This window comes from Heptranchias perlo, chromosome 6 (genome assembly GCF_035084215.1).
Source record: "Heptranchias perlo isolate sHepPer1 chromosome 6, sHepPer1.hap1, whole genome shotgun sequence".
Lineage (NCBI taxonomy): Eukaryota > Metazoa > Chordata > Chondrichthyes > Hexanchiformes > Hexanchidae > Heptranchias > Heptranchias perlo.
Window position 1 is genome coordinate 50,916,525 of NC_090330.1, and position 72,089 is coordinate 50,988,613.

The 72,089-nt window shown below is 41.4% G+C and overlaps 1 protein-coding gene across 1 annotated transcript; it reads left to right on the forward strand.

Annotated features, from left to right (window-relative positions):
• The first annotated feature begins 10,525 nt into the window (after positions 1-10,525).
• On the forward strand, positions 10,526-58,057 carry pcf11 (PCF11 cleavage and polyadenylation factor subunit). The gene is made up of 16 exons (XM_067986267.1): positions 10,526-10,915; positions 17,834-17,959; positions 21,470-21,658; positions 21,887-22,084; positions 25,764-26,935; positions 28,420-28,606; positions 32,087-32,969; positions 37,151-38,886; positions 39,457-39,559; positions 46,782-46,898; positions 47,025-47,145; positions 49,322-49,505; positions 51,772-51,927; positions 55,701-55,793; positions 56,707-56,742; positions 57,062-58,057. The coding sequence occupies exons 1-16, from the start codon at positions 10,748-10,750 to the stop codon at positions 57,269-57,271; spliced, it is 5,679 nt and encodes a 1,892-aa protein (XP_067842368.1). The 5' UTR covers positions 10,526-10,747; the 3' UTR covers positions 57,272-58,057.
• Positions 58,058-72,089: the final 14,032 nt, after the last annotated feature.

Here is a 72,089-nt window from a genome sequence, read left to right on the forward strand (position 1 = left end):
AACTTACATAGATCCTAACTATACCACCTCATCAAAGCCTTTTCCAAACCTTGTCTGCATGCACATCAACTGTAATGCTGCAATAATTTCAATCAAAACCATAGGGCTAGATTTTCCTCTGCTTTCCTGCCCTAAATTGGGCAGGATATCGATAGAAACAGTGCGAAAATAGACCAATGAAACCTACCACTACCTTCCTGCCCTGACCTGAATTTCTCTTGCCCGCCCTGTCACTGGCTATCTCTGCCCGCCCATTGTAGGTAAATGCTGGCAGGGCCCAGCTTTCTGCCCTATTCCCTTCCTGTCGGCCCTCTTACCATCACTCCTGCCACTGGCTGGTGGAAGATGGCAGTAGGCCCAAGGTAGAGATGATAATGGCTATGATGTCCGTAAATGGAGGGACGAAGGATCTAGTAGGCCTCCTCTTCCATCAATTTGGGCCCCAGTACTTACCTTTGTAGGCTTTGGTCATTCTCCTCTTCGGCCCTGGCAGGTTACCTCTTGACAGCGGGAATCCCATCAAGAGCCCACCCTGCATGGCCAATGACCCCCAAACCAGGAAAATGGTCGCAGCAGAATCGGAGGGTCAGACAGAAATCCTGTACTGCTGCTACTTCGTCCCAATGAGGAAAATCCAGCTTATACTGTGAGTGCCTAATGCTTCTTTCCACTGTGCTTCCACTTCTCGCAAGTGTGTGACCTCTGCTTTTCTTAGGTACTTCCTGTGTAGCAGCTGCTGCATTTCTCTAGGAATCTCTTCGGACTAAGGTGAATCCTTCTCTTTAGATGGACTTGCTGCAGACTGATCTCATGCTGCAAGGGCAGTTCTGTCCCTGTGTCCTATCTGCCAAGTGTGCAGGCATCGGAGGGTGATGGCAGGAGAGTACATATGTGCTGCGGTGCTGAGGGACAGCAGAATCATGCGAGTGCATTCCTGAAATCACACTAGTATTTAAGACTAAGGCCTCACAGTGGGCTTATCCTTCAGTTTTTCCTAGAAAAATATACTCTCACTAATTAAAACGAGTATCTATTAATGAGCTTTTTCTTAAAAGAAACTCAATATGCAATGGTTGGGCTTGTCATTTTTACATCTTTTCAAAGAATGGGCACAGTGTCAACATTGTTTCACTTATATATTAGTTTTACAGCAACACTTGCAGGCAGTATAATTGTAGCCGCTACAGAGTTGTTTTTCCAGGTACCTCATTTCCCATTTCTGATGCTGAAAAAAGCTATTTCAGATTTTTGTTCTACTACCAGAAATGTCACTGCTAGTCAGAAAGTCTGTAAAGAGAGGTACATCTCTTGCACAATGTGACCTGGCCATTACCCTCAAGCTTTTAGCTTCCTCTGTCGCGATGCTATGAAACCTCAGGGATAATTTTGATTTTGGACGATAGCCTGAAATGGGCGATATCGGATTAGCTGCCCATTATACATCTCCCCTGATTTTCATTTCCATTGACTTCAAAGTATAACGGGCGGCTGATCTGATATCACCCGTTTTACACTATCGTCCAAAGTCAAAATTAACCCTCTCATGCTTCTGTGTCCAGCTTTTGATGGAAATGTGGTGAAGATAATGACCCAGAGCAGCAGGTTAAAAAAATCGACAAAGTACTGATATATCCCATGCAAATAGCCAGAAAGGTATAGCACAGTCATATGGGTCAATGCGCACACATTTAGATGATGGGTAGATTGTAGCAAGTGGTTATCTGCTGGAAATGTGGAACTCTAGTTTGTAAGTTTAGTTTCTGACAGGGTAATTACATAGACTGTTACAGCACAGAAACAGGCCATTCGGCCCAACAGGTCTACGTCAGTGTTTATGCTCCACATGAGCCTCCTCTCTCCTTACTTCATCTCACCCAGTCAATATATCCTTCTATTCCTTTCTCCCTTGTGTACATATCTAGCTTCTCCTTAATGTAATGTACAGTTTCAATAACCTGCAATCTTCATATATGTCAATCGTCAGCATTTCACGTTGACATCTTTTCCCCAGCCCTGTCAGTGTGCCAATGTTTGCTGACCAAAATCTGCACTTTTACAGCCTTAGGCACTATTGGTTTTAAACCACCTGTAAATTTGCATGTTGCAATCCAGTAGTTGAAGTGTCAGAACTGTAAGTAACTTAACACTGGGAAGAAGAAGAGCAATGTGGGTAACGGTCTCAGTGTAAAGCTTCTCACAAAGGCTCTCTTTAGAAATGGAGCCTTTTTTCAGTAGCTTTGTATAGTGGATTTCACTTGCCTCCACTGCTCTCCCACTTTTCAGTGTTTAGGAACTGCAACTCAAGTTACTTACAGGTCTTGCTACTTGCCTGCTCTTGCATCTCAATGGCTCCTCCTGCCTTTGTTGTATTCCTTCTTCAGTCTGCTTCTGTCACCACAAATCTCCTGCCCTACTTGGGGGTCGCTGGCCTGTCTGTGCTCTGCTCCACTGCCATTTCCAACTTCAGGCTCCTGATTGTTCTCTGCTCTACTGGGCTTCTGCTACCACCAATTGTACGATTCTAGATTCCTGCTGGCTCTAAACTCGTTGGTAGGTTAGCTGCCCCAGCCACTGACAGTCTTTACTGTGGCCCTTCTGTACTCTGCCCTACTCCCACTGACCTGGAACTCCTGCTAGCTGCCGAATCTACCATGGGGACAGCTGCTTCAGCCTTGGACACTCCCTGCCATCACATCCTATAACAATCATCAGCTGCATTGAGGAAAACATGGCCTCCGCTGGCCTCTGGGCTGCATCACCCTGCTGGCCTCTGGGCTGCACCTCCCCACTGGCTTCTGAGCTGCAATCAACTGGATTCTGGAGTCTCCTTTTCTGCTTTTCTCTCCTCAGCTGAAGTCCATTGTCTTGCTCATTGCTGGGCTGATCTCCACCCCACTGGCTTCTAGTCTTCACTCTGAGCTATGTTCGTCTTTTGTCCAAAGTACAGTGCTCCATTGTTTTCCTGGACTTACCTCCTCTTGCTCACTGGTCTCCTGGACTGAGCTTCACTACTCCACTGGCTCCTGGACTGAGCCATGTTTTGGATTTCAATTTTCCCTGCCTCTGTTTTCCTCCTGGTGACCGCTGTGTCAACTCTGCCCCTCCATTGGTCTACTGGTTTATCTGCGCTGCGTTCCACTCTTCTGCTATTATATTTCCAAAATGTTACTGCTCCTCCACTGTAATAATGGATCATTCTCTGCTCCTCCGGTGACCTTCTTGATGATTCCCTTGGATCAATCGCCACTTCCCAATTGCTCCAGGCCAATTCTTCACTCCTTTGATAGCTACTGGATCAAATTAATCCTCTGACAGCTCCTGGATCAACCTCTGCTCCTCTTCTGACTCCTGAATGTGGCTTAATTGCACTGCTCACTGCAAGACTGGTCACCATTGTTGTCCACTCCAATTTGTACTTTTGCTTGTCCTCGAATTGAACTCAATCCATCGCTGCTGCCTGCTTGGAGATTGCTCCCATACACAGAGCTAAACAAGAGAGAGAGAGAAAAGCAAGATGAAGAGAGGGAAAAGCTGTAAAGAAAGAAAAGCAAGAAAAAGAAATAGAAGAGACACTGGAGCAGGACAGAAAAACAGAAGAGGATAAGAAAAATACAGGAGAGGGAGAGCATAAAGAGAGAATGAGCAAAAGGAAAATAAGAGAAGCAGGAAGGAGAGACAAACAAACCAGAAAAAAAAGAATGAATCAGAAAAGGATAGTAAACAAACAAAGGAGAGAGAGAAGGGAAGTAGGAGACAGATACAAAGACATAAGGGAAAGAGAAGAGAGACACACACAAGCTGGGATGGGGAGTGAGACGCACACATAGAAGGGAAGAAAAAGAGAGACGCACAGAGGGTGAGAAAATGCAAGAGACAGAGAGAAGGAGGAGAGAGATGCAGAAGGGAAGGAAGAAAGCCACACAGAAAGAAAGTTGTAACAACATAAGAAATAGGAGCAGGAGTAGGCCATACGGCCCTTCGAGCCTGCTCTGCCATTCAATAAGATCATGGCTGATCTTCTGCCTCAACGCCACTTTCCCACCCTATCCCCATATCCCTTGATTCCCTTAGCGTCCAAAAATCTATCGATCTCAGTCTTGAATATACTCAACGACTGAGCATCTACAGCTCTCTGGGGTAGAAAATTCCAAAGATTCACAACCTTCTGAGTGAAGAAATTTTTCCTCATCTCGGTCCTAAATGGATGATCCCTTATCGTGAGACTATGACCCCTAGTTCTAGACTCTCCATCCAGGAGAAACAGCCTCTCAGAATCTACCCTGTCCAGCCCTCTAAGAATTTTATACGTTTCAATGAGATCATCTCTCATTCTTCTAAACTCCAGAGTATAGGCCCATTCTACTCAACCTCTCCTCATAGGACAACCCTCTCATCCCAGGAATCAATCTAGTGAACCTTTGCTGCACCCCCTCTAAGGCAAATATATCCTTCCTTAGGTAGGGAGACCAAAGCTGTACACAGTACTCCAGGTGTGGTCTCACCAGAGCCCTATATAATTACAGCAAGACCTCTTTACTCTTATACTTCAACCCCCTTGCAATAAAGGCTAACATATCATTTGCCTTCCTAATTGCTTGCTGTATCTGCATGTTAACTTTCTGTGATTCGTGTACAAGGACACCCAAATCCCTCTGACTATCAACACTTCTTAGTCTCACACCTTTTAAAAAATATTCTGCTTTTCTATTCTTCCTACTAAAGTGGATAATTTCACATTTCCCTACATTATACTCTATCTGCCACTTCCTCGTCCAATCACTTAACTGTCTATATCCCTTTGCAGATTCTTTGCATCCTCCTCACAGTTTACTTTCCCTACTAGCTTTGTATCGTCAGCAAACTTGGATACATTACACTCGGACCCCTCATATAGGTCATTCATATAGATTGTAAACAGCTGAGGCCCAAGCACTGATCCTTGCAGCACCTAACTAGTTACAACCCAAAAATGACCCGTTTATTCCTACTCTCTGTTTTCTGTCCGTTAACCAATCCTCAATCCATGCTAATATATTACCCCCAATCTCATGAGCCCTAATCTCGTGTAACAATGTCTTGTGTGGCACCTTATCGAATGCCTTTTGAAAATCCAAATATACTACATCCAATGGTTTCCACTTATCTACCCTACTAGTTACACCCTCAAAAAACTCTAATAGATTTGTTAAACACGATTTCCCTTTCATAAAACCGTGCTGACTCTGCCTAATCATATTATGATTTTCTAAGTGCCCTGTTACTCCGTCCTTAATAATAGATTCTAGCATTTTCCCTTCTACTAATGTCAGGCTAACTGGCCTATAGTACCTTGTTTTCTCTCTCCCTCCTTTTTTGAATAGCGGGGTTACATTTGCTACCTTCCAATCCACGGGGACTGTTCTAGAATCTAAGGATTTCTGGAAGATCGTAACCAATGCATCCACTATCTCTGCAGCCTCCTCTTTTAAAACCCTAGAATGTAGGCTATCAGGTCCAGGGGATTTGTCAGCTTTTATTCCCGTTAATTTCTCCAGTACTTTTTCTTTACTAATATTAATTACTTTAAATTCCTCACTCTCAATAGGCCCTTGGTTCCCCACTACTTCCGGTAAGTTTTTTGTGTCTTTTACTGTGAAGACAGATACAAAATATTTGTTTAACAGGTCTGCGATTTCCTTATTTCCCATTATAATTTCTCCTGTCTCTGCCTCTAAGGGACCTACATTTACTTTTGCTAATCTCTTCCTTTTTACATTCTTGTATAAAATCTGTTTTTATATTTCTTGCTAGTTTATTCTCATATTCAGTTTTCTCCCTCTTTATCAATTTCTTGTTCATCCTTTGCTGATTTCTAAAACCCTCCCAATCCTCAGGCTTACTATTATTTTTGGCAACATTGTGAGCCTCTTCTTTTAATCTAATACTATCCTTAACTTCTCTAGTTAGCCACGATTGGATCACTTTTCCTGTGGAATTTTTATTCCTCACGGGAATGTATATTTGTTGAGAATTATGAATTATTTCTTTAAATGTTCACCATTGGTTATCTACCATCATATGTTTTAATCTAATTTCACAATGTACCTTAGCCAACTCACCCCCCACCCCATACCTACATAATTGGCTTTGTTTAAATTTAACACCCTAGTTTCAGACTTAACTATATCACTCTCAAACTCAATTTGAAATTCTATCATATCATACTCTTCCCCACAGGACCCTTAACCATAAGATTACTAATTAACCCTGTCTCATTACACAATACTAGGTCTAAAATAGTTGGTTCCCTTGTTGGTTCCTCGACATACTGTTCTAGAAAATTGTCTCAAATGCATTCCATGAACTCATCCTCCAAACTATTTTTGCCTAAGAGAGATAGAAGGGAAGGAGAGTTAGACCGAATAGAAGGAAAAGAGGTCTTCCAGTATCAGTATCCTTAATTAGAGGGCATGAGAATTTTTTTTCTTGAAGCTGGTTGTTAAAAAACAGAAAAGATTTTGGAAAGTACTGAATCAGATTATTTTAGATTTATTGTCAAGATTAACAATGTGAGAGTCGCCATGAGCAAACATAGACTTTACTAAAAATTTTGAAATAAAATATAATATAGCTCCGGAGCTTCAAGATTTGGTTCCAGTAAGTAGGCACGCCTGTCCCTACGAAGGCCTCAAATTTTTATTGGGTGAATCCGCGGAGGTTCCCACACGCACAAACGTTGAAAAGTTGTGCACGTGCTGATACTGGGGGCACACGAGTCCAGCGTTGGCTCAAATTCAGCATTTGGTGACAGAAAGGTAAAAGGATTAACATTCAACCAACCTTCCTTTTGAATTAGTTTGCCTTGTACTGCAAGACTATAGTTTATTATTTCCAAAATTACAATTTGTGTTATTACCATGAGCTGCTGATATTGTGAAATAAATCATTCCTATATTAGCATTAGCAGAATTCTACCATATTATGCTTACTCTACATTACCTTCTGATGATACAAGTTACAATCGACTCAACTTTGTAACAACTGCTTTATTTTACCCTTCAAGTACAAATTATCTTTGGCTACACTCCAAAATGCTGCAAAATGCACCAAAAGAACATCAAAAATTAATATTTCCAGGAGGGGGCATGTCCTTTCATAAATTTCTAGATCCACTACTGTGAAAATGCATTTTTGTGTTCTTCAGTTCCTGCAACTTCAGTCACAACAAGCTCATCCCACTGCACTTTCAGTATATCCAATTTTTTTCATGTCAGAGGCAAGACCTTTAGCAGGGGTGAGCATCCTGTCATAAATTCATAGTTTTCTGCAAATTTGCAAATAAAAACATGAATTTGCGATATGAAGGTTGAGTGCCCTTTAACAAGAAATCTGCTGAACTTAAATTATGCTGATGGGGAAAGGTGGATGGTGGCACTGTCTAAGTCACTGAGAGACAAAGCAGACATCAAGCACTGTAGGCAGTCAGAGAACAGCCAACAGACTGATCTCTCGTATCAAAGAACTGAGTTATGAGAAAAGACTGAAAAAAATTTCACCTTAGAAGGAAATGAATGAAAGATGATCTTATGATATTATATCTAAATTAAGATAATAATGTGGAAACTGATTTCAGAACATTGCTTCATCATGAACTATAACAGTAGGACAAGAGGACATATGTTCTGCCTAGTAAGAAGCAACTTTAAGAAATTCCCTCCAGCGAGCTGGTACCTGTCCCCCACCCTCGGCTCCTGCGCGCACTTGTGCCCGCTGTTTCACCACATGCAGATCCCTCCTCTAACCTAGCCTCTAAAGGACACGCAGTGTCAGTATCTGAGCTGGTGGCTGCGAGTGTAAGATCAAGTGATTGTGTGTCTGCATCATCACTGTCGTCTTCCTCTGCCTCCTCTGACTGTGCCGGTTCTAGTTCTTGGGTATCTGAAATGATAAAGGTTGTGGTGAGGGGAGAGGAGAAAGTAAGACATGCATGCTTACACCATCCGCAGCACGTGAGTCAGAAAAGATTGTGGGCTGAGGGAGAAGTGGGAACTGAGAAGGAGGATTAGTTATGCAGAGACCTTCATCGTCGATACCTCCAGCACCGCCATTGGCCAAGGCCGCAGCGATGGCCCATCCAATGATGGATGGCACTGTCTTCTCCATGGCCGTGAGGAGATGTAGGCATGCCTATCCTCCCCCAGTTCTTTCCTGCTGCCTACTGTTGTGCGCCACCTTCTCTTGCAAGAAAGAGAGAAGTGTGTCAGTCTCAGTTCTGCAAGATGTTTGGCAGTTATGGTTGAATAGCTGTGGGTGTGTGTGACGTGTGAGCTGTGGGTGTGTGGCTTGCAAGAGTGGTAATGTGTGAGGGTGAGATGCAGCATCTGATTCACAGGGTTGCGTAATGATTGAAAGAGTTTGTTTTTTAGGTGGGTAATGGGGGGAGTTGTGTGTGGAGCAGTGGATGAGGCTAGTGGTGCAGTTGGTAGGATATGCCATGTGACTGCTTAACGCACTCACCTTGACCACTTGTGTCAAATCTTTGAATTTCTTCCTGCACTACATCCATGTGTGTGGTGTGATGCTCCTGGCATTTACCTCATCCGCCACAGCCTCCCACTGCCGCTTCAGCGTATATTTGGAGGGCCTCCTGCCTCCTGCCTCCCTGCAGATATAGGATGCCCCTCCGTCTGTCCACCTCTTCCACCAAGGCCTCTAGTGCACCATCTGAGAACCTCGGTGCATGCTCTCTCGCCGGCACAGCTATTCTTCAATATCTTCTAGAACAGAGTTACTTCCCAAAGGATTTCCTGCAGCCACAGTGCACCTCCCCTTTAAGAGGTGCAGACTGCCTTTAAGTAGTGCTAGCCACTCCTGCTAGTGCGTGCAGCCAATCAACAGTGCAAGTAGCGCTGGCTGCACACAGCAGTCATTGAAATCATCAGGCAGTATGAATGTTACATGCTGCATGCATCGCTACAACCGGGCGCGAGTTAATCGCATACGCGATCCCAGCGCCCGTTTTCATGGGTTATCCCCCAACATGTTGCCTTTTTTTTACCATGTGTTACAAATTCAATCTACTGCAAATATCTTCTGTGGTTCAGTGGCATTAGTCACTTCGGTAAATGGTTCCCATAACCTTTATGTGCCGGAGTAATCTCAAACTTCCCAATAATTACTGAAACAATTCAGTAAGCAAGAGGTGTAACAATAGTGCCTCCTCGTGATCTGAACTGGATAGTCATATCTATTGCATGTGTCCCCACATGCCTCTCCAAACATTTCAATGGTGGACCAAGTAAACACTTGGTAAGACTAGGCCAGAATGTTTTAGCAAGTTGCTTTATTTTTCACTGCAAGTGAACCTACACAGCAACAGTTAAGATCACTCATTTAATTCAATTAAGTCCATGTAGATTCTGTTTCTCTTAGTCTTTCTACTACCATTGTGTTGTTTCTGATTAATACCTAGTAGCTACCTTCTTCCTTCCCTATCATTTCTACATAGATTATAGCCTGCAATATTTAACTGTAAAATCTGGCCCACAGCAGAAAAATCAGTGCCCAGGACCAGGTACCTTTCGACAGAACAATTTGCTTTTAACATGGAAAAATCCCAGAAATGCAAGTAAACACATTGGGTGTGAGATGCTATCAGTTCATTGGTATTTTTAACCACCAATGGTTTTAGGACTTTATTAAAAAATAAAAACTTGTGTGAATACATTAAAGTACAAGCTTTTGTAGCAATTTTTCCCCCAAATTCTTTCTCTGGTAAACAGTTGAAAAAATCTCCAAACATGACATCAAGGTTTATATTTTAAACTAAGTAGAAAAATTACTGGCAGATAAATGTGAAAATGAAATAAAAAAGCGTGTTGGTGACTGTATTTTCCCCACTAAATGACAATAAGGGCATTGTGTCATTGGGAATAGCCTTACTGGTTACCACGCCTGTGTGACAGCAGTAACTTCCTTTGGGGATATTTTTCTGTAAAGTTAGTGAACTGAACGAGAAAATGGAACAGGAAATTCATATTATATATTGTGTGATGTTAAAAATCAAGGCCATTGGGCGTTTATTAAATACGATCAATAGTGTGGAAACATATCGAACGGCAGTACAAAATGTCTCCCTGGACTCTTGAGAAACAAAACCTATCGCCATCCTGATTCCACTCCAGCACCGACCGTGTGCACTTCAGGGCCTGTCACATGGAGACATCCGGCCTCTCCGGGAATCCACGTGGCCACATGACCAAAACTCCGGCCTCCAACCAGGCGCACGTCACCAGCCGCCTTCCAGCCAATCACAAGCCGAGGAACACACCGATTTCCTATGGAAACAGATTATAAGTCAGCGACCAATAGGAATGTGAACTATAACAGGAACTGCCAATCAGCTGTCGTACTTTCGCGAATCGTCACAATGATTGCGCTAACGCCGTCGAGGCAACAAATGAAACGCCGCCGGATTGTGCCCGTCACGATGGCAGCCAATGAGTTCCGGCTGTGCTCATTCCCCATTGTGACGCTTATGAATAGTTTAACTTGGTGCGGCCGCCATTTTGTATTAGGAGAGGAAAGAGGGCAGAAGTGCTGGGCTGTTGAGAGCAGTTCAGTGTTGTTTTTTGCCTGTTTTTGAGGAAGGACTTCCATACCATGTATAGATTTAGAACATAAATAAGTATTTATATTCAAGGGGGAAACGTTCTTTTGCTATTTAAGAGCTATCAGAGAACGGAAGTTTTAAATTTAAAACGCAACGATGGCGGAAGACACGGCCAAGGCGGACGCCTGTAAAGAGTATCAGTCGTCGCTCGAAGACCTGACTTTCAACAGCAAACCCCACATCAATAACCTGACCATCCTGGCCGAAGAGAACCTGAAGTACTCGCCGGAAATCGTCAAGTTAATCGAAGCACAAATAACCAAGGTTTTTAAATCCGTTTTTGTTTTTATTTTAATTTTTTTGAACAAAAGAAAAATTCGGAGTAGAATTTTTTTTTAAAGTCTTTTGTTTTATGGTCGAGTCTGATCCGGTGAGATTCCCTCTCCCTCCCCATTCCCCCGCCCCTGTCCGTGTTGTAATGTTAATCAAGATGGCGGCGGGGCCCGAGACCCAGGGCCCGGCTGAGCTGACGCACAAAGCCCATGATGCGGATTTTTCTTCTCGTTTGTTCACCGTCTCCAACCGATCCGGGTCGCCGGCTCCTGAGCGCAGGGCCGACCCAGCGCGTTGGCCGCGTCTCTAATATCGTGGAAAAACACCCTGGTGTTGGCGGTTTTTTTTTTGTTCCTGTAATTTTTTTTTTAAAAAAATACTCTTCCGGGGAATGTTAGTGGAGGGCGGTTTTTTGGATTTTTACCGTGGCCCGGTGGAGCAGGCTCGCCCCACGGACTGTCGTCCAGTGAATTTACTCGGGTTCCTGAGTCACGGCACGGAGTCTGGCATAACCTCACTTTGGGCGATTGGCTTGTTGCAGTTGAGACGTAAAATCCGACGTTGTGCAAGAAAAGCCGCGGCTGCACCCAGACCGCAAGAGACGCCATGTTGGGTGTTAAATTACTTCGTAGTTCACTAAACCTCTGTTAAGCTTCGCGTGTTTAAATCAGATATTTCCAGTGTTCGCTTGTGTTTATGTAACTTAAATTTTTAGCATCCCCGGAGAGACTGATGCAAAATGCTGCCCCTTACTATTGCGATCCGTTTTAATCGTCATTAGTTAAGCGGCTCACGTTTTCTTGCTTGCCTTTTTAGTTCACTTTGAATATATTTCTAACGTAAATGGAGATAATTGAATAAAAACAATAGTGTAGTCGGGGGGTTGACTTTGTAACCGGGCCAGAGCGAGTTTAAGTTTTAAAAAAAAATAAAGGATGCGTTTAGTTTTTTTTCTTATTAAATGTTCTAAATGGTGGTTAACTGTTTAAATGATTGGTTCTTTGAAAAAAAATGCTAATAAAGAAAATGAAATACGTTCTTTTGTCTTATTTCTTTCACAGACTTACAAGGTTTTCATTACAGTGTTTCAGTCGTTGATACTCTGTTCAAGAGCACATTTATCACAAAACTAAATGCTTATGGTGAGCTGAGGGCATGAAAATATTTTGTAAAGGGTTTAGGAAAGAAAGATGACACAATTCTTTAGATCTGAAAAGTTGCAGTTTGACTATTGAAACTAAAAAGGAGCCCATGCAGAAACGTTTTATTCGATTTCTGAATCCACATTAAACTTTTACATATGGGATAAGCACAGTTTTCCATATTTATCTTAAGGTTTTTGTTTCAAACATGGTATTGCTGCTAACTTTTATATTTGCTTGTACAGGAATCTGAAGTAAACTATAGGAAGTAAACTTTGTGGAATTCTTGATATCAATACTATTAGTCTTAAAACCAGCAGCATACTGTTATACTGGGGTTGGATTTATCTGATACGGGTTCAGTCGTTTTGGCCGGAAAGCTTATGCAATATTGCATCTTGCTCTGGCTGACTTGCAGCATATGGGAACGAAAATATAAGGAAGTGCAATTTTAACATACTACTCTTTTGGAATTACTCAAAAAATTCACTTCTTGATTCAGCGGTGATTGGAATTTATAGAATAGGTTATGCAAAATTTGACATTTTGCATACTTTTTTATTTCCATTCACTTAAATGGCATTTCTGTCTTTACAAAACAGGAGAGCAGGCTTGGTTTAATTGAAATAAATGTAATTTAAGCTCCATTTATTTATATAATCAAATCTTTTAGTAAATGGGTAGTGGTAAAAGTTTGTCTATTAATTTTGAATTGCTGGCATTTTGTAACTATATATTTGGATGCCATGACACTACTTTGAGGGTGTGGGATTTGCACTTCCTAAAACAATTGTTTCAAACAACATCATGCATTCTTGATTGGTCCTTGAAGTGTCTTTTGGATCAAGTTGCCATTAATGGTGTTTTTATGCGACAGGTTTGCACTGGCAAACATTTGCAGTGTAAATCCAGCATTAAGACTTGCCTTGACTAGCAGTCAAGTGAGACTCCCTTAGGTTGGGCCATAATGCCATGTTTACACTACACAAGTTTAGTATCAGGGCCAAACCACAAACCACTTCTTGCAAATTGTACAATTCTAGTATAAATGTGCACATTGTGCTTAGTCGTTTATCAGTTGCTTATTTTTAAAATGTTGAACTTTGTATGCAACCTTGGTCCTCTTAAGCATTCAGTTTTGTTGATATCTATTAAATGAGCTCTTGATTTTTAAGCAAAAGTTGCTGGACTAAGTGAAGTGCTGCAACTGCTGCTCATGCTGTTGCCAACTAATTCAACACTTTGGAAAACTAATGTGTTTGGGACCTGGAGATGTTTAATTTACACCACTGGTGGTCATTTTCACATGGCAATGGTTTAATGACCTCATAACATTAGTTTGTCAAGTATCCTTATGATCCAACTACCATCACTGCCTCGGTTTTGAAAATGAACAAGTTTGGTGAATCCCATAAGAGTTATAAAACTTCATTTTACTCATCACTTCTATGGTGCCCATAACTTGTGTACGTTTGTCACTTTTTTCTTTGTTAATCCATGGAATTGATATTTGATAATTCCTGTTTCTGGATAATTTTGTCACTAAAGTAGTATCCGTTAACACCCAAATTACCTGAAGATGCTGAATAGTACAGCTCAGTAGTTCCTTCAGTATCTAATTGTTGGAATAGCTTGGCTTGTTGGAAAAGGGAACAGGGTTCATTAAAGCAAAAAGCATAGCATTCTCCTCTGTTCAGTATAAAACACTGGAGTATCCTCTATATTCACCCCTGTAATGTAATAAACATTTTAACTAAATTATTTTATGTTCTGTAAATATTAATGTAGTTATTCACCTAATGCTGCTGATCAGCATTTCATTCCTTCTGAATAAATACAGAACCATTTTTGGTTTGGGGGGGTGGTCAGGTGGTAGGTATGTCTTTCTCCCTATCCCCAAAATTTTTGACATGGACATATTCCTGCTCTCCGTGCACTTGAAGTCCCAGAATTTCTCCTGATGTTTCTTCTCCCATATAACTCAGTGATTGTGTAGGTAATATTTCTGCTGGCTGCTATATACTTGAACTTTAGTTTCAGCAATCCATCAGGTAGAATATTGGAAGAATAATACAGCATGAACGCTAAAACTGGCATTTCAAATTTGCTGTTGGTTCAACAGATTTTGTACCAGATTACAATATTACAGCACAATCCAGTATGTCCACGATTTTGACTCATAGTAATCCATGATATCCACACATTAAATCAAACAGGGCATTGTTTGCAAATGCAGAACAGTTTTGGTGCCTGATAAGATTTCGGGCGTTATTTGGTGTCTTTCTCTGGTGATAACATTGTATGCCTCGTGGAAATGATTTTCAATTCGATTTTTTTTAATAGCATAGGCATGTAAAGGAAACCGTGAAATAAAAGTTTTATTAAGCAAGCATAGCCGGACCAGGAGTTAATTATGAAAAAAGCATATTTCAGTAAATATGGACCTATTTGTCATTTTACATTGGGGAGAATTAGTGACTGTTATGTTAGGTGCTTGCTAGCTCTAAGCATCTTCTAGATGCATTCTATTTGCCTATAGTCATGCCTGTTTGATCTCCGCTGCAGAGACGAACCATTCCAAAGTAAATTTGGTTGTGAAAAAGTTGCCTGTGACTGGCTGAATGCAATTTTAGAAGAAAAACATGGTTTCCAATAATTTTTCACAGCTGTCATAGTGCAGCCAGACTCTTGACTCAAACGGAATATATTTCTATTTTGTTCACCAGTAAGTGATCACCATAGTCTCCACAACGCAAGCTCTATAATAAACTTCAATACTGAAAACTGAAACTGCACTTAGCAGCCTGAATGGACTCTTGATTAGTGCAGTCATGAAATAGCTGTAGGGAACTTCAGAATGCTTTGTAAATATTTACTACGTTATTTGCAGAATATTACTGCATGGTTTATATTTACAACCCACGGCTTGGTCATTGTGTTTAAATTGAAAGGTCAGAAAACCATTGACCATTAATGGTGCAAGTTCTATTTCTGGGCACCATATAAAATGTAAAACTCCTTTACCAGCAATTTGTAATCAAATGTAATGGGAGTATTCAAATGAGGCATATTTAAATTTTGAAAGACATAAGGAATTATGAAAGATGTTGGAACTTGTTTGTGTGCATGGTTAAATAGATAGTTAAACTCGTGTACTACACAATTCCATTGGGTTGGATCTGTTGCCACAGCCTGCATCCACCCCACAGTTGTAATACCACATGCTGTCATCCGAAAGCCATGGACTGCAGTGGGGATGATACTAAATGGAGCCTTTTGTAGTGAATGAGTTAAAAAATCTCGTTTTGCTTTTGATGTAAAATGACTGGTAAATGAGGTCTTGAAGATGCTTCATAATATACCTTGTTTAAATATGGTTCTGTGGTTTGTTTGCAAATGGTGTACCATGCACGACTTAGACCTACGGATGTAAACCTAAAGAGATTTCAAATCGTGGGTTGTAATGTTTTTATCCTGAAATGATGCATCTTGGTATAAGGAATTTTAAGCTGAGAGGGTGATAAAATGCAATGCATTTGAAAATTAAGTCGTTGACTTGGAATGGCCGTAGGCTAGCCTGGAGCATCGCCAACATTGCTTTTGTAAACAACACTGAACAAGAAGATTAATGTCAGTTATGACTTGGTTCTGGACAACTTTGAACCCATATTATCCTGCAGCCCCTTTCCAATATGAAGTATTCAATAAGCAATGCTACCTGGACTGAGGTCAGCATCAGACGGTCAACTTCCAAAATTCACCTGACATCCAACAAATGAAAGTTCAACTGTACAGTTACATGACTGTTGACACCGGCTGTATGAATCTATAGGCTAATGTGCATTGATGAGCCTTTCTCCATTGGCCAGAAAACAGTGTAGTCATTTCAGAAGTGAAGTAGAGTCAAACTACCACTTGGGCACGTGTGTTTTGATTCCAGCAGATCCAGAGGTGTTTAATAGCAACAGAACATTGCTGATTACGTGATGAAGATTAATATCCAGACCACAGTACATTCGAAGTGCACGGATATATATGGATATCCTAATATGTACTGGTGTCTGTTTATGCTGTGCAATATCTATCAGTCACGCAGTATGTCTGATTTGTTAGATATTTGATGCAATATTTTTCAACTGGTCAAAATTACATATACAAGTTGTGTAATTCTGGTGTGTAACCTTTATTGTGAGTTTCTTAGAAAAGCTATAAGGTTATTTTAGAGTAATGAGCCTATGCCTTCCCTTTAGGTTGTATGTCAAAGATGCTTTCTGCAAATTTTGTGTTGCAGATGTTCGCCTTCCAGTATAAAGCTTTTATTATATGCTTTTATCAAAACTATTAAAAAAAAAAAATTTCACCTAGTACTGCCGTTTAAAAATAAAATGTAAAGAATTAAGATGGTGTTAAACATCCTTTTTATTTTTTGTGGAAGGGGTGTGTGCAGAACTGACTTAAAGGAAACTTTGTTTTGAGAGGGCTGAATTAGCATACACAGTTGAAAGTGCCCACATCAACAACTGGTGTTCTGCTCTTATAGTAGACCATAGTCCTTCAGGACTTGACTGTAATTTTAAAAAAAACTACTGCAATAGAGACCAGCGAGGTTCCAGATTTAATTTCTGGCCCATGCTGATGAGACTGGGCCTGAAGCAGTTGTGCTACAATTGGCCTCAGCATTCCTGCATGAGAGGAAAAACAACCAGCGTTTCTGCTTATTGGAAAATGTGTGGATGTTGGGGTTGGCAGTGATGCTCTTCATGGTTGAATAACATGCCAACACAGAAGGCTCACATGAATTGGCCTCTTGGGTGAAGTGTGAAGGCTGAGTCAATGCCTTCAGGATAGGGAGAAAATAAAGATAAAAGGGATGTCAAACACTTAATCTTCACATGAAACACATTCTAAGTTCAACTTGGGGGAAATGTAGAGGAAAACTTACAGTACACATTTGTATGAAAGTAGGTAGGCAACATATGGGTGCATTAAAGAATCAGTTTCATTGTTACTGAACAGGGTTGGTTAAAATGTCCAGTTATGGAGTACCTTTGCTTCTGATGGTTGTACTTTCCATCGCCACTCCTGTTTGTGACAAAGAAATCTAATTACTTGGTTTATATAGAATTTATCAGGTCACATTTAATTATTCAAAATTAATTTGAAATGTTACAACATTAAAGTTTAAATCCAAGTGTGATGGTATGTACATTGCCATTTTGTGTTGACTTCTCCCTCATGAAGAGGGGAGATTAACATTAGCAAGCTAAATTGTAGAAATGCTGATATTTAGGTGTAATGTTAGTTTCACACATTAGATTAAAGCTCGAATATATCCTTGGAGAAAATGCCAGTTTTGCAAATAAGTACAAAAAAATTTCAGATCTTAATAGCTTGAGCTCATACAGTAAGTTACTGTTACTCGGAGAACATGGAAGACCTGCTTTGAAGCACCATAGGTGGAAGTAAACCACAACAGGCTTATGTACATGTAGCATTCACAGTCACTGGTGAGAGACTGTTCTGAGATTGAAAGATTCTTTTGAATATTTAGTAACAACCAAATCCTGAAGCTCTGCACAGCTGCTGTCAAGTGACTGAATTCATGTATTTTTGATTAACGAAGTGCAGCAATCCAGGGCAGTTTTTGCGAATAACTGCAAACAAATCCTCCCATAAAATTTTTCATGTGTCGTGATTTAAAAATATATTGCTTTGTCCTGTTTGTTTTTGTGTTTTCCTAATGTTCTGAGTTTTCCTATTGCTGCAGGCCCCAGTTTCAGAGAAGCTCCCAATAATGTACCTCATGGATTCCATTGTGAAGAATGTTGGAGGAAGCTATATCTCACTCTTTGCTCAAAACTTAATGTCTACATTTGCTAGTGTTTTTGAAAAGGTACCTATAATTTTGTCACTGTACAGTAAACCTGTGTATATATTCTTGTAAACATTGTACCTAAATGTTTTGGTAACTAGATATTGCTGAACTTGTTGATGGAAGGTATGTAAATTTATTCGTGGTATGGAGGTGAGATCCAGAGATGATGATCATTTCTGGTCCTATTGTACCATACTTGATACTGGAGTGAAAACCGTAGTTCTAACTTCACTCTGTTCCTGTCTAGACTGTTTAAGTCAGATCAATAAAAGTGTGAATGAAATTTATTTCCTTGTCTTCCCCCTCCCCCAAGTCTCTCGTAATATATTCCACCTATGCGCTACGGTAGATTGTTTGAAAGACAGTTAATGAGCACCTCAAACTATGTATTGATGAGATTCTGTTCTGTAAGACCATTGTTGTGGATAGAATTAAGTTAATCTTGAACAGTGATCCTGCTAAGGGTTGCACTAGTTGATTAGCTGTGAAATTATAAACGTCTCAGCAATTACCAAGCTTGCCAATAGAATAAAACAAATATTCAGCCAAAGTACCAATGGAAAACTTGGGTCCCTAATTTCTCTAGGGTTAGTAAATTATATAGTTTTGTGAAACAGCACCCTTCAGCTGGTCTAGCTAATTGAATCCATGTAAATGTATTATTTACTCGCAATAGAATGGAATAGACCAATCCAATTTTCATTAACTCCGATTGTATACTGTAATTAATATAAACATAAAATATGCATCAGTTATGAGAATTTTGAATGACTCTACTCATTATGGTCTCCACCAGATCTAGAGGTAGTTGGACCTTTTTGACATTTTATTTGTGTAAGTGGTTTTAATCTGTGGCCCAGATCAAACTTTGCATTGTTTAGTAAATTTCAGGATCTAGCTTTTTTTTTAAAAAAAAAGCTGTGCTGCTTGAATAGAGTGAAAATGGAATTGTTTTAATTTAGCTGGACTGTATATGGAAACAATGCTTGTACAGACATTCCTAGTGGTTTGTATATAGGCCACTGAATTGCATTTGATCTGTTAGCTGTAGCACCCATTTTAGATCTGTTTCTAATGGTGTGGATGATTAAATTTAATTGCGTTTTATAGTGTTAGTGCACCTGGGTGTCTCACTTGAGATAACCATGTCAGCAGTAAGACTGTTCCAGAATTAACTTGAATATACTTAATATATCACATGTATGGTGAGTTCCATATGTTTTCACGTGTGCAAAGGTTTTGCATCTTAAACATAATAGGCGAAAGATCTGCTGAGACACATCCTCATTATTCGGTTGATGACATTGGCCAAGACTGGCTTCAGTAGTAAATGAAAATCTTAAATCCAGGGGCATTTTCTTATTACTGTAAGCTAGAGAAGGAACATTGATTACTTTTAAAATAATGGCATTTTAGGGTGATACTTCAAGCTATTATCTCCCTCTTTTTTGAGTTGTCCAGTAACATGGAGGCAGACCGCCTTTCTCTCGAGACTGCTGCTTATCACTCTGAAAATGACTAGTAAACAGTGTTCTAAGTGTGACCTGTGATGATCTTGGTTTTTTCTTCCCTGTGGGGTAGCGTGTGGCTTGTGTTCAGCTTCCCAAAGTGAAGTGACTGTGAAATCAGCATGTGTTGGAATGGCGAATGCCAATCCATATTTGCAATTCCATAGAGCACCAAGTTTAAGCACCAACTTGCTGCTGTTCTATGTTGCCCAATATTAGAGATGTCAAACTTCAAGTTCAGTTTTTTATGTTTTTTTGAAATAAAATGCAATACTTCCAACTGCAAGTAATAAGAATCAACACATTACAAAATCTGGATAATTTTTGTGCTTAAAAATTGAAATATTTAATAATTTGAATTAAGCAATGGAAATAACACTGCCCAGAGGGAATATAGGGCACAAACATTTAATTACCTAATAATTTGAATTAAGAATACACTATTTTAAAATGTGGTCATGGATTTGCTACATCAGTCACTTGCAGAATAGTGTATATACTTGGGTGTTTTAAAGAGAGATACCAGTTCTAATTGAGATTTATAACCCAAATTGTTAGTACTCTGATTTGCAGTTGTTTTGCTTCCTTCAAGTCACTTGCCGTTCCCATGGAGAAGGTTTTTTTCTCTTGCTTATCAAGATGATTTAACTGGGGAATTAAATTCTTCCCATTTCAGACACCCAGTGTCGGAATCCACTCCTTGGTCAGGTATAACACAACCAGATGCAGCAAAGCCCCCTCTCCTCTGACGCAGCAACATATTTTAGTTCCAACCTGCCACTGCACAGCATAACAATTTTTCCATTTCTCCCACCAGCCACTCTGGTCTGAGTGAGATTGCCAATTCGTGCTGAAGTAGGGTTTTGTGCTCATACCTAATAGGAACTGAATTGAGACTGTCCCAACTCATTTCACAGGACCTTGCAAATAGAAGAAGCTTTCATCCTATCAGTCTGGGCAAGATTTGAGCTCTGGTCCCAGAGACTCAAGGGCAGTGTCTAACCCATTGCACAACTGAGTTGTGTGCTATTTTGTTTAGACTATTTTGTCTTGTGACGAACTGATGAAATCCACTTTAGGTGAATCCAAGTAGTACATAGCCCTGATGAGTGGCATTGTTGCATTTACCATTGGAGCAGAAACCATATTTCAAATTTAGTACTGAACGTTTTTTAAAAATGGTGAATATTTTTACAATGCCCTGGACTATCTCTTCGGGGTTGTACAAACTGTTAGTTTACTTGTTACAAATAAAATAAACATTTCAAGTTAAGCTCTTTTATACTGTGCAGCGTTGCATCCTAGGCATTCCTCACTTTTCCATGACCACAAGGAAGCTATAGTTGCTGATAGATTTTCATAATGACCAGTTGGAGTACAAGGTTACCGCTCATACATTTTCTAGTGTTCTCATCTCCACTGCCCCAAGAATTCCCACATATTGGCCCCTGGGTGTGTGGCCAGCGCTCTGTGCCCTTTAAACGCTGGAGTGAAGCAGAGTCCTGCAGGTGCACAATCACCAGGTGGTCTCACATCCAGGGGCCAATGTGTGGGAATTTCAGAAGCAGTGGTGGATGATAGCACTAGAAAAAGTTTGATATGTAATCTTTGACTCCAACTGAAGACTTGGTTAAGAGAGTCAAAATCAGTTGCTATAAGCGGCATCGGAAAAAAAACTGGAATGCAGTTACTTCATAAGTGCACCTGGATAATTTTTAAAAATATAGTCAATGATGGAGGCAATTGTTTGGATATTCGAGTGGTCAAAATAGCATGTATTCAGTGGAATTTTAAGAGCAACCTTCAAGCGACAGCACAGAGGAACTAGTCATTCATTGGGAGCTAGCAAACAAAAAATCTCCCAGCTCTTCTGACTCATTTTGGAATAAGTTGTCAAAGCAAATCGCAAAAAAAAGTTTGCTTTTGTAATGAATAGATGTATCCTTTCAGTGTGTATAGGTATGTGTATAATATAAGACATATAACACTGCATAAAGCTGGATGATTGTTTTGTTCTTAGGTGGATGAGAGCACTAGAAAAAGTTTGTTTAAATTACGTTCTACATGGGATGAAATGTTTCAACTGACGAAACTTTATGCCTTAGACGTCAAAGTCAACAAACTAGATCCTGCGTGGCCCATTAAGCCTTTACCACCAAATGTGAACAGTTCAAGCATTCATGTAAATCCCAAGTTTTTAAACCGCTCGGTAAGTATTACAGGAATCTCGCCTCTATCATATGGAAAATGTACAGCTTGTGTGTCATCTTCCAAGTTGGATTAGTGTGCTTGTCAAAATTAAACTTTGAGAGTAAATAAAGAAAATTTGCAAAATGTTGTGGTGTTTCTCTTATTTGTTGGCATTACTTTTTGTACCAATTTCCATGGAGAATTGTAGAATATCCTGGTCATAACTTCACTTTGTCCTTGCTCGTAGCTTGAAGAACCTGCCACCTCAAGTTCCACAGTTGCTCCTGTTAACTCAGCTAAACAAAATATTGCTGAGTCGCAGAAAAACGTAACACAGGAGCAAGAGCAGTTTATAAGACAACAACTGTTAGCAAAACAAAAACAGTTACTTGAGTTGCAACAGAAGAAGTTGGAGCTGGAATTAGAACAGACAAAGGCACAGCTGGTAAGTTCAAAGTACTAATAACTAAATGTCTTTATGTTGGAGGCAATTTCAGTAGTGGGTAACAGAAGGGATCAAGGTAAGATAAGGGGTGGTGGTAAGTGTATGGTACCCATATACCCCCTTTCCTCTGGTTTTATTTCAAATACTGTGGAATTTTAATTGTGATAAATAACTGTTAATAAAATTTGCATATAATATCAATACTGTTTTATATTGGAGGAGTAAAATTGAAGCTCAGAAATAAGTTGTGTATGTTAGGATATCAGGAGTTTGCTTACATCAGGGTTATATTTCTGTGATTTGGCTGTTACTTAAGTTCTATTTATAATTTTCCCCTGTTCTGGGTGCTGACAGTCCTCCACTACCTGTTGAATGAACATTCTTGATCTGAGAGCCTAGACAGTGTGTTGGCATGCTTTTAAACTGGAGGGCATCATAGACAAGTCCAATCTTGATCCATTGTTAACACATTTTCCAGCAGCAGTTACTGATTAGAGATCAGAAGCCAGGGATTCTGGAATTCCCTTCTCTAGTCTGGGGCGCTATCAATTACCACACCACAGCAGCCTCCCAGGCTGAAACCAGCTAACTCATAAGCCAGTGGGACTTTTGTGATCTTTATTGCTCAGTGCCACACTGGGAGGGGTTATATTTACACTCTTAAAGTATTGTGCTTTTGCATTGAACTTTTAAGGCCAATAATATGGATACCCCAATGTTAGCCATATTACAAGTGTGATGAAAACAAACTTGCAATAATGGTGCAAACAGTTGTTAGAATATAGGTCGTTGCAGTTGTGCAAATGTACACAGATTAGTCATAAGACCAAAGTTACAAGTACAGGGCAACAATTTATTTCAACCAGTGTCAAACCACATGACGTAAAGAGGACTGGTTGACAGAAAACTGTTTTCATCTTGTTCTTTATGACTAGTGCCCTATACTGCTGCATTCACAGCTATATGCATATATGGAGCATAACTACAACAATTAAGGATCCATGCTCTGATTTGTTTTGTAAAAATTTCCTCTTTCTGAATTTAGTTGACTCAAATGGATGGGTTTCTATCTCAATTTGACAAGCTTTACCATATCTGTGCAGCATAGACTTTGGCGCGGGTGGGGGTTTTAGCAAATATACAAGGACCTGGATGAAAATACAGATTATGAATGCATCTTTGGATGTGCAAGAGTGGCCTGGGCAATGATCCCTTCCTGTGGAGAAGTGTTTGACTGCTGTTCAGTCCTGTCCCCATATTAGGACGGTTGAGATTGGTAACTTAAGGGGATCACAGAAGAAATCTTGCCATTATTTGCAAGATGCTGGGAGGTGTATTGTTGTGCACCATTCACATCTATGAGCATTCTTGCAGACACGTTTGCAATTGTAATTAATGTCTGTTACTTAAAAATATGGATTTATGCACATTCACTCAATGAGAAGCAAATGATGACACATTGAGCGAGTGGACCTATCAAGGTTTTAATTACCATCTCCTTGGTGGCCTACAATAAAAATGTGGAAGAATGTTATTACTGGCTATAGTGCTCACTTAGGCTTTGTTGGATGCTGCAGGTGTCAGGAGGTAATGCATCCAACTGACGTTCTGGTGGAGGTAAAATGTTCTGGCTTCAAAAGGTAACTTACCACATCAATTTCTCCTGAATGGTATAAGCAAAACCAGATAATTGAACTACCTCATAACTGTTATTGGGCCCCTTTCAACACACTGAAGGCGCTATAGCATTTGATAGGTAATGAAAGAGGACTTCACCTTCCAGGATTTGCTTTTATTTTCCTGCAATTTTCTCTCTTCTGTTGAAAAGTACTAATGCATGTAGGGGTACAGTTCCATGGTTGCTGCCTTCTGGTACCTTGTCCAAGTGGCTGTGTTTCCTGTGTATCAGGAAAGTATATAACTGTAGGGATATCTTAGCTGAGCTCAGTCCTTAATTCACACGGCACATACATTGATGAGAATCAAAAATCGCTGCTGATTTTTTTCATATCCTGTAGCCTAAGGAGTGCAAGGGCTGTTGGATTAGGGATCTTTTGAGTAGATGGATACAGAAACACTTGGTCAATTGAAAAGGTTCCATCAGGTTGGAAAAACAGGGTTATGCCTACTGAATAGTACAAAGTATGGCAGGAAGGAGAAGCCCCCTGTAGGAAATAAGTGAGCCACTTGGGTTTTTAATGACAATCCTGCAGCTTACATGGCAATTTTTCCTGGTGCTAGCCCACAAGCTGCTAGATTTATTGAATTCAGTTTCGCAACTTGCCACATTGGGATTTGAACTCTCAATCTCAAGGTTGCTAGTCCATTGCCACGACACTACTGAACCCATATAAATGGTGTGAGGTAGTGTGTGACTTGGAGGTGATTGGTGTTCTTGTCCTCCTTATTTCAGTTGAAATAACAATACAATTTAGCCTGACTGTTTCATTAATAATTATCAACCTCTCTGAAGCAAGGGCTACTTTATTGCCCATACCTAGACTGGCTGGTGAGAGCTTTCTCCACAGAAGTGACAGTGATTGAGGCTCTTCTGTTGAAATGTCTTGGGTTTGTGACCATTAAAGAGAGATCCAAATGGTGTCTGACAAAAGACCTGTCCTTTGCAGGAATCTGTTCAGACCAGGAATGGGTATTTGTCTCCCTTCCATCGGGCACCATCCAAGCAAAAGGCAACATGGGGTTCACTAGCGAAAGGGCTTATTCTACTCATGTTATAACTACTTTTGATCAACATAGAGGGTTTTTCAGATGGTAACCTCCAACGTAGCAACCCAAAGGATCTCAATTCCCTCTTTACATTTTCGCATACCCCATAACAGAGCAAAGTGCAGTTGAAATGTAAATGACTTGGTGCAAGTACTGTTGGAGGAACTTAAAACATTCCATGTGAAAGACTTGCTGGGTGGGGGCAGTGACAAAGCCAAGTGGTTCAACACAGCCTCCTGTCAGCAAGTCCTGGAGTGAAATCTTCTGTACAGCAAGGAGGGGGAAAAATTGGCTTGACTGCCCCAGTTCAAAATTCCTTGAATCTCAGGTGATATTTTGCTGTTGTGCTTGGAATTATGACTATTCCCATTGTATGTAGACTGAACATTTTTAAAAGAATGAGGAAGATAATTGCAGTAGGTAACCATCAGTCATACACTCGGAATAAAAGAAACTGCAAATGCTGGAAATAAAATAAAAACAACCTGCCAAAAGGATACAGATCAGTCAGCATCTGTAGAAAAAAAGACAGGTTAACATTTTAGTTTAACAAAGTTCTGACAAAGGGTTATACCCAAAATATTCTGTATATTTTCTTTACAGATGTTGACTTGTGTTTCCAACATTGTGTTCTAGTTCTTACTCTAACTTGTGACAAAAGATGAAAACTATCTTTGTTGAATATCTTGTGTAATAAGTTAATTTGTAGGCAATTCCTTGACCATATTTTGATTTAACCAAACTTGGGTTTATTTTCCAAGTACCTACTGTAGATTTAGTAAAAAAAATGCTTTTGATGTGTACATGAGAAAACCTGTCTGTATGGGGATTAAATGCAAATGCTTACAGTCCAGATTTGAGTGATAAAACATTTTGGCCCATGTCTTTATATCAAAGTCTAGATGTTGCTAGTATTTTGCTTTTGTTATAATTGTGCATTTTTTTTCTTTAGATTGCCTCACTTGCTTCCCAACATCCCATTCCTGATACAGTGGTAACCCTTGGACATTCCAAACTACATGTGCCAATTACGAAGGTGTCTCCTATGCTTTCAACGGGGACAACAAAGCCGTCTCCAGCTACAGTCAGACCCTTGCAACAAGAATCAGCACAGCCAGAAAAATCTCAGGCAGCACATGTCAGTGATACCAAAGTGTCAAACAGAGACCCTCGCATAAATAGGCTCAGTCAACTGTCAACTCAGACAAAAGATCCTGTTAAAAAGGAAGGCCCACTGCAAACAGAGAAATTTGATAAAACAGTAAGCAAAAAAAGTAGCCCAGCTGGGGGAACTTCTGATAGGAATGAAAGTCATACCAGTATATCAAAACAAGACAAAGATAAGGTCTGTGACAAATTGGTCAGAAAGGAATCCAAAATTTCAGAAGGAAAATCTAAATTGGTATCACCAGTGAAAAATAAGTTGCCTGCTAAAAATGCCAAAAAAATGGACAATGAGAAGGTAAAAGTAGAAATCACTAAAAGAGACCCACGGTTGCGAAAGTCTTCTCAAGATAAGACTGATAGTAAAGTAGAAACAAAAGAAAAGAGGGCAAGTGCTGAAAAAAAAGTAGAGGAAGATCAGAGTAGAGGAACTGAACGTAAACCTGCGGCAATGAGAAATAAAGCAATCAATGGCGTTCTGTTGAAAAATGAAAAGGAAGGAAAAGAGATTGAAAAAGATGTTTCCAAATCTGGAGGATTTAATTTTAGATCACATTCTAGATCTTCAAGATCACGATCACCAATATCACGGTCACCTGTATCACGTTCTGCCAGACAAAGAGGTAGATTGTCACCAAAACGGAGGTGTATAAGTGTTTCACCACTTTCCAAAACACAGGACAAAGAAAAGCCAGTAAAGCGACCCCTCTCTGATGAGTATAAACAGAATACTAATAACTGGGAACACCGAGATCTTAGAAAGAAAGCCAGTACCAAACCAGAAAGAGATACAAGGAAACTGAAGAGAACGCGGGAGGATAGAGGTCAAGAATCCCAGGTTATACGTCCTGAAAACAGAAACTCTCCAAGACGATCTCCTGAGCCAAAGGAGAATGTAGAAAACTGGCATGACCCACCATCTGCAAAAAGATGGAAGTCTGGGTGGGAGGAAGCTAAAAGGTAAGTTAGGAATGTACAGGACCAGAAAAATTATTGTAGTCCATGTAGCTAGTTACAAAGTTTTAAAACAAAAACAACATACTATTCTTAATGTCTGTCAATTGTATCTTTTGCCAAAAACTCCAATTTGTATTTGAATTTTTTGAAGGTATCTACCCTGGGTAATCTGTTCCACACATTCACCACCATCTGCATGGAGTAGTTAAATCTAAAATGTCCATTCATCTTCCCACTTCTGAGCTTCATTTGTTCACCACCTTTGTTCAAACTTGAGTCCATCTTCACTGGTTAGAGATGGTTATGTGAAACAATTCCTTTGGGGTCAGCATATTTTAATGATGCCTTTGCTGAGCCACCTTTTCTCCACTAAACATTTCTACTTTTAGTCTCTTCTGGTAGTTTAGATCATAGAATCTTACAACACAGAAGACGACCATCCGGCCCATCATGCCCGTGCCGCTCTTTGAAAGAGCTATTCAGTTAGTCCCACTCCCCTGCTGTTTCCCCATAGTCCTGCAAATTTTTCCTTTTCAAGTGTGTATATATACCATTCCCTTTTGACCGATCCCCAGGATTAGTTTAGTTACTCTTACTCCAACCCTCATGTTTCCATTAGTGAATTGCCCTATACAATCTCAGTACCATCTCCTGAGACTTGTATTTTATCCCTTCAGCTTTACACTAAAGAGTTTGTCTTTACAGCTGCTGCACGTTGCACTATTGGTTACAGTAAGCAATGTATCAATACCCGATATCCCTCTTCTGTGTTGCGTGCTGTGGTTTAGATTTGTGTTATATTCCTTGTGTTGAATATATACTTGTGTGATTGCTTATTTGCCTTCCCAGGCCTTGTCACCTTGTATTTGTTCATGCTAAATGCCACTTGTCAGCCAGTCCATCCCAGTCACACTGTATTTGGTCTGCTTGTTCCCTGTTATTTGTCTCCCCTCTCTGCCACATTTTGTATTGTCAGCAAGCCTAACTTAGTTTGTGTCCTTCCAAATTATTTATGTAAGATGTAAACAGTAATGGTTCTAGCAATGATCGATGAAGCACCCATCACCTTAATGCCAACATAACTTTGCAGTGATGCAATTTTTGGATTATGTGATGTATAGTTGTGAATTTTCCATTATTCAGGAAGGTGAGATTTTTGATGTATGTTTATGGCTGCTGCCAGGTAGTGCACAGTACTGTAGTGATGCCGTCAGGTGCTAACAGAAGCCACTTGAGGGAATTGAAACAGTATGGAAATACACAGCTGATGAATCAGTATCTGAAGGAAGAAGCAAGATTAATATTTCAGCTGTCCCTTTATTGGAACATGCCCAAAGGAATGTACTTTGAATGACTTGAGGGATAGGTTTTAATTCTTTGAAGGAGTTCATTGAGCTATCACTGTGCAACCAGTAAATTATTTGAGATGGTAAAGTTAATAACGAGCAGTTTGAGATGTATCACTTTGTTACAATTGTGCTTTGTAGTTTGAAGCAGAAACAAGAGACTCAGGCACATTCGAAATTTCCTCATCAACAGCAGAAGGATGTACACCCTGGAAGTAAAGGCATTCTGTCACCTCGAACACCAAGGCAGCAAAGGATGAGTGTTGATGCAAACTTACAAATCCCAAAAGAATTGACATCTGCTAACAAGAGAGATTTATTGAAAAAGGTAAGTAGAATTGTATTGAATATAATTTGTACGGATTAATATGGGTATACTTCAGGTTTTTTTTCTTTTTATTAACTGTTTGACCAGGTATTAGAGCTGCTTCCTCATGCTTAGCTATCATACACATAAGATTGTGCATCATCAGTTGCAGGGTAGGCAAAAAATCACTGGTGCACTTTGGGTTTCTTGCCAGACCTCCAGAAAAAGCTTCACATTTTACGGTAAAAGGCTTGTTTGAGATCCAGGTGGATATCAGCAAAGCGTATGCAACATTCTCAGCATGACCCTTGATAACCTTGCCCAGCAGATACTCTGCCTGATGCAGCCACCTTCAGGCAAGAAGCTGTTCGTTATTTCGACCAGAGGTGAGTTCATTCCGAGGCCAAGCATCCCAGACAAGGAAAGCATGAAGCAGAAACCACCTCTGCTGTTGTCTCTGCCTTTAAGCAATAACTACAAATACTTCCAATCCCCAGTATTTGCAGGAATTTCAAAGGGTCACATTTAGCAGATCGTGGACGTGTGAACTGAAAGGGGGTGGCATCATGACTGAGAACTAAGAGTCTGAGAACATTCAAGGATGAATTTACCAGGGATGTTTGAAGTACTAAAGTGTGAAAAGTACCCCTTACCAGGACTGTATAAAATGTTCCATCAGGCCAAGAAAGAGTTTACTACTGTAGTTTCTCAAAGTGTGGGAGCTTCTGGTCAATCCTGGGCCTCCAGATTTGAATCAGAAGTTGAAAATAATCACCTTCCCTCAGACTATTCAGACAGTAGAACCAGAAGACCACCAAGATCTACACTTCCACATAACTATTAAAAATCTAGTTCTGCAGGGGCATTTGTTATCAGCCGAAGATAGTGCTGCTTGCCCTAATATCAGCACCCAAATGTTTTTCCAATTGTTTGTCACTGGTAGCGGTTTTCCCATGAAAGCTGCCTGCCTGTTACTAGCACGGTGAACTGGTGCAAGTAACTTTAATCGGCAGCTTTAAGTGGTATCCAGTGCAAAGACTAGGGTTTGTGAATTATGGATGGGGTGGGGTGGGGGGGAGATTCACAGTTGGCAATGTTTCAGAATCATTTATTCATAGGGATCTGGTTCCAAGAACAGGTGGAGCGGAGTCTTTCATGAAATTTTGTGACTTGCCAAGCAGGGTGCAATGTGGCAAGTCAGCAATATGGATTTTGTTCAGTGGCAAAGACTGGATCTAATTTGGAATCTACTCAAAAAATCCTCTCATGAAGCGTCTTGGGACATTTTACTACGCTTATGCGCTATATAAATGCAAGTTGTTGTTGCTCTGCCTTTCAGGGAGAATACAGCATATTGCCCCTTGAGACCTTTCTAATGGAACTTGATGGTGCAGTTGTCCCTTGTGCATTCTTCATATTGAAGCCACCATCAATCAAGATCATTCCTTTGGTCTTTAGGCCACATTTGTGGTGGAATTATAGCACTGGTAGATTAATGACTGCCGCCTTCATAGCATGAGGAGCTTGTCTGGAAGACTCTTGGAAAATGCTTTTTAAGGAGTATTCCACAAGTGTATTTGTGGAACCAGCACTACAATAGTGATCCAGAACAAGAGGATTTTTTGGGTAGATTCCAAATTAGATCCAGCTTTTGGCGCTGAACAAATTCCACGTTACTGACTTGCCAGCAGTTCACATGGTGCGGGAAGTTGCAGTGGATGCCCTCTGCAGAGACCAGATCTAAATGCATGTAGGCACTCTCTACTTAGACATGACCATTTCATTTTCAATAACAGGCTATTTGCAGATGAAATTCTGCAGTTCTGGGGCAGCAGGCCGTAGCCCTGGATGGCCTGTTGATCTCTTGGCAGCTGATGCTTTTGTATTCCTTGCTGCTTATGCCTGTTGATATAGGATGCAACTACAGTTGTCATCATGGCCCCTTATTAGCTGAGAAAGACCTAGGCATCTTTTCTTTCGAAGCAATCAAGATCCCCTTGAAGAGATTTCAGATTCTGACAGACAGCTAGATCTGCTACTGGCGCAGCTACCTTTCAGACGTCCAATTAACAGTTTGACTTGTTAGAAGGTCAACATAGAAGAACAGGGTTTCCACCAGTTGCATTCTGCAATCTAGGATGACCAGGTTTGCATCCAGGAAGACCTTCCAATTTGGAAATTAACTTGCAGAGCAAAAACAATTAATGTATTCTTGCCAAAACCATGGTTTATAACACTTGGGGATGTGCTAAGCTAGAAGCCTTCATATTTGTGCGTGTGAAAATGAAAGCTCTAGTTAAGTGAATTAAGGCAGCTGGGAGTAATGCATTATGGCAGAGTCTAAAAAGTCACCTGATAGTTGTAGTCTTAAGCTGTTAAAGGAATAGTGTCCCGAGGTGATTTCCTCCTCACGCTTGAATTGGATGATGTCTTGTTCGGACTAGTGGGCATCTCGATTAAAATACAACGGCAAAGGTGGTTGCCAGAAAGTATTTCTTTGCTGATTGTTACCCTCTGAAGCAGGCTACTGCTGGACGTGGTAAACACCGGTAAGCTACAGCCCTTCAAGAATGGACTTAACCGGCCCCTGAGGGAGTAGAACATTGGGGGTCGGGGGGGAGGGGGTTGTGAGTTAGTTAAGATCACATAATGATGAGTCATGGGTGACCATGGTCTCATGGAGCTAGCTCGATTACCTTTATAGTTGGGGAGAAATCGGCTGCAATTTTTAAAAATCTTTCTTAGGAGTTAACATAACTGTCATTGGGGAATAGTGGTTGGGCCTAACCACTTTCCCCTTCCCCTTTTTAGTATGCTTGTGCATGAAGGTTGGGCTTTAATAGAACCAGGAAAGCCATATTTATGGTAGGAAATACGTTACTTTATGAATAAGTTATTCAATTGACGTGGTCCGAAAAGAGTAATATGCTTTTCTGCTGAAAGATAGCAGTTTTAAGCTAGCTTTAATAGTGTGTAGTTGCTGAATTCAATTTTTTAAGCAATATTTTAAACCAGGTTAAAGCCTATTAAGCATCAAGTTATTGACCTGATTCATTGTTTGGATTTGTGAAATTGGTTATTTATATTTCAAAAAGGATATTCCGTGATTTTTTGGCAAGCTTCTCGTCGACAACCCTCACCACTTTTCTTAAGGCAACATCTTGTGTTGAGTTATAGCTTCATGGGTAGTGACAGCACTACAGTACACCTAAATTGGATTTTTAAAGTGAGTCTAAGTTTTTTGGGCAATCCGACTGAGTTGGTGGCATTACAGCACAGTTTTGTAGTTAACTTGATATTCATGTATGTGCTTAAGTGATAGAGAGCTGGCCAATTTTCTTCTACCAAGTCTGGAGGATACAAAGTTCAGCTGTAGTTGCTGTCCTTCCTCAGATTAAATGTTTTTGTAACAGTTTTAGAAGAGATGTTACAAGCTGGTGATTTTACATCTGATAAGTGGTCCTTGTCTTCTAACCAAGTTCATAATCTTTGTTTTCATAGGCAAGTCAACGACTAGCAGCCGGAGAAATAAGTTACGATGAGTTTCTTGTTGTTGCTCATCAAATCAATCAATTGTTCCAGTACCAAGAGGAAAAGAGTAGATCTAGCGACTGGCAAGCATGCCATGTTACCCCCAGGGGTTTTAAAACAGAACTGAAGGGCGAATCTCCAGCTAGAACCCAAGTTAAAGGTGCAACGTTATCTGAAGCAGAAATGAGCTATCTTGAGCACATGTCCAAATTAAAAAGAACCAGGGTTCAGTTAGAACAATCGCATGAAGCAGAACTTCGTTGGAAAACAAGAGAGGCGCGTAATAAGGATATATCGGGTGATCTTTCACTTAGTGTAAGAGAAGATGGTGATCAAGGAAGCAAGTCTCCAAATATGAGCAGCAATTCATATTCAGTAATTGAAAAGCATACTACAAAAGGTACTTTCCAGGAAAGGAAACTTGGAGAAAAAAGAGAGGCAAATGAGAGTGGGCATGGACATTACAGTGAAGGAAGGCATTCCGAAAGAAGAAAACTGTGTGACGTCAAGCCTGTGAGACATTCTCCTGTTGGTGATAATAGACAGTCACATGACAAACACTGTGACCGTGTATCACCACTACGTCAACATAAGAGTTCTTCAGTAGATGAGGAGAGAAACCAAAGTCTAGTACGCGATAGCAAAAAACATGTAGATGAAAAGTTGCCGATTAAACAAATCAGAAGTTCTCCAATTCCTGAAGATCGGTATAAAACAGATTCTAATCATGGAAAGTTGTGTAGCAATCGGACAGAGCCAAGGAACGAGCACCATAAAGATCAGCGACAGGGAGCAAAGCATCAGCCCGTGCTTGAAAGAGACCTTCAAGAATTTGGTCCAAGAGATGGACAAGGTAAATTTAGAAAAGTAATTGACAGTTCTCCCAATTCACCTGTGTTAAATTTATTATTCTCTGTCCTGGGTCACAGTACACACGATTCCCCAGTCACCAGCGAGGAAGCACCTCCTCACAGGTTTACGAATACTACTTCTGGCCACAAACAAGAACAGAAGACTTGTTGTCTTAATACGGAAGTATCTGTGCTTGCCACCTTTTTCTTACGACATTATTGAGAATCAGGAAGTTGTCCAATATTTAAAAAAAATATTTTTCCCAATTTTCTAACTTTTACTGAAGGTGTTAATTCACGATACAGTTCGTCCAAGTGGCAACTGTCTTGTTTCTCACTAAACTTTATGAACTTGTAAACAATTTTACAACACCAAGTTATAGTCCAACAATTTTATTTTAAAATCCACAAGCTTTCGGAGGCTTCCTCCTTCCTCAGGTGAATGTGGAAATGAAATCCTCGAACCTATCGCATTTATAAATCACAGAACAATGTCTGGTGATTACAGATAGTCTTTTCAACTGCCCGTTGCCAAGGCAACCAAAGTGTTCAGACAGATAGGTGTTACCTACAGGGCCACCGAATATACAAACGGCCAGAACTAAAAAAACAGATGATGTGGAGATGCCAATTAAAAAAACAGAGCGAGAGAGGTAGAAACATCCGGAAGGAAAAGACAGCAATTGACCCGTTATATTAAAAACAGATAACATTTGTTCGCTGGTGGGGTAACGTGTAGCGTGACATGAACCCAAGATCCCGGTTGAGGCCGTCCTCATGGGTGCGGAATTTGGCTATCAATTTCTGCTCGACGATTTTGCGTTGTCGAGTGTCTCGAAGGCCGCCTTGGAGTACGCTTACCCGAAGGTCGGTGGCAGAATGTCCTTGACTGCTGAAGTGTTCCCCGACTGGGAGGGAACCCTCCTGTCTGGCGAATGTTGCGTGGTGTCCGTTCATCCGTTGTTGCAGCGTTTGCATGGTCTCACCAATGTACCATGCTCTGGGGCATACTTTCCTGCAACGTATGAGGTAGACAACGTTGGCCGAGTCACAGGAGTATGAACCATGCACCTGGTGGGTGGTGTCCTCTCATGTGATGGTGGTATCTGTGTCGATGATCTGGCATGTCTTGCAGAGGTTACCATGGAAGGGTTGTGTGGTGTCGTGGACACTGTTCTCCTGAAAGCTGGGTAATTTGCTGCGAACAATGGTCTGTTTGAGGTTGGTTGGCTGTTTAAAGGCGAGTAGTGGAGGTGTGGGGATGGCCATAGCGAGGTGTTAGTCGTCATCGATGACATGTTGAAGGCTGCGGAGAACATGGCGTAGTTTCTCCGCTCTGGGGAAGTACTGGACGACGAAGGGTACTCTGTTGGTTGCGTCCCGTGTTAGTCTTCTGAGGAGCTCTATGCGATTTTTCGCTGTGGCCCGTCAGAACTGTCGATCGATGAGTCGAGCATCATATCCCGTTCTTACTAGGGCGTCTTTCAGTGTCTGTAGGTGTCCATCGCGTTCCTCCTCGTCTGAGCAGACACTGTGTATTCGCAGGACCTGTCCATAGGGGATGGCCTCTTGGACGTGGTTAGGGTGGAAGCTGGAAAAGTGGAGCATCGTGAGGTTGTCCGTGGGCTTGCGGTAGAGTGAGGTGCCCGTCTTTGATGGAGATTCGTGTGTCCAAGAAAGAAACTGATTCTGAGGAGTAGTCCATGGTGAGCTTGATGGTGGGATGGAACTTGTTGATGTTATCGTGTAGTCTCTTTAGTGATACTTCGCCGTGGGTCCATAGAAAGAAAATGTCATCTATGTATCTGGTGTATAGCGTTGGTTGGAGGTCCTGTGCGGTGAAGAAGTCCTGCTCGAACTTGTGCATGAAAATGTTGGCGTATTGGGGTGCGAATTTGGTCCCCATGGCTGTTCCGTGTGTTTGGGTAAAGAACTGGTTATTGAAGGTGAAGACATTGTGATCCAGGATGAAGCGGATGAGTTGTAGGATGGCGCCTGGAGATTGGCTGTTGTTGGTGTTGAGTATTGATGCTGTCGCAGCGATGCCGTCATCGTGGGGGATACTGGTGTATAGTGCCGAGACGTCCATCGTGGTGAGAAGTGTTCCTGGTTCAACTGGTCCGTGGGTACTGAGTTTTTGTAGGAAGTCTGTAGTGTCGCGACAGAAGCTGGGGGTTCCCTGTACGATGGGTTTCAGGATGCCCTCGATGTATCCAGAGAGGTTCTCGCACAGGGTTCCGTTGCCTGATACGATAGGACGTCCGGGTGTGTTGGCTTTGTGTATCTTTGGGAGGCAGTAGAAGTCTCCCACGCGGGGAGAACGTGGGATGAGAGCGCGTAGGATGCTTTGAAGGTCTGGATCGAAGGTCTTGATCAGTTTGTTGAGCTGGTGGGTGTGTTCCTTGGTCGGATCTGCGGGTAACCGTCTGTAGTGTTCCTGGTTGTCCAGTTGTCAGTATGCTTCTTTGCAATAGTCCGTTCTGTTCTGTACGACTATGGCTCCTCCTTTGTCCGCTGGTTTGATGACTATGTTGCGGTTGGTCTTGAGAGCTTTGATGGCGTTGTGTTGTGCTCGGGTGACATTCTGGACTGTCTTCTGAGTGCGGCTGATGAATCTGGCATTGACGCATTTCCTGACAGCTTGAGCATACATGTCAAGCTGAGGGCAGTGACCCTCTGGAGGAGTCCAGTTTGACTCTTTCCTCTTTGGTTGCTGTACCGTGGATCCCTCTGTCTGCTCTTCCGGATCGTTGATTGTCTCATTGGGTTCGCTGCTGGAATGAACTTGGGCAGTGATTGTCAGCGGGTCATTGGATAGCGGGGGCAACTCATCTGAGCACTGATTCTGCCCTCTTCTGATATCTCGCTTACAGTTTAAAATGTTATCTAGCTAGTAATCGAGAGTGAGAACCTGGCTGACTTTTTTTTTAAATCCTTCACCTACTCCAGAGATTCTGAGGCTACTTATGCACCACTGGAGCCCTAGCTGGGATCAGCTAAGCACAGACCAGAAATTGACTGTTGGACCTTGTAAAGTATCTCAGTACTGCATTAATAAGCCAATTCCCCACTGAGTCATGGAGATTGTCTCCATTCAGTGGCAAAATGCACCTAGCCACTATGGTTTCTTACTGTTTTTTTAATATATCTGCAGTACTTGGGTACTTATTGAATCCCTCAAACTTTCCACTTCTGACATTATTTAAGATTTACCACTTGTAATAGGTTTTATGGGAGAAAAATCACTGCATTTTTTATTTTTTGCCACTCAGGGTGCTGACTCTTAGTTTCATGAGTGCCAGTGGCTCTCCAGTACCTTCAGTGACCATTCTTCATGTGTGTCAGACTAGAATGTGAATATTAGCAGGGTACTTCATTGCTAAAGGCATCACAGATGAGTCTGATCTTTATTCACCTCTAATATCTATATATGTACATTTTCCAGCTTGGGTTACTGGATAGTAATCAGGTGTGGCAATCTTGGCAGATATTCTCTTCCTCCCCCCCACCCCCCCCCGGACCATTCCGAGCACATGGGCATTGAGATCAACTGCCATGTGTCGACTACTGCCCATTTGTACTGTTATCCTCAAGATCATTGGGGGAAGCTTATATATTCATCTTTTAATAAAGTTTAATTGAATTTGCCACATCAAAGTACTGCTTTTGAGGTGTAAATATTTGATAATTAAATATCACTGTAGAATCACTAAAGTACTTTTTTGCCCCATTTAAGTCTAATTTGTATGTGTGGCAAGAGATCCACTGTAGTTGGGCTGCGATAGCTATTGGACAGTCATATTGAGACATTTTTCTAATGGTTTTGGAATTCTAATATACATGATGAGAGCTCATTAATTTTAAAAGAAAAGGTTTTACTTGCTCAATATTGAATGGGAGATTAGTTCACTGTATTTTAGTGTTGCAGTGACTGCTGTAGCAGGAGACAAAGCTGGGTACTAAAATGAATCCGATCATGTTAAAATGTACAGAATTAACATTTTCTGGTTTCAATAAAATTATGATTGACAGTTTGAAGTAGAATAGTAGAAAGTACTGAGGCTGTTGAACTGGTTTTATCGTGAATATATTACAGCAGGTCTCTTGTCAATCTCACCCTGTCCTGCAATTTAATGTTTAAGTCTGTCTAAAACAATAATTTAATGTACTTTGTTTTTATCAGACATAAAAAGAGAAGAACCAAGATCCCAATGTGACCATAATTTGGAGGAAAAACCTGCTTATGATCCACCACAGAGAGGCAATGGACTAGTTGAAAGTTCAAGGCCAAGATCTGGGGTACTTGAAATGCCTCAGAGATTTAGGGAACTTACTGATAGGCCAGGGCAAGGAAAAACTGGGTCTGCAAGAACCCTGGAAAAATTGAGAACTGATGAATCCATTGAACCAGACAGGACATGGCTTCGTAATCGGGATGGATCTCCAAGCTGTGATGGCCGCATTGTTGGATCTAGGATGAGGTTGCAGGATCCCCCTGAACAGGTTGTCCATCAGATTGATGGTGCCCTTGAGCTGCCTGGTCTTTGGATTGAGGGTATTCCGGGGCAACCCAGTACACACTTCGATGGTCCAGGTGGTTCCCACTCTGGACAGCCTGGTGCATGCTTTGATGGTCCACACCGAGGACAGCCTGGTGCATGCTTTGATGGTCCAGGTACTCTACATGCAGGGCAGCCTGGTGTACGCTTTGACAGTTCAGGTGGTCCTCGTTCCGGGCAGCCTGGCCTGCGCTTTGACAGTTCTCACCCCAGGCAGCCTGGGCCACGTTTTGATGGTCCTCGCATGGGGCAGCCTGCACCACGTTTTGATGGCCCTCGCCCGGGGCAGCCTGGACCACGCTTTGACGGTCCGCACCTGGGACAGCCTGGGACGCGCTTTAGTGGTCCACACCCAGGGCAGCCTGGGACACGCTTTGACAGTCCAGGTGGTCATCCAGGGCAGCCTGGGGTACACTTTGAGGGTCCACAGCCTGGCCCTCGCATCGATGGTTCACACCCTGGGCAACCCTGTGGTCACTTTGACAGTCTAGGTGGCCACCCAGGACAGCCAAGCGCACGCTTTGGCCCACACACAGGACAGCTAGGCACACAGTTAGACAACCCTGGAAGTCATCCAGGGAACCCTCGCTTTGATGTTCCACACCCTGGGCAGCCTGCCATGCACTTTGATGGCCCACATTCGCGACAGTCTGGTGCACGTTTTGATAGCTCAGATGGTCTTCTGGGGCAGGCCCGTATGCGCTTTGATGGTCCACATCCTGGGCAGCCCAGTATACGTTTTGATGGCCCAAGTTCTCGACTAGGGCAGCCTATCGCACGCTTTGATGGTCCACATCCAGGGCAGCCCAGTACACACTTTGATGGCCCTGGTGGTCGCCCAGCACAATGTGCTGTGCGCTTTGATGGTCCACAACTGGGGCAGCCTGGTACACATTATGATGGTTCAGGCAGTCACCCAGGGCAGTCTGCCATTCGTTTTGATGGTCCTGCTGGGACTCGGTTTGACATTATTGCTACACAGCCAGGTGCATATTTTGATAGTTCTCGTGGGCCACAGTTTGATGGGGCTCCAGTGCATCCTGATCCTAGATGCAGTGTTGCTGGTCACTTGTTTAATGGTCATCCTCCAAGTTCACAGTATCAGGGAAGAGTATTTGATGGACAGTCTGGACCCAGATTTAATATGCCTCAAGGATCTCATTATAATGAATCTGCCGTACATGGAGCAACAGCATTGACCAACCCAGCCTATGGACCAGCTGGCCCTTGTTTTGATGGTCAGGCGCCATTACCTCGGTTGGCAGGACCCCATAATGACCAATATGATCCAGCATGTGGAACGTTTTACAACAGTAACCTTCCTGCATCATTACCTGAAAACATGCGTCAACTGCAGCCTGTAAGTATCAGCTGATTGTAATTTGTGTTACTTTGAGGGAAAAAAGTCTTAGTGAAAAATGATTGAAAATGTTATCTTTGACTTCTCCAGTAATTTGGGTATGGTTGAATAAAGGTCTTTTGTAATACTAGGACCTACAGATAACAAGGTCCCGACAACAATCATGGGACCGTGCTGAGTCAATAGATTTCAGCTTGGTTGGCATTGAGGTGGCTTCAGTGGCACTTGGCTATGGAGGGTTAAAATCAGTTCGTGCTCCTGATCACTATCTGACCTGTGCAGGAAAGTGCTCACGTGGACAGGGTTGAGCTTGGATCCGATGCTGTCTACTGTCAAAACAGAATGACGACAGTTAATTTTGAGGCTAATGTGAAAAATACTCACTTGAGTGAGGCAATAGAGAACTGTTGGTGCCTGTGGAATTGTATCAAGCATCTTTAGGAGAGGAGGGTAGAAAATTGGAGAGGAAAAGAAACTTAACATTAGGCTGTTCCATAAATGAAATGACATAAATTTGGTGTGCAATTTCAGTGGACGCTTTCATGATCTTCATTTCTTTTTATTTCATAGGTTAATGCCATGACTGGTTTTCCCCACAACCAAATTCCTTTTAGTCAAGGCCAGCAGTACATACCCCCTCAATCTTCTGTTCCAGTTGCACAGATTCAGCAAGGTATGCATTTTCTGCCAGTAAATTACAGATGAATTTCTCATTATTTGCTTTACTCTTAAATTATGTAAAATAGTGAGTGGCAACCAGGTCTTGTGCTATTTTCCTTGCAAACTACCGCCCCATCTCCAACGTTCCTTTCCTCTCCAAAGTCCTTGATCATGTCATCACCTCCCAAATCCATGCCCATCTTTCCCTCAACTCCCAGTTTGAACCCCTCCAATTAGGTTTCCTCCTCTGCCATAGCTCTTATCAAAGTCACATGACATCCTGTGTGATTGTGACCGTGGTCAACGATCCCGCCTCACCCTTCTCGACCTGTCTGCATACTTTGACACAGTCGAGCACACCATCCTCCTCCAACGCCTCTCCTCTGTTGCCCAGCTGGGTGGGATTTCCCTCACCTGGTTCCAATCCTATCTATCCAGTTGTTGCCAGAAAATCGCCAGCAATGGCTTCTCTTCCTGCTCCCGCACTGATATCTATGGAGTTCCCCAAGGATCTATCCTTGGCCCACTCCTATTTCTTATCTACATACTGTTCCTCAGCAACATCATCCAAAAACGTGTCAGATTCCACATGTACACTGAGGACAGTCAGCCCTACCTCACCATCACGTCTCTCGACCCCTCCACTGCCTCTGATTTTGTCATACTGCTTGTCCGACATCCAATGTTAGATGAGCAGAAATTTCCTCCAGTTAAATATTTTGAAGATCAAAGCCATTGTCCCCGCCACAAACTCCGTTCCCTGGCTGCTGTTTGAAGCTGAACCAAACCGTTTGCAACCGTGACATCCTATTTGACCCCACATCCTCTCCGTCACCAAGACCGCCTACTTCCATATCCATAACATCACCTGTCTCCATCCCTGCCTCAGCTCATCTGCTAAAACCCTCATCAATGCCTTTGTTACCTCTAGACTCAACTATATTCGTGCTGTCCTGGCTGGCCTCCCACCTTGCATCTACCATAAACATGAGCTCATCCAAAACTCTGTCCGTATCCTAACTTGCACCAAGTTCCGTTCACCCATCACCCCTGTGTTCGCTCACCTACTTTGCCTCCCGTTCCAGCATTGCCTAGATTTTAAAATTGGCATCCTTATTTTCAAATCCTTTCATGGCCTCGCCCCTTCCTACAATTCTCTGTGTTCCTCCAATTCTGGCTTCTTGCGCATACTGACACCATTGGCGCCCGTGCCTTCAACTGCCTAGGCCCTAAGTTCTGGAATTTCCTCCCTAAACCTCTCTGACTCTCTACCTCTCTGCTTCTTTAAGACCCTCCTTAAAACCTACCTCTTTGACCAAGCTTTTGGTCACCTGTTCTACTATCTCCTTATGTGGCTCAGTGTCAAATATTGTTTGATAATGCTCCTGTGAAACACTTTGGGATGTTTTACTGCATTAAAGGCACTATGTAAATGCAAGTTGTTGCTGATTCCAAATATCTAATCCAAGATGGTACCAAACACTTCTATATGCTACTGGTGTCCAAAATTCATTAACCAAGCGTTAAAATGTACCTTGGCTTATATTGTTAATCAGCATTCTATCCCAAATATATTTTAATCTGCTGAAGCCAGTGAAGTATCTTACTAATGCCCCATCGCAGAGAGGATAGATTCTGGTTCACTTCTTTAATTCCTTCTTTGCAAGTTCTCAGCCTTGTCCATCAGACTGATTCACCTTTCACCTGGTACGAAAAATTAGATTTGAAATGACGTGACTAAACAATCGTAGATCTGTCAGTTTTTGTTTGCTGTTCAGAGAAGTCTTAATTCAAGTATAAAATGTCTTGCCCACTATTTATCAGAGGTGTGCTGTACTAAGCATTTTGTGAAGCATCATCAGAGTGGGGATTAGAAATTCATCCATGGATCCTTTATTTGAGCTAATAGCCTGTTTCGGTGTTCCGTAAAATGAGATTAAACAGTCTCTGTCCAATGCCACTTATAAGTACATGACAAAGTTGACCTTAAGGCACAAATTCAGCAGTGTTGCTCAAAGGTTAGAGGTTATTTTTTTGTAGGTAATAGAATTCATGCAAGTGTAGTAGAGGCTGGAACTGACTTTACATGTTCTAAAATACAAGGAGCTTCGATATTTTATCTGACCCTGGGGTATCCAACTATGGCATGTGAGCCCTGACCATCCAGCCCATGAAGTTTAAGCAACTCAGGAACGGGAGTAGGCCATTTAGCCTCTCCAGCCTGTTCCACCATTCAATTAGATCATGGCTGATCTGTATCTTAATTCCATCTACCTGCCTTGGTTCTGTAACCCTTAAAATATCCTTGCCTAACAAAAATCTATCTCTCATTTTTGAAATTTTCAATTGACCTAGTCTCTACAGCTTTTTGGAGGAGAGTTCCAGATTTCCATTACTCTTTGTGTGAAGAAGTGCATTCTGACATCATCCCTGAACAGCCTAGCTCTAATTTTAAGGTTGTGCCCCCTTTTGGATTCTCCCACTAGAGGAAATAGTTCTTGCTATCTACCCTATCAAATTCTTCAATCATAAACACTTCAATTAGATCATCCCTTAATCTTCTATATTCAAGGGCATACAAGCCTAGTCTATGCAACCTGTCCTCTTAATTTAACCCTTTTAGCCCTGGTATCATTCTGGTGAATCTGCTGCACCCCCTCCAAGACCAGTATATTGTTCCTGAGGTGTGGTGCCCAGAACTGAGCACAGTATTCCAGATGGGGTATAACCAGAGCTCTGTACAGCTGTAAAATAACTTCCACCCCTTTTGTATTCCAGCCCCCTTGAGATAAAGGCCAACATTCCATTAACCTTTTAACTTTTTTGTATCTGTACACTAGTTTTTAGTGATTTCTGTACTTGGACCCTTAAATCTCTCTGCTCATTCACAGTTCTTAGCTGCTTGCTATTCTGATCTATCTTTCTTGGGATCAAAGTGGATGACCTCACACTTTCTCACATTAAACTCCATCTGCCACAGTTTTGCCCACTCACTTAATCTATCAATGTCCCGTTGCAACTTTTTGCTCCCACCTATACTATTTACTGTGCCATTTAACTTAGTGTTGTCAGCAAACTTAGATATATGGCTCTCTATTCCTTCATGTAGGTCATTTATAAATATAGTGAGAAGCTGTGGCCTCAGTACAGATCCCTGAGGGATACCACTAGTCACATCCTGCCAATTCGGGTACATACCCTTTATCCTGACTCTCTGTCTCCTATCTCCTAACTAATTCCCAATCCAACCCAGTAGGTTGCCTCCAATACCATGTGCCCTCATTTTTGTTAACAGTCTCTTATGTGGAACCTTGTCGAATGGCTTCTGGAAGTCCATATACATAACATCCAAAGACACCCCCTTATATACCATGTTAGTTATCTCCTCAAAAAATTCAGCTAGGTTTGTTAGATGTGATTTACCCTTTACAAATCTATGCTGGCTCTCTCTGATCAGCTCATATTTATCTAAATGTTCAGTCACTCTGTCCCTAATAACTTCTAGTAACTTCCTCACAACTGACATTAGACTAATGGGCCTGTAATTTCCTAGTTTGTCTCGCTCACCCTTAAATAGTGGAGTGACATTGGTATTTTTCCAATCCAAGGGGACAATTCTTGAATCAAAAGCGTTTTGGAAGATCATGACTAACGCATCAACAATTTCCTCACCTCCTTTTACTGCCCTAGGGTGGAAACCATCGGGTCCTGGAGATTTGCCTATCTTTAATAACATTAGTTCCTCCATCACCATGTTTTTACTTATATTGAATCTATAGTTAGTTCCTCTTTTGATCATTTTTAGTTTTCCTTGTATCTCTGGTATTTTATCCTCATCCTCTACTGTGAAGACCGATACAAAGTAGCTACTTAGTAAGTCTGCCATTTCCTGATTTCCAATTACAATATCTCCAGCGCCTGTCAATAAGTGGCCTGCGTTACTTTTAGCCGCCCTCTTTCTCTTAATATAGTTGTAAAAACATTGTTTGCCTTTGATGTCCCTTAAGTTTTTTCTCGTATTCCCTTTTTGCAGCTCTTCCCACTTTATTTGTATCCCTTTGCTGTTCTTTATACCTCGCCCAGTCTGCAGGATCTCTACTGTTCTTTGCCTTCATATGAGCCCTTTCTTTTAGTTTTATGCTATCTCTCACTTCTCTCGTTGATGGTTGTCTAATTACACAAATAGAGCTCTTATCCTTTAGGAGTATGTAGAGGTCTTGTATTCTACTAAATACTTCTTTGAACACCCCGCACTGTTCATCTGCAGTTTTATCAGTTAGTAGTTCTGCCAATCCAATGCGGTCAACTTCTGCCTCATCCCTCCAAAGTCAGCCTTACCTAACTTTAAAACCTTGATTCGTGACTCACCCTTCTCCCTCTTGAACCTAATATTGAATTCTATCATATTATGGTCACTGTTGGCTAGGTGTTCCTTTACTGTTAGATTATTGACCAGTTCAGGCTTATTACTCGTTATTAAATCTAAGATGGCCTGTTCTCTTGGTTCAAGAACATGTTCCAGAAAACTGTCCTGAATACACTAAAGAAATTCGCTGCCTTTGGGACATGATCTGTTCTGCTTCTCGCAGTCTGTGAAAATTAGTCTCCCATCATAACTACTGTTTTTCCAACAAGCTTCTCTGATCTGTGTTTATGTATCCTGCTACTTTATCACTGTTTTCTGGAGATCTATAAATAACTTGGAATCCTTTTCTATTCCTCAATTCTACCCATAGCGTTTCTACTGCCTGCTTACTCTTAATGATATCCCCTCTTTCTCACAGTAATAATGTCCCCTTTCAATATTGCTGCTTCTCCTTTTTCAATTTCCCTGTCCTTTCTAAAGACCTTATAACCTGGAATATTTATCTCCAAGTCATGCCCAGCTTGTAGCCAGGCCTCAGTGATGGCGAATATGTTGCACCCTTTTAGCTGAATTTGCACTTCTAATTCACTTGTTTTATTTCTTAAGATACTTGCATTAGTGTATAGAACTTTTAATTTAGCAATAGATCCTGTTCTGCCTTTATGCTCTGATGTGTTCAAAATAACATGTTTTAACTTATCACATTCATTGTTTTTTGTCACTTCTGTTGTATTTTGATCAGTTATTTTGTTATTATTTCCGATACTTCTTTCTGAACCTGAAGAATTTATCTTTACCTTTAATGCTATTGGCCTCGACTTCATTCTCATCTCTTGTTTTAGTCTTTAGGCTATTTTTATTTTTGTTTCTGTGTGAGCCCTCTTCTCTCTCTTTTCCCCCACCCCCATTTATTGGTTTAAAATCCATTCTACAGCCCTCAGTTCTGGTGGAGACATTGAACATTAATCCGAGACAAAATTAATTGGCACTTCGAAAAATATGGGTTAATAAATGAACGCCAGCATGGATTTGTTAATGGCAAATCGTGTATGATTAACTTGATTGAGTTCTTTGAAATAACAGAGAGGGTTGATGAGGTCGATGTGTGTATATGGACTTTCAAAAGGCGTTTGCTAAAATACCACATGATAGACTTGTTAGCAAAATTGAAGCCATTGAGATTTAAGGGGCTGTGGCTGCGGCTGCGTGGATACAAAATTGGATAAGGGACAGAGAAGGGAGTAGTGGTGAACGGTTGCTTTTCAGTCGGGAGGGAAGTGTGCAGTGGGGTCTCCCAAGGGTCCCCCCAACGGTGTTGGAGCACTGTTTTTGATATATATTAATGACCTGGACTTGGGTATACAGGTCATAATTTCAAAGTTTTCAGATGAGACAAAACTCAAATGTAATTAACAGTGAGGAGGATAGTAACAGACTTCAGGAGGACACAGACTGGTGAAATGGGCAAACACATGGCAGGTGAAATTTAACAGAAGCGTGAAGTGATTCATTTTGGTAGGAAAAATGAGAGGCAATATATACAAAATGGTACAATTTTAATGGGGGGTGCAGGAACAGAGGCACCTGGGGGTGCACGTACACAGGTCTTTGAAGGTGGCAAGACAAGTTGAGAAGGCTGTTAAAAAGGCATAAGGGATACTTGGCTTTATAAGTAGAAGCATAAGAGTACAAAATCAAGGAAGTTATGCTGAACTTTTATAAAACACTAGTTAGGCCCCAGCTGGGGTATTGTGGCCAATTATGGGCACCACACTATAGGAAGGATGTCAAGGCCTTGGAGAGGATGCAGAGGAGATTTACCAGAATGGTACCAAGGATGAAAGGCTTCAGTTATGTGGAGAGACCATAAAAACTAGGGTTGCTTTCAGAGCAAAGAAGGTTAAGGGGAGATTTGATAGAGATGTTCAAAATCACGAAGGGTTTTGATTAATAAATAAGGAGAAACTGTTTCCAGTGGCAGAATAGTCGATAGCCAGAGGACAGATATTTAAGATAATTGGTAAAAGAACCAGAAGCGACATGAGGAAAATTATGTTTACACAGCGAGTTATGATCTGGAATGCGCTGCCTGAAAGGGTGGTGGAAGCAGATTCAGTAATAAATTTCAAAAGGGAATTGGATGAACACTTGAAGGGGAAAAATTTGCAGGGCTATGGAGAAAGAGCGGGGAGTGAGATTAATTGGACAGCTGTTTCAAAGAGCCGGGATGAATGGCCTCATTCCATGCTGTGTCATTTAATGATTATAAGTGCTCCCATGAAGACAAAAAAACTTGGATGCCACTAATCTAACCAATATCAAGGTGTGTTCACTGAGCTTACTTTCCAATAAAAAATTGAACTCCCTAGCATGTCACTTTGATAAGCCAGCATTACAACCATGAGGGAAATAACGTCTGATTCTTTACATGCTGAGGGTTCTTGGGCTTTAAAAACATGCAGGCTGTGATTATGATCTGAGTCTTCTGGTAGTGCTATTTTATAATTAGAAATATTCCTGAAAGTCATTTTTGTAGCTATTGAATGGTGGGAAAGATGTTCACATTTTAAAAGATCATTCTGTAAATGTTGCATTTTTAATAAACTGGTCCTATTGTCCAAGGAACAATGTCTAATATTAACTTGATAGTATGAAGCCATGGATTTGAAATAGTCAATAACCTTTTGTGCTGACAAATTCTTGCAGTATTAAAATCTCAACTGTCTGTTAAGGTCTATTTGGATTTTGGTTCAGTCACCATTAGATAGATCAATGTAACCAAGTTAATCAAGTTATATGATTGAATCCATTCAGTTGAGAGCATTGATTTATTTTGTCTGATATGTAATCAAGTATTATAATATCACAGGATCATCTTTTGCACCTTTGGATAATCATTTGGGGCAGCTGGATGTTAATGCGCTGTTTGCAAAGCTGCTTTCTACAGGAATTCTAAAATCAAATCCAGTAGAGTCCATCCCAACACGTAAGTTTTTTTTAAGAAATGATTCATTTTGTGTGTTTCTGTAGTTTTGTTAGCAAAAACTAAATCAATGAATAAGTAGTGAAGAAGTGAAAGTATAACTTCATGGTTTTATTTTAATGAATTTAGAGTCCGAGGTGCTTCCAGAAGGTGATCCTCAGGCTCAAACTGTAATTGAAGAGGATGAAGAGGAAGAAAATGAGGAAAACATTCCAGATCTTACCAACTTTCAAATTGAGGAACTGAAGCAGTAAGTAATTTCCAATTAATTCCTGACTTTGAGCACAGCATTCATAAGGTCTGTAGATCTTGAAACCAGGTTCTGGCATCAATCAAGCTGAAGGCAATCCGATCAGAGCAATGCAGTCCTTGACTGATCAACTAATGTAAAAACAGGCACACTTCAACTAGATGTTAGCATTGATTCCTCTAAATCACTATACTTTAAGTTTCATTCTTCTTCATCTGTTCAATGAATATGTAATTGAAAAGGATGGGGGAGGGAGGAAAGGAACCTGGGCAAACAAAATGCTTCTTTGAGATTGGTGACCTATCAATTGTGTGCTTTTTTGGCCCCCACTAAATTTGGAGCTTGTTCTGGAAACAAATCTTTGTTATTTTACTCCAGTGGGCAGCATTGTTAGTATATACTAGGAAAGGGTTTTTATCTTGTATGGTTTCACTCACCTTTTATATTATTTTCCCAGATGGTTCTTTGTAAATGTTTAGGTTTTTTAAAGTTTAAGTTTTTTGAGTTTTTAACTTCACAGCAATCAATGCTAACTTCATAGAATCATACAGCGCAGAAGGTAACCATTCGACCCATCATGACTGTGCCGGCTCTTTCTTTGAAAGAGCTATCCAATTAGTCCCGCTCCTCTGCTCTTTCCCCATAGCCCTGCAATTTTTTTCTTTTCAACACTTCTGCTTGAAGTGTACCTGTTTTTATATTAGTTGATCAGTCATGGCCTGCATTGTTTTGATCAACTTGCCTTCAGCTTGATTGATGCCAGACCTGGTTTCAAGATACATATTTTAGGAATGTTGTGCTCAAAGGCCGTGAAGGGTAGTTGTACTGTCCACTGACATCATATTATTTTCACAAGTGCGCAGCCTGTTTCAAGCCGAGTCTGTTATAAATTTTGAGTTTCATTGAAAGGAAATCCTTTAAAGCAGCGGCTTTATTTGATGTCCATTCAAAGAAACCTAGAGTGCAACTGCGTGTCATACAATCGAGCACTAAAAAGTACAAAACAACACTAGTCAACTGTTCACTTGGAAGACTGGAGAGAAGGCATATGAATCTGTTGGCATTCCCTTAACCTAACTCCAGCTCAAGCTAACTCGTCTGGTTTTGTGGTCATTCTTGAAGCAGGAGAATTCAAATACTGAAGTGTTAACCAGTATCTCAAAGTATGTTTCCAGCTGTCAGGAATTGCCTGGAATAGACAACGGTTGTTTCCTTTCATGCTGTAGCCATACCATGGGCCAACATGCAAAGTATTTCTCTCGATACTGTCTGCAAGATAGCTTCTTGGTATAATGTAGGTGCTTCTATACCCTAATAATTGCTTCAGCAGTGGGTGCTTCAAACCAACTTCAATAAGGCAGTCTTCACATGTCTTCTGTACTAGGCATAATTGATTTGTATATGGTAGTTGAACAACTGAGGAAGAATGATATGGTGTTTTTATAGTTACGTTTGACACTGTCCTGTTTCTGGAGAGCAATCTGTGTAATGTTCTCCTTTACAGTCTGACTGGAGAGATGGTCTCTAGGAAACTGAGCAAATACATAGGACTGGCTCCCTTATGCTGGCAGCAGAATTATACACTGTTGTGAGGATAAAGGAGCTGGGCTTGTTAACATTGAAGTGCAGCCAATGGAGGAAGTCTTGCATGTTTGTAGTTGGTTGCAGTCCGTGAATTGTTTGAGTCTACAGATCGGTCTAAATTTATTAATTGAATGTTGTTCGACTCCACCTACAACACTCCTGTTCTCTTTTGGACCTGGTATAACTTGGAACACCCTGGTCTCTGGAAACAAAAGGGAGAGCATTCATTGGTATGCAAGGGTTAACTACGTTCAAAGAGTTAGGAAAGAAAGTAGTCGTCCACTTCACCCCTCGGCCGTAAGAAGAGGCAGAAATTGGTAATAGATGTATCTTAAAAATTCCTTGACTCAGTCTAAGTCAAATTCGTCTTTCTGCTTTGAATAATCTCTGACCCAAGTAAAAATGAATGTGAAACAAAGCAAATGTGTGTGTGGTTCCGCTGAGAAGAGCTTGAGAGTATCGATACAGTCTCCGACCACATTGGTGGAAGTTCTTTAAAATAAATATTCCATCTAGAAAATAGAGTAAGGAGTTTGTTTTATATCATTATTGATCATTACACTTACATTATTGATTTCTCTTCCTAAAACAGGAGATACGATGGTGTTATCAGCCGACTATACACAGGCATTCAGTGCTATTCCTGTGGAATGAGGTTCACAGCATCTCAAACAGATGTTTATGCAGATCATTTGGACTGGCATTATCGTATGAACAGAATGGAAAAGGACATCACTAAGAAAGTGACTTACAGAAAGTGGTACTATAGTTTAACAGTAAGTTGGTTGAATATACAAAACTTTTCCAGCACTAAAGATTATTTTTTGTACTAGTTGATCTCCTGTGGCATTGTACATAGGGAATCAAGGCCAAGTATTCAGGTCAAGCAGGATTGGATAGTGGGGGATAATTGGACCCAAGCAATGAGGAGGCTGATGAGAGGGGATAGAGGAGTGGGGAGGATGGAAGATAAGGTACAATAGAGAAGAGATGGGGATGCAGGTAGAAAATATACAGAAGTTTCTTTGGCGGGAAGGGAGGGGAAAGAACAAGCTGAAATTTTCCTGGATGGGGAGATGGTGGGTTCAGCGGCAGTATCCCAGGGGCGATTTTACTGCTCAGTGGGCAGAGGTGGGGAGCACTACTGATGGGTTCAGGAGCTTATTTTGGTTGGGAGGGGAGAAAGAGTGTCAGGGCTGATGTAAATCGTCAGAGGGGGTTTGCTGGGTGACCTGTCGGATTTCAGTGATCTGTGTGGCAGGTTGAAGGTCAGGGGTGGTTTTCTTGCTTGCTTATGGCAGGGTCGCCGCAGGTGATTTTCTCAGATTACAATGCAGGTTGTTTTAGATTAGGAACAAGAGTAGGCTTTTCAGCCCCTCGAGCCTGTTTCACCATTCAACGAGATCATGGCTGATTGTATCCTAACTCCATTTACCTGCCTTGGCTCCATATCCCTTAATACCCTTGGCTAGCAAAAATCTATTGATCTCAGATTTAAAATTATTAATTGAGCTAGCATCTACTGCTTTTTGTGGGAGAGAGTTTCACACTTCCACCACCTTTTTGAGTGAAGAAGTGTTTCCTATCTTCTCTCCTGGATGACATGGTTCTGATTTTAATGTTATGTCCCCTTGTTCTAGACTCCTGTACCAACAGAAAATGTTTCTCTCTATCTACCCTATCAATTCCTTTCAAAATCCTAAAAAACTCAATCTATTCACCCAGTAATCGTCTATATTCCCTGGAATAGAAGCCTAATTTATGTAATATCTCCTCATAAATTAACCCTTGGAGCCCTGGTAACATTCTGGTGAATCTGCATGGCATACCTTCCAAGGCCAGTATGTTTTTTCTAAGGTGCGGTGCCCAGAACTGTACACAATACTCCGGATGTGGTCTAACCAAGGCTTTACATAGCTGTGGCAAAACTTCCCTTTATATTCTCGCCCTCTGGATATAAAGGCTAACATTCCATTAGCCTTTTTGATTATTTTTTGTACCTGGCCACTACATTTTAGTGATCTGTGTACATGGACCCCTAAATCTCTTTAGACCTGTACTGTTCCTAGCTTTTCACCATTTAAAAAAAAAACTCTGATCTCTCCTTTTTTGTTCCAAAATGGAAGACCTCACACTTACCTGTGTTGAAATCCAACTGCCACAGCTTTGCCCACTCATTTAATCTATCAATGTCTCTGTAATTTTATGCCACCCGATTTTACTTGAAAGCTGCTTTAGAGTGCCGCCTGATTTTTTGCGAAGGCTGAGTCAATGGCCCCGCAATTTTAATGGAACCTGCTTCAAGGTGCTGCTGGTTTCAGTTTCTGTCACGAAGAAATTAGTTTAGTTCGCAGCCCTCAATCTCTCACCTTCAGCCCTCTTTCAGACAGTCCAGTCATTGGGTTCTCCAAACACAGATTTTGAGTTGTAACTGAAGTGCAAAACTTTCCGAAAAAATATTTCTTTATTCCATGAGCTGATTTTCAACTTTTTCACAAACATCAGGGTAGCAATGGCGAAGGTGGTTTCAGGTGAAATTTAAAAAAAGGTTAGGAAACAATGAGGCACTCTAACTGTCCTGATGGGGACTTCAGTGAGTACAGTTGGGACAATCGTGTAATGTTAGGTGAGCCCCACCGTATATAACGCAATCCTCTTAGCACCATGTTCCAGTGCCACACTTATAGACTATTGTTCCCCTGACCATTTTTAATACATCATTAAAATAATTGCATTTATAGCAGCATGGTGTTTTAAATACTCTTCAAGATCAGTTCATGTAGCTGTTTCATTTATTCTGCCCTGAATCTAGTTGCCCCTGGGATTTGAAACGGAACATTGGTTTAAATTATCAGTGATGTGCCAGTGATAAAGTTTTTTTTTAAAAGAGAGGTTTTCTTTAATTAAAAAGATTGGCAACTGTTTTATTGAAAAACATCAAACAGTAAAGAATGGTTCTGATTTTAAAAACATGGCAGAAAACTAGAGGCATCAGAAGGTTTGTAAGTCTTTGAAACATTTTTTGTGTTTGCCCATCCCCAGGACTGGATAGAATTTGAGGAAATTGCTGATTTGGAAGAGCGTGCGAAGAGTCAGTTCTTCGAGAAGGTCCATGAAGAAGTTGTACAGAGAACACAAGAAGCTGCGAAGGAAAAGGAATTCCAAAGCGTTCCTGCTGGGCCTGCTGGTGTACATGAGGTAGGGTTATGGAAGTGCATCTGATCAAAACATATTATCACAGGCATATCGGGTCCCCTGAAGGAAATTAACTTTTTACTTGAATTTATATGAATTCATCCTTTTTAGATACTGTGTTTTCTGCTGAGTTTTTGGTATTTCTAGATGTGGATTACAGTAACCCCACTAAATTGCAGGGATAAGGGTTTAAAAAATTTGACTTGCAGTATACAAGTTTTGGATACTTTTTGTATCCAAGTTGCTTGTTCTCCAGTCTGTCCTGATAACTAATTTGAAGGGTAAAATATTTGCTACTTTTATAAGACTGTTATTCTGTGCAGCATACCAGAATGGCCAGCCTTTAGGAGCCAGGGCTCGATACTCATGTCAAAAACAATATTTAAGCTAGAATGCTTTACTAAAATGAGAGCTCTGATGCACAGAAAATTTAAAGATCTCCTAAGCAAAAATAGAAACACACACTCAAAAATTGCAATGCCTCATCGACAAAAAAGTAGTGAGACTACCCATATGCAAAAAAGCAACATTGCATGCACACAAAAATCAAGACCTCCCATAAATGCAAAAAAGGACTCTCTCCATACATACAAAATAAGGTATTTATGATACATTTTAATCATTAACCAGTTATCATGGAACTTAAATGGTAAACTGTGATCAGTAATAAAAATACAGCAAAGTTTTGGATGATCTGAAGTTTACATAGGTGAAACATGGGAGGCTAGCCGGGAAAGCATTGGACAACTGGGAAGATTCAGCCTCAGTGCTCCTAAGCTTCCCAGGCTGGAGCACTGCTCAGTGCAAAAGGGTTAGCCCCTAATTGGTCTAAATTCACCAATCAGGGTGCAGCCTTTTCTTCCAGGCCCAAGATATATAAAGGGCTTCAGTTGAGTCGTTCATTTAATACCTGCTTTTCATAAGTGCACTGTTGGTTTCACCTATAGTTAGTTTCAGCTCCCAATGAGCCTAATTGTAGTTGAAACTGGCATTGCGTACTTAATGAGAAAGAGCTCAGGGGCTGTATTTGGTCAGTGGGCTGCCTGTTGGAAAACTGCCACTAAACATAGAAGGAAAGTCGGATTTGCCAAAGTTACACCAGTTCGAAAATACATGCTAAATTTCCGTGTGTTGGCAGAAGTTGTGTCCACCCCCAAAGATATGCATATATGTAAATGACAATGAAAGAAAAACATGTTGTCTCAGAAATGCTGTTATTTATGTGAGAATTGAACCTGACTTAAGCCTGTAAACAATGTTACCTGCAAATCCATAATTGGTTGAGTTCACAAGCTTCGACTATCCACAAATGTCTGAAATATTAGAATTAACTGGAGCAGTCAGAAAAAATCATCTCAGCTGCGCTGTTGAAGGATTCTGCAAACTGCTTTTCAGCAGTTTCAGGCAGGGTAATATTTTTGTTCCCATCGTTTTGTCATGAGCCCTTACCATGGGGTTCACTCTGGCTATGTATATGTTCTTGTGAAGAAGGCAGAACAGGATCAGTAGTAAGAGGAAATGAGAGAAGCATGTCAGATAAGTCTGCATCCAAGGACAAGATGACCAACTAGGAGGTACGCTTCCACTAGAGCATACAGACCACGCCGCTCAAGAATGTATCTGGAAAGATCTGCTTAAGGAGGCATAGAAGGAACTGTCCCATTGCAAGCTGACCTCCAATGAATAGATTTGCCTTAGAATACTGGACTTCGTATCACAGTGGTTTTAGTGTGTGTGTGAGTGGCTCGTGCTCTGGTCAAAGTATCCACTTTGGATGTACAGACTCGTTTAGAGGCCTCTTTGTAGTGAGGATGGATGCAGATATTCATGGTGTCACCACCTCCAAGCAGAGCTGCATTGTGTTGAATCTTTGGATATTGGCAGTGAGGATGCTTTCAATTCGTGATTCCTGCTATCTGTCTCTGGGATGGTCCTCTGCCCTCATGAATGTGTTGCTCTTCCTGCATCCTTTTTACAGCAGGACCTCAGAACTAATTCTATAGGCTCTGACGCCAGGATTGACTTCTGCTGAGCCTCCGCTTCCCAGTTTCACCTAACAGCTGGTGCTCTTGTGTCCCCCCCCCCACTGCAAAATCCTCATTGGAACTATCTAGATTCCCCAGGATGAAATTCTCTGGGTGGTGAGTGAGAGAAAGGTTGAATGAAAACTTGGGTGCAGATGTGGTTGGTTGGGCTAAGGTGGAAGGCTGCTTGTCTCTTTTCATCCTCCTCAATGGCATCTTGCTTTGGCTTATCTAGAGGAAAAGAAAATGGAGATGCTAAAATGATATGCAGCTACTGTGACAGTTGCTCTTGCTTTTGAAGGTGCCTGATCATGTTTCTCGCCAATGTTGCACTCCCAAACCATTTTATATAGGCAAGTTGCAGATGGTAAAGACAGATCTGCAGCGGCCACTGGCCCTCCTACATTTCCATTACTAATAGATTAGGCCACATGGCTCCCCAGGATCGCCAAGGCTTCTTTCCCTATGAATGTTCAGAGAGGTCTGTTGTCATGAGTTCACCATCTGCGGTCTGAGATTCCGGATGGTTGTGGGCCACCTGCAAGGCAGTATTGCAGTGAAGACTGGGCAGTCTTTTGTTACAAGTTTGACACACAAGGTTATAAGAGGGGCATAAAGCAAGAAAGAACGGATGTGGTAAGTTACGGATATTTGCTCATGCATGGCATACTGTGAGGGAAGATGCATTTATACTTCAGTGGCACAAAATGTGAGATGGAATACGAGGTTCAGAGTACAGTAATGAATGGAGGAGTGCCACACCCATGAAGGGTCATGGGGAAGCAGGCTGTTCCAGTGAGGTTGATAAACTACTTTCTACAGGCCAAGGAGATGGCACTGACTGCCACAGCCACCTCTCTCCACGATGTGTGCTTCACATGCTTGTGATCCCAAACATATCATCCCTCCTACAGTGTTAAAAGACATCCAGGTCAGGCACCCTGAAGTTTGCTGCTCTTCTCTTTGATCTGGCTGCCAACCTTCTCAACCAGGTTGCTTGCTTTCTCCAGTACTGCCATTGCACCTTTAAGAAACAGCAGCTTTTAGTTTCTGCCACACCATGACTCTGCTTCTGCCTCATCTCCAGCTGTTCCTTTCCTCCCCTGATCCCACCCTAGTCTGTAACCATTCAGGGTGCATTCTAGAATCCCCTACCTCGTCACCTTTACCCCCAACCTACACCCTGGATGTATGAGATGTTGCAGGCTGGATTTACACAGCCGGCCCTCAAGTGTGTAAATTATCTGTCCTCACCATGTATGTTAGGGTCAATTCCATGACATCTTGGTGGGTGGGAAGTTCCACCTTGCTTCACTTCCAACAGCTCCATAATGCTTGATATTAAGGGGGTGGGAAGTAACCAAGCCAGGTACCCAAGAAAAGACACAATTCTCCAGTACACACTTACGCTGGTGCTACAATGAGGAACGTCCTGGAGAATGTTTGCATTAGGAATTCCCTACGCGTAGTTCTTTGATCACATTTAGGGAGAGTAACCAAGTAAGAGTTATGCAGATCAAAGGAAATTCAGAGGGCTGAAAATACAGCGGGAAATTGTAGTCCCATTGCAGTCGCTTTCCACACTAATGAGAACATACATTAGAAGGATTTTAGAATTTTAACACATCCTGAATCTGAAGTGTTTTGCATTTTATTTGCGAATTAAAATACCATATTCATTTAACTTCTTGAAAAAAATTGCACACTTGACACCTTGTTGAGTTTATCAAACATATTTGTGTTATTTGGCAGGTCTGTGAAATTTGTCAGGAACCTTTTGAGCAATACTGGGATGAAGATGAAGAAGAGTGGCATCTGAAAAATGCAATTCGTGTGGATAGTAGAGTAAGTACAGTAAGCATATTTTTTAATTGTTTTGCTCGATGGAATGAATAGAAATTGGCAACCATTGATATTTTTTGCCAGTTGAAATAATAGTTTGGTTGAGATCACATTTTCAAAACTGTCATATTGGTGGTTAAATAGCCACTTTCACAACTTCCGGCTGTTTCATATTTCATTGGTTTCATAGCCAGTGAAATACTTCTGAAGTGTACGCACTGTTTCATAAACAAACATGCTAGCCAATATAAATGACCAGATAATCTGTTTTCGTGGTGGGAAAGGACATCAATATATTGATCTACAATCCAGTTACAAATCTTACGACACTTTCCTTATGTTTTACCGTAGTTAAATTAAAAAGCCAGTGTATTTACAATTTTTTTAAAAAGTTTTAAAATTTGTTTGACAACAAAGGAGAGGATGACAAAGGTTCATTTCTGGGCCATTGATAATTATCACGTCATTAAAAGGTACTTACACTTAAACTCGTCAAAGAAGGTTAAGTTTGGTAATTAATAGATAATTATTAACCTTAATGTGCAAATCCAGCAAGTTCTTAAAAATAACGGTGGCTAAGAGCGAGATGCCGTTTGTGTGAAGTAAACAGTCCAGCATAAATCGACTAGCAAGTTCTGGAGTTTTGCAACTCGGCATATCTCAATCCCTTGAACTTGTTGGCTGATTTGCACATTAATAATGGCGTGTGTTAAACACACCGTTACTTTTCCAGCAAGGTCTGGCCCATTGTCATTAATTTCACATGTTAAACTATGACATTCCTAATGATGCCTAACCAGGTATATTGCAAAGCAAGTAAAAATTTACATCTGTGTAATGGCAGAGAAGTTGTCACTAATTATTTTCATCTTTTGAAATGTGAACTGATCTCTTGTAACAATGATTTCCTTTTTAGACATATCATCCGGCATGTTATGAAGATTACAAAAACGTGAGTGTGAACATGAGTTGGTTCTGTTTACCAAACGTAATTGTTGAGCATTATATATTGAAATAATATTCAAGTACCAGAGTACATTTCAGCTATGTCTTTTAACAGAAAAATAAGCTTGCATTTTTCAAAATATCCTGCAGCAGTCTTGTGGGGTGTTGCATATTATGTACAGGTACAATATGTAATTAGTTTTTTAAAAAATGTATAAAATTCAGCTAAAGGAAGTGAGTAAATTTTAGCATTGATTTATCAAATATTTGGGCATGAAAATTGCTTTTACATTACCTTCTCATTACCGTCCATTTTTTTTCTTTAGGCTTCATTTACTGATACAACTCCATCTCCAAGTGAAGCACCTATAGAAAATCCACTACATTTAGTTATTAAACAGGAACAGTTGGATGGTAGTTGCAAGACCTCCGATCTTACCAACAGCTATAAAGATACTGAGAATGAGAGCAGCTGTGTGTTGACAGATACTAAAACTGAAAAAGATATTGCAACCGTGAAAATGGAAACACTCTAGGTCTTCCTTTCATGAAGAAAAGTTATTTTTTTTGTTCGCTATTACAGACTTTAGTATTACAAGAAGAAACAGATACAAGATGAATGGTTGGATTTGATGTATCCTTTTGTATGAGGGTGACTATCTTACGACACTGAAGTGATACTACCTCTTGCTACGTTGAAATCATTGGGAAACATGCAAAGCAGCAATAGTACATGCTACCTTTAAGGAACATGTCAAATTTGAACCTCTCCCCTTTTGTTTTATATTTTATTATTTGAGGCAGGGATCTCAGCTGAAGTTAAATATTGAATACATTTTGGTATTTGTATGTTCAACTGCATGTGCAGTTCAGGTGTGTATTACTGTGTGAGTGCTGCAAATGAGTGAATGCACTTGGGGAATGAAAATGTTACTTTTTGTAAGAATGTAAATTCTAAAAAACAATAAAATATTTTTTGAAATATGTTTTGTGTACAGTTGATGCAAAGTGTTTAAGTTAATTTTTAAAATATTTATGGTGCAATGAAAATGAATACTTTGGTTTATTTAGGAAATAAAATTTGTTATAAAACTACAGGATCTGAACTATTGAGAAAATAGAAATAAAAACTATTGATATTTACCTGACATAAAAGTTATTTTGTTTTTTCATGTGGATTCCTGCATTACGAGTTGTTTTTGATAAGTTAGTAAATCTTCATACAGCTAAAAATCTATGCACCTGAAAATGAACAATGCAGTGTTGAAACCATCAGAAGTTAACCTTGTATGTATTAAACTAAATAAACCACCTGCACACAAGATTTCTGTCTGTTTTTATTTCTATAATTCTCAATCTGAGCAAGATTAAAGTAAGCTACCATACATTGTTACAGTAACCTGCCAACTGGCTAATTTATTGGCATTTTAAATGTTCAGTATATTTTCTTGGAAGGTATGTTTACTTCATATTTCCTATAAGGCAACATCTTGTACAACACTCTAACCACAGTGAATCTTGATTCCGGTATTGATTACATTTAATCATTGGAATATCGGAGCATTCAAATATTAAAAATAGTCATCTGCCTAAAACTGTTACTTGTTGCATGCCTATCAAGGGAGGATGTAGTGCTAGATGTAATTCTGGGTAATGAAGCAAGACAAGTGAGTGATCAGAAGGTAGCTGAACACTTAGTATATAGTGACCATAACTTAAATTGGTTGATGTTTAAACTAAATAGTGTGTCAAAGATAAAGCTGTTGGACTGGACACTAATTTCAGTGGGATGATAGGGAGCCTAATCCAGATTAAGTGTTTAGGAAAAAAATGATCAAACAATGGACCAGGAGTGGGAAATATTTAAATACAATATGGATAGGGTACAAGTTAAATACATTACAAGTAGCAACAGGGATACATCAAAGGCAAAATGGATAAATAGATTGGAGCAAAAAGTTTTTTTTTTAAAAAGGCGTGATAAATAGTGAGGGGTAAATACAAAAAAACAAGAAGCATGGCAGAAAAGCAAGAAGAAATTTTAGGAATGGTCAGTAAGTTATTAAAAAAAAGCTTGCAGTCAACAGAGATTATACAGGACTTTTCTAAGCCAAATAAGTGGTGAGACCAATTACAGGTCAAGGGGTATATCCTACACTTGAGAGTAAAGGAATGGCAGAGATATTTATGTGCTTACCTCTGTTTTTAACAGGAATATGAAAGGATTGTAGAAGGTTGTAGAAGAGCCACTAGAGATAAACTAATAGTAGAAAAATCACTGGAAACAGACAGTATGCAACCCAGAATACTGAAGGTGGGTGGAAGACGTGATTGCAGGGGAATTGACCCTAATTTTCTCAATCATTTAAAATGGGAATAGTGCCAAAGGAGAGTGGCAAATGTTACACCTATGTTTGAGGAAAGGTATGTGATGTTGGCCAGTTACACTTCAGCCATGGGTAAGCTAGAGTCTGTGCTGGCTTTTTGTAAGCAATCCAGTTAGTCCCATTCCCCTGCTCTTTACCTGTAGCCCTGCAATTTTTTTTTCCTTCAAGTGTTTATCCAATTCCTTTTTGAAAGCCACGATTGAATCTGCTTCCACCACCCTTTCAGGCAGTGCATTCCAGATCATAACTACTGCTGTGTAAAACTTTTTTTTTCTTCATGTTGCCTTTGGTTCTTTTGCCAATCACCTTAAATCTGTGCTCCGGTTCTTGATCCTTCTGCCAATGGGAACAGTTTCTCTTTATTTACTTTATCTGAACACTTCTTTCAAATCTCTTAACCTTCTCTCCTCTCAGAACAACAACCCCAGCTTCTCCAGTCTATCCAAGTAACTGAAGTCCCTCATCCTTGGAACCATTCTAGTACATCTTTTCTGCACCCTCTCTAAGGCCTTCACATCCTTCCTAAAGTGTGGTGCCCAGAATTGGACACACTACTTCAGTTGTGGCCGAACCAGTGTTTTATAAAGATTCAACATAACTTCCTTGCATTTGTACTCTCTGCCTTTATTCATAAAGCCCAGGATCCCATATAGTTTTTTAACTGCTTTCTCAACCTGCCCTGCCACCTTCAAAGATTTGGGTGCATATACCCCAGGTGTCTCTATTCCTGCACCCCCTTTAGAATTGTACCATTTAGTTTATATTGTCTCTTCTCATTCTTCCTGCCAAAATGTATCGCTTTGAACCTCTGCATTAAATTTCATCTGCCATATGTCTGCCCATTCCTCCAGTCTGTATATAGCCCCTTGAAGTCTATTGCTATCCTCCTCACTGTTTACTTCACTTCCAAGTTTTGTGTCATCTGCAAATTTTGAAATTGTGCCCTGTACACCCAAATCCAAGTCAATATATATTGAAGGCATAAGCAAATAGAGTTATGATAACAGGGGCTTTCAACTATCCTCATAGACTGGGTTTGTAATAATATAAGGGGCAAAGAGGGGGAGGAATTTTTTAAATGTGTTCCAGATAACTTTCTCGACCAGTACGTTTCCGGCCCAACGAGGAAGAAGGCATTGCTGGACTTGGTTCCAGGGAATGAGACGGGCCAAGTGGAACAAGTGTTAGTGGGAGAGCATTTAGGGAGCAACAATCATAGTATCAAGGTTTAGAATAGCTATGGAAAAGGACTCTGTCCAATCTAAAGTAAAAATACTCAATTGGAGGAGGGCCAATTTCAGTGAGATGACAACAGATCTGGCCTGGGTAAATTGGAATCATAAATTGGCAGGCAAAACTAATTGAACAGTGGGTGCCTTTAAAGAGATGATTATTCGGGTACAGACAAGGTATATTCCAATGAGGGAGAAAGGTAGGACAACTAAAGCCACAGCTCCCTGGATGACAAAGGAGATAGAAAGTAAGATGAAGTGGAAAAAAGCAGCATATGACAGGTGTCAGGTTAATGACACAAGTGAGAACCAGACAGAATATAGAAAGTTCAGAAGGGAAGTGAAAAAGGAAATGAGGGGTAAAGAGAGAGTATGAGAATAGACTAACAACCAACATAAAAGGGAATCCAAAAGTCTTCTACAGACATGTTAACAGTAAACGTGTAATAGGAGGGGTGGGGCTGATTAGGGACCATAAAGGAGATCTGCTCATGGAGGCAGTGGGCATAGCTGAGGTATTAAATGAGTACTTTGCATCGGTCATTACCAATGAAGAAGATGCTGCCAGAATCTCGGTAAAGGAAGATATAGTTAAGATACTGGATGGGCTAAAAATTGAAAAAGAGGTACTAGAAAGGCTAGCTGTACTTAAAATAGATAAGTCACCTGGTCCGGATGGGATACACCCTAGGATACTGAGGGAAGTAAGGGGGGAAATTGCGGAGGTTCTGGCCACAATCTTCCAGACATCCTTAGATACAGGGGTGGTGCCACAGGACTGGAGAATTGCAAATGTTACACCCTTGTTCAAAAAAGGGTGTAAAGATAAACCCAGCAACTATAGGCCAGTCAGTTTAACCTTGGTGGTGGGGAAACTTTTGGAAACGATAATCTGGGACAGAATTAACAGTCACTTGGACGAGTGTGGATTGATTAGTGAAAGCCAGCACGGATTTGTTAAAGGCAAATCGTGTTTAACCAACTTGATGGAGTTTTTTGATGAGTTAACAGAGAGGGTTGATGAGGGCAATGCAGTTGATGTGGTGTATGTGGATTTTCAAAAAACATTTGATAAAGTGCCACATGGCAGGCTTACTATTAAGATTGCCGCCCATGGAATAAAGGGGACACTAGCAACATGTACACAGAATTGGCTAAATGACAGGAAACAGAGAGTAGTGGTGAGCGGTTGTTTATCGGACTGATGGGAGCTGTACAGTGGTATTCCCCAGGGGTCAGTGCTGGGACCGCTGCTTTTCTTGATATATATTAATGACTTGGACTTGGGAGTACAGGGCACAATTTCAAAATTTGCAGATGACACAAAACTTGGAAGGGTAGTGAACAGTGAGGAGGATAGTGATAGACTTCAAGAGGATACAGACACGCTGGTGACATGGGCGGACACGTGGCAGATGAAGTTTAACACGGAAAAATGGGAGGTGATGTATTTCGGTTGGTAAAATGAGGAGAGGCAATATAAACTAGAGAGCACAATTCTAAAAGGGGTGGAGAAACTGAGGGATCTGAGGTGTATGTGCATTAATCGTTGAAGGTGGCAGGGCAGGTTGAGAAAGCGGTTAAAAAAGCATACGGGGGTCCTGGGCTTTATTAATAGAGGCATAGAGTACAAAAGCAAGGAAGTCATGTTGAACATTTATAAAACACTGCTTCGGCCACAACTGGAGTATTGTGTCCAGTTCTGCGCATCTCACTTTAGGAAAGATGTGAAGGCCTTAGAGAGGGCGCATAGGAGATTTACTAGAATGATTCCAGGGTTGAGGGACTTAAATTGTGTGGATAGACTGGAGAGTCTGGGATTGTTCTCCTTGGAACAGAAAAGGTTGAGAGGAGATTTGATAGAGGTGTTCAAAATCATGAAGGGTCTAGACAGAGTAGATAGAAAGAAACTGTTCCCATTGGCGGAAGGATCAAGAACCAGAGGGCATAGATTTAAGATGATTGTCAAAAGAACCAAAGGTGAGATGAGGAAAAACTTTTTTACACAGCGAGTGGTTAGGATCTGGAATGCACTGCCCGAGGGGGCGGTGGAGGCAGATTCAATCATGGCCTTCAAAAGGGAACTGGATAAGCATTTGAGAGGAAAAAATTTGCAGGACTGCAGGGAGAGGGCGGGGGAATGGGACTAGCTGGATTGCTCATGCATAGAGCCGGCACGGACTCGATGGGCCGAATGGCCTCCTTCCGTGCTGTAACATTCTATGATTTTATGATTCTAAATCAGAAACAGCATAGATTTGTGAAGAGTAGGTCACGCTTGCCTAATTTAATGTAGTTTTTTAAAGCGCATAGATAAAAGAAATGTGTGGATGTTGTACATATGGATTTTCAGAAGGTGTTCGATACTTGTTACAAAAATTAAGGTATAGATATTAAAGAGATTGTAGCTGCAGGGATAGAAGATGGCCACAGTCAGAAAACAAAAACTAGCGACAAATTGGATTAGCGGAGTGGATGTAGGGGTGTCCCAGGTCTTTGTGCTGGGACCTCTTGTCCCATTTACATAAATGATATGGACATAGGCAAAAGAGTGATTATATCAAAATTTACTGATGCCAAATTAGCGGCATGGTAAAATGTGAGAATGTAGATGATTAGAAGAGAGCATAAACAATTTATCAGAATAGGTAGATAGGTGGCAGATGAATTTCAATGCAGAGAAATCTAAAGTAGTAAATGTTGGGAAAAATAATGAAATGGAGTGGAATAAAAACAGAAAATGCTGGAAATACTCAGCATGTCAGGCAGCATCTGTGGAGAAAGTAACAGAGTTAACATTTCAGGTCAAAGACCTTTCACAGAACTGGGAGAAGTTAAAGATTTAACAGTTTTTAAGCAAGTACAGAGCCGGGCAAGGTGGGAGAGGGGCGGAGGAAGGGGAGGGGAGGAAAGAACAAAGGGGAAGCCTGTGATAGGGTGGAGGGCAGGAGCAATTAAATGACAAAAGGGATGATGGTGCAAGGCAAGGGTGTTGGTAATGGGACAAGTAAAGAAACAAAAGATGGGATCTAGAGGATCTGTAAATGGCAACAGCAGAACCATTACCAGCACCTGCTGTCTGAAAAAATTTTCCACATCGTTCACCTGAGGAAGGAGGTAGCCTCCGAAAGCTTGTGAATTTAAAATAAAATTGCTGGACTATAACTTGGTGTTGTAAAATTGTTTACAATTGAAAAAATGGGAGCAGTGGTTATGATCCTCTACACTGGGGAGACCAAACACAGATTGGGTGATCGCTTTGCTGAACACCTCCGTTCAGTCCGCAAGCGTGACCCTGACCTTCCAGTCGTTTGCCATTTTAATTCCACTCCCACTCTGACCTCTGTCTTCGGCCTTCGACAGCCTCCATTCTCTGTCTCTGTTACCCTGAGCCATTATTCTCTCTCTCTCTGTTACCCTGAGCATCCAATCTTCTCTCTGTTATCCTGAGCCTCCACTCTTTCTCTCTCTGTTATCCTGAGCCTCTACTCTTTCTCTCTTTGTTATCCTGAGCCTCCATTCTCTCTCTCTATTTTACACTGAGCTTCCATTTTCTTTCCCTTTCGCTCTCTGTTACTGAGCCTGCATTCTCTCTCTCTCACTCTCTCTATTATCCTAAGCCTCCATTCTCTCTCTTTCTGTCTGTCTCCTCGTTACCCTGAGCCTCCATTCTCTCTCTCTCTCTCTGGGTTACCCTGAGACTCCATTCTCTCTGTCTCACTGTTACTATGAGCCTCCAATCTTTTTCTCTTTCTGTTATGCTGAGGGGGGCGGGGGAAGGGTCCCGGTAGAGAGAAATCTAGAATGCTAAAGAGAAAAGAGAAGGAAGCAGTGCAGGAAAATGATTGGGGTAAGGATAACCAGATTGTGTCAGAAAGGGACAGAGCGTACAAACAAAAGAGTGCACTAACAAATAGGGTCCAGATAAGAAAAAATGGCAATAAGACAAATAGGGCCATAGTACAAAAAAATGTTAAGATGTCTAAAAATGTTAAAAAGACAAATCTAAAGGCTCTGTATCTGAACGCACGAAGCATTCGTAATCAGACAAATTAACAGCGCAAATATATGTAAACAGATACAATATAATTGCGATTACAGAGACTTCACACTGAGGACACCATCCAACGTGTTGTGTGGCACTACCACCGTGCTAAATGGGATAGATTCAGAACAGATCTAGCAGCTCAAAACTCGGCATCCATGAGGTGCTGTGGGCCATCAGCAGCAGCAGAATTGTATTCCAGCACAATCTGTAACTTCATGGCCCGGCATATTCCTCACTCTACCATTACCAACAAGCCAGGAGATCAACCCTGGTTCAATGGGGAGTGTAGAAGAGCATGCCAGGAGCAGCACCAGGCGTCCCTAAAAATGAGGTGCCAACCTGGTGAAGCTACAACACAGGACTACACGCATGCTAAACAGCGGAAGCAATATGCAATAGCAGAGCTAAGCGATTCCATAACCAATGGATCAGATCAAAGCTCTGCAGCCCTGCCACATCCAGTGGTGAATGGTGGTGGACAATTAAACAACTAGCGGAAGGAAGAGGCTCCGTGAACATCCCCATCCTCAATGATGGCGGAGTCCAGCACGTGAGTGCAAAAGACAAGGCTGAAGCGTTTGCAACCATTTTCAGCCAGAAGTGCCGAGTGGATAGAAACATAGAAAATAGGAGCAGGAGTAGGCTATTCGGCCCTTCGGGCCTGCTCTGCCATTCAAAATGATCATGGCTGATCGTCTAATTCAGTACCCTGTTCCTGCTTTTTCCCCATATCCCTTGATCCTTTTAGCATTATGAAATATATCTATCTCCTTCTTGAATACATCTAATGACTTGGCCTCCACTGCCTTCTGTGGTATAGAATTCCACAGGTTCACCACCCTCTGAGTGAAGAAATTTCTCCTCATCTCGGTTCTAAATGGCATAACCCGTATCCTGAGACTGTGACCCCTGGTTCTGGACTCTCCAGCCATCGGGAACATCCTCCCTGCATCTAATCTGTCTAGTCCTGTTAGAATTTTATATGTTTCGATGAGATCACCTCTCATTCTTCTAAACTCTAGTGAATATTGGCCTAGTCGAACCAATCTCTCTTCATAGGTCAGTCCTGCCATCCCAGGAATCAGTCTGGTAAACCTTCGTTGCACTCCCTCCATGGCAAGGACATCCTTCCTCAGATAAGGCGACCAAAACTGCACACAATACTCCAGATGTGGTCTCTCCAAGGCCCTGTATAACTGCAGTAAGACATCCCTGCTCCTGCACTCAAATCCTCTTGCAATGAAGGCCACATACCATTCGCCTTCCTAACTGCTTACTGCACCTGAATGCTCACTTTCAGCGACTGGTGTACAAGGACACCGTGGTCTTGTTGCACCTCCCCTTTTCCCAATCTATCACCATTCAGATAATAATCTGCCTTTCTGTTTTTACAACCAAAGTGCATAACCTCACATTTATCCATGTTATACGATGATCCATCTCGGTCTCCTCCCGATATCCCCAACATCACAGAAGCCAGTCTTCAGCCAATTCGATTCACTCCACGTGATATCAAGAAATGGCAAAGTGCACTGGATACAACAAAGGCTATGGGCCCTGACAACATCCCAGCTGTAGTGCTGAAGACTTGTGCTCCAGAACTAGCTGCGCCTCTAGCCAAGCTGTTCCAGTACAGCTACAACACTGGCATCTACCTGACAATGTGGAAAATTGCCCAGGTATGTCCTGTCCACAAAAAGCAGGACAAATCCAATCCGGCCAATTATCGCCCCATCAGTCTACTCTCAATCGCAAAGTGATGGAAGGTGTCGTCGACAGTGCTATCAAGTGGCACTTACTCACCGATGCTCAGTTTGGGTTCCGCCAGGATCACTCAGCTCATTACAGCCTTGGTCCAAACATGGACAAAAGAGCTGAATTCCAGACTGCCCTTGACATCAAGGCAGCATTTGACCGAGTGTGGCACCAAGGAGCCCTAGTAAAATTGAAGTCAATGGGAATCAGGGGGAAAATTCTCCAGTGGTTGGAGTCATACCTAGCACAAAGGAAGATGGTAGTGCTTGTTGGAGGTCTATCATCTCAGTCCCAGGACATTGCTGCAGGAGTTCCTCAGAGCAGTGTCCTAGGCCCAACCATCTTCAGCTGCTTCATCAATGACCTTCCCTCCATCATAAGGTCAGAAATGGGGATGTTCGCTATTGATTGCACAGTGTTCCGATCCATTCACAACCCCTCAGATAATGAAGCAGTCCGTGCCCGCATGCAGCAAGATCTGGACAACATCCAGGCTTGGGCTCATAAGTGGCAAGTAACATTCGCACCAGACAAGTGCCAGGCAATGAACATCTCCAACGAGAGAGAATCTAACTACCTCACCTTGACATTCAACGGCATTACCATTGCCGAATTCCCCACCATCAACATTCTGGGGGTCACTATTGACTAGAAACTTAACTGGACCAGCCACATAAATATTGTGGCTACAAGAGCAGGTCAGAGGCTGGGTATTCTGCGGCGAGTGACTCACCTCCTGACTCCCAAAACCTTTCCACCATCTACAAGGCACAAGTCAGGAGTGTGATGGAATACTCTCCACTTGCCTGGATGAGTGCAGCTCCATCAACACTCAAGAAGCTCGACACCATCCAGGACAAAGCAGCCCGCTTGATTAGCACTCCATCCACCAGCCTAAACATTCACTCCCTTCACCAACAGCACATCGTGGCCCCAGTGTGTACCATCCACAGGATGCACTGCAGCAACCCACCAAGACTTCTTCGACAGCACTTCCCAAACCTGCGACCTCTACCTAGAAGGACAAGGGCAGCAGGCACATGGGAACAACACCACCTGCACGTTCCCCACCATGTCACACACCATCCCAACTTGGAAATATATCGCCGTTCCTTCATTGTCGCTGGGTCAAAATCCTGGAACTCCCTACCTAACAGCAATGTGGGAGAACCTTCACCACATGAACTGCAGCGGTTCAAGAAGGCAGCTCACCACCAGCTACTCAAGGGCAATTAGGGATGGGTAATAAATGCCGGCCTTGCCAGTGACACGCACATCCCATGAACGAATAAAATAAAAAAACATGGCTGCAGGGTGACCACGGCTAGTAGCTGAATATCCAAGGGTATTCGATATTTAGGAAGGACGGGCAAAAAGGAAAAGGAGGTGGGGTGGCGTTGTTAATAAAGGATAAAATCAGAGCAATAGTGAGAAAGGATATTGGCTCAGAAAATCAAGATGAAGAATCAGTCTGGGTGGAGTTAAGAAGCACCAAATGGCTGAAAACACTGGTGGGAGTTGTCTATAGCCCTCTAAACAGTGGTGGCAATGTAGGGGATGGGATCAAACCAGAAATTAGAGATGCATGTAACAAGGGGTACTACAATAATCATGGGTGACTTTAATCTACATATAGACTGGCCAAACCAAATTCGCAATAATACTGTGGAGGATGAATTCCTGGAGTGTGTATGAGATGTTTTTTTAGACCAATACGTTGAGGAGCCAACGAGGGAACAGGCTATCCTAGATTGGGTATTGTGCAATGAGAAGGGGTTAATCAATAATCGTGTTGTGCGGGGTCCTTTAGGGAAGAGTGACCATAACATGATATAACTCTTCATTAAAATGGAAAGTGAAGTATTCCAATCCGAAACTAGGGTCCTAAATCTAAACAAAGGAAACTACAAAGGTATGAGAAGTGAGTTGGCTATGATAGGTTGGGGAGCTTCATTAAAAGGCATGATGGTGGATAGGCAATGGCTAACATTTAAGGAACGAATGCATGAATTGCAAAAGTTATACATTCCTTTCAGGTGCAAAAACACAAAAGGAAAATAGGCCCAATCATGGCTAACAAAAGAAATTAAGGATAGTATTAGATCCAAAGGGGAGTCATATAAAGCTGCCAGAAAAACTAGCAAGTTTGAGCATTGGGAGCAGTTTAGAATTCAGCAAAAAAGTACCAAGAGATTGATTAAGAGGGGAAAAATAGAGTATGAGAGTAAACTTGCAAGGAACATAAAAGTGTACTACAAAAGCTTCTACTAGTATGTAAAAAGAAAAAGATTCGTGAAGACAAATGTAGGTCCCTTACAGTCAGTAACAGGAGAATTATAACCGGGAACAAGGAAATGGCAGAGCAATTAAACAAATACTTTGTTCTGTCTTCACGGAAGAGGACACAAATAACATCCCAGAAATGCTAGGGAACCAAGGGTCTAGTGAGAAGGAGGAATTAAAGGAAATTAATATTAGTAAAAAAAATAGTGCTGGAGAAGTTAATGGGACTGAAAGCTGATAAATCGCCAGGGCCTGATGATCTGTATCCCAGAGTACAAAAGAGGTAGCCATGGAGTTAGTGGATGTATTGATTATCATCTTCCAAAATTCTATAGATTATGGAACAGTTCCTGCAGATTGGAGGGTGGCAAATGTACCCCCACTATTTAAAAAAGGAGGGAGAGAGAAAACAGGGAACTACAGACCGGTTAGCCTAACAGCAATAGTAGGGAAATTGCAAGAGTCTATTATAAAGGATGTGATAACAGGACACTTAGAAAATATCAATGGGATTAGACAAAGTCAACATGGGTTTATGAAAGGGAAATCATGTTTGACAAACCTACTGGAGTTTTTTGAGGATGTAACTGGTAGAATAGATAAGGGAGAACCAGTGGATTTGGTGTATTTGGATTTTCGGAAGGTCTTTGATAAAGTCCCACATAAGAGGTTAGAGTGCAAAATTAAAGCACATGGGATTGGGGGTAATATACTGGCATGGATTAAAAATTAGTTAACAGACATGAAACACAGAGTAGGAATAAATGGGTCTTTTTCGGGGTGGCAGGCGGTGACTAGTGGGGTACCGCAGGAATCAGTGCTTGGGCCCCAGCTATTCACAATATATATCAATGATTTGGATGAGGGAACCAAATGTAATATTTCCATGTTTGCTGATGACACAAAACTAGGTGGGATTGTGAGTTGTGAGGAGGATGCAAAGAGGCTTCAAGGCGATTTAGACAAGTTGAGTGAGTGAGCAAATACATGGCAGATGCAATATAACGTGGATAAATGTGAAGTTATCCACTTCAGAAGGAAAAATAGAAAGGCAGAGTATTATTTAAATGGTGACAAATTGGGAAATGTTGATGTACAAAGGGACCTGGGTGTCCTTGTACACCAGTAACTGAAAGCAAACATGCAGGTGCAGCAAGCGGTGAAAAAAGGCAAATGGCATGTTGGCCTTCATTACAAGAGTATTTGAGTACAGGAGCAAGGATGTCTTACTGCAGTTATACAGAGCCTTGGTGAGACCACGCTTGGAGTATTGTGTGCAGTTTTGGTCTCCTTACCTACGAAAGGATATACTTGCCATAGAGGGAGTGCAGCGAAGGTTCGCCCTGAGCCACTATTCTCTGTCTCTGTTACCCTGAGCCACTATTCTCTCCCTAAGCCTCGAATCTTTCTTTCTCTCTCTCTATGTTACCCTGAGCCTCCAATCTTTCTCTGTTACCCTCAGCCTCCATTCTCTCTCTCTCTTTTACCGTGAGACTCCATTCACTCTCTCTGTTTACCCGAGACTCCATTCTCTCTCTCTCACCCTGATTCTCCATTCTCTCTCCCTTCGTTACCCTGATTCTCCATTCTCTCTCTCTCCGTTCCCCTGAGCCTACATTCTCTCTCTGTTACCCTGAGCCTCGAATATTTCTCTCTTTTTCTGTTACCCTGATCCTCCAGTCTCTCTCTATAATGCTGAACCGCTATTCTCCCCCTGTTACCCTGAGCCACTATTCTCTCCCTCCCTGTTACCCCAAGACTCCATTCACTCTTTATGTTCCCCTGAGCCTACATTCTCTCTCTCTGTTACCCTGAGCCTCCATTCTCTTTCTCTCCATAATGCTGAGCCACTATTCTCTCTCTCTCTGTTATCCTGAGCCACTATTCTCTCTCTCTGTTACCCTGAGCCACTATTCTCTCTCTCTCTCTCTCTGTTACCCTGTGCCGCTATTCTCTCTCTGTTACCAAGCCTCCATTTTTCTCTCTCTCTCTGACAAATCCCCAGGACCAGATGGTTTCCATCCCAGGGTTTTAAAGGAAGTAGGTGAGAATATTGCAGATACCCTAACTATAATCTTTCAAAGTTCTCTCGATTCAGGAATTGTCCCTCTGGATTGGAAAATTGCACATGTCACTCCGCTTTTTAAGACAGGAGAGAGAGGGAAACCAGGGAATTATAGACCAGTTAGTCTGACATCTGTTGTGGGGAAAATGCTGGAGTCTATAAGTAAGGATAGGGTGACTGAACACCTCGAGAATTTTCAGTTAATCAGAGAGAGCCAGCATGGATTTGTGAAAGGTAGATCGTGCCTGACAAACCTGATTGAATTTTTTGAAGAGGTGACTAAAGTAGTGGACAGGGGAATGTCAATGGATGTTATTTATATGGAATTCCAGAAGGCATTTGATAAGGTCCCACATAAGAGACTGTTAGCTAAGATAGAAGCCCATGGAATCGAGGGAAAAGTACGGACTTGGTTAGGAAGTTGGCTGAGCGAAAGGCGACAGAGTGTAGGGATAATGGGTAGGTACTCACATTGGCAGGATGTGACTAGTGGAGTCCCGCAGGGATCTGTCTTGGGGCCTCAATTATTCACAATATTTATTAACGACTTAGATGAAGGCATAGAAAGTCTCATATCTAAGTTTGCCGATGACACAAAGATTGGTGGCATTGTAAGCAGTGTAGATGAAAACATAAAATTACAAAGCGATTTTGATAGATTAGGTGAATGGGCAAAACTGTGGCAAATGGAATTCAATGTAGACAAATGTGAGGTCATCCACTTTGGATCAAAAAAGGATAGAACAGGGTACTTTCTAAATGGTAAAAAGTTAAAAACAGTGGGTGTCCAAAGGGACTTAGGGGTTCAAGTACATAGATCATTGCAGTGTCATGAACAGGTGCAGAAAATAATCAATAAGGCTAATGGAATGTTGGCCTTTATATCTAGAGGACTAGAGTACAAGGGGGCAGAGGTTATGCTGCAGCTATACAAAACCCTGGTTAGTCCACACCTGGAGTACTGTGAGCAGTTCTGGGCACCGCACCATTGGAAGGACATATTGGCCTTGGAGGGAGTGCAGCGTAGGTTTACTAGAATGATACCCGGACTTCAAGGGTTAAGCTACGAGGAGAGATTACACAAATTGGGGTTGCATTCTCTGGAGTTTCGAAGGTTAAGGGGTGATCTGATCGAAGTTTATAAGATATTAAGGGGAACGGATAGGGTGGATAGAGAGAAACTATTTCCGCTGGTTGGGGATTCTAGGAGTAGGGGGCACAGTCTAAAAATTAGAGCCAGACCTTTCAGGAATGAGATTAGAAAACATTTCGACACACAAAGGGTGGTTGAAGTTTGGAACTCTTTTCTGCAAACAGCAATTGATACTAGCTCAATTGCTAAATTTAAATCTGAGATAGATAGCTTTTTGGCAATCAAAGGTATTAAGGGATATGGGCCAAAGGTGGGTATATGGAGTTAGATCACAGATCAGCCATGATCTTATCAGATGGTGGAGCAGGCATGAGGGGCTGAATGGCCTACTCCTGTTCCTATGTTTATCCTGAGTCTCCAATCTTTCTCTCTGTTACCCTGAGCCTCCATTCTCTCTCTCTCTCTATTACCCTGAGCCTCCATTCTCTCTC

Bases quoted from the DNA above. Each gene is read 5' to 3' on its own strand.
- pcf11 (XM_067986267.1), top strand. From the start codon at position 10,748: ATGGCGGAAGACACGGCCAAGGCGGACGCCTGTAAAGAGTATCAGTCG. The intron at 39,560-46,781 runs GTATGCATTTTC...ATAATATCACAG, and splicing joins AGTTGCACAGATTCAGCAAG to GATCATCTTTTGCACCTTTG. The intron at 56,743-57,061 runs GTGAGTGTGAAC...TTTTTTCTTTAG, and splicing joins GTTATGAAGATTACAAAAAC to GCTTCATTTACTGATACAAC.